This window comes from Oncorhynchus clarkii, chromosome 12 (genome assembly GCF_045791955.1).
Source record: "Oncorhynchus clarkii lewisi isolate Uvic-CL-2024 chromosome 12, UVic_Ocla_1.0, whole genome shotgun sequence".
NCBI lineage: Eukaryota > Metazoa > Chordata > Actinopteri > Salmoniformes > Salmonidae > Oncorhynchus > Oncorhynchus clarkii.
Window position 1 is genome coordinate 62,066,064 of NC_092158.1, and position 61,659 is coordinate 62,127,722.

Sequence of the window (61,659 nt, forward strand, 5' to 3'; positions counted from 1 at the left end):
TGTTAATTTATTCAGCAGATGTTATTGCGGATGTAGCGAAATTCTCGTGTTCCTAGCTCCAATAGTGCAGAAATATTTTACGATTTACAACAATACACACAAATCTAAAGGAAAAGAATGGAGTTAAGAAATATATACAGTGCCTTGCGAAAGTATTCGGCCCCCTTGAACTTTGCGACCTTTTGCCACATTTCAGGCTTCAAACATAAAGATATAAAACTGTATTTTTTTGTGAAGAATCAACAACAAGTGGGACACAATCATGAAGTGGAACGACATTTATTGGATATTTCAAACTTTTTTAACAAATCAAAAACTGAAAAATTGGGCGTGCAAAATTATTCAGCCCCTTTACTTTCAGTGCAGCAATCTCTCTCCAGAAGTTCAGTGAGGATCTCTGAATGATCCAATGTTGACCTAAATTACTAATGATGATAAATACAATCCACCTGTGTGTAATCAAGTCTCCGTATAAATGCACCTGCACTGTGATAGTCTCAGATAGATGTGATAGTCTCCACTTCATGATTGTGTCCCACTTGTTGTTGATTCTTCACAAAAAAAAATACAGTTTTATATCTTTATGTTTGAAGCCTGAAATGTGGCAAAAGGTCGCAAAGTTCAAGGGGGCCAAATACTTTCGCAAGGCACTGTAAATATTAGGACGAGCAATGTCGGAGTGGCATTGACTATAATCCAGTGTATATACATATGAAATGAGTAAAGCAGTATGTAAACATTTATTAAAGTGACCAGCCTGATCCTGCCTGGTTAACATGTGTGTGACTTCTCTGTCCCCCTCTCCAAGGCTGTTTTGTTGGCTGATATTCTTCCCACTCTCATGATCAAGTTACCTGCTCCATTCTTCGTCCACAATCTCCCTTATGGGTAAGAGAAGGACAGATGGTGCTTTCCCAGTTGTCTTTGAATACTTTTTCTTACAGTAAAGGAACATTGTAATAAGATGTTGTCAATGGCTGTATCTTAGCTTTTGCTAATCATAACATAATACAGAAACAATATTATCCTACATTACCAGTTTGTTTGAGTTTGCGAAGGTTTGCCAATTTGAGTGCACATGTCAATTTGGAGGTTGTGTTTTTGTCCACAGTTTCCGAGTGTTGGTATGCGTTGCAACAGCGATTGCAAGCTTCCGTGTCCTTCTCTTCTACCATGTGGATAAGCGTTTTGGGTAATGTGTGTGTGTTTAGGCCTATGTTTGTGAATGGGGATGGAAACGTTTGAGATATGATCATTGATCACTATTTTAATTCCTAGAACATTGCAGCTCTGACATTTCCCCTGAAACCAGACACTATCTCGCTGATATGGTAACCATGGGGACGCATCTATCAGCCAGTCAGCAGTTCTGTTAATAGCTGATTTAGCTGATTAATTAATCATTTTTATTTAACGTCTATTTAACTAGGCAAGTCAGTTAAGAACAAATTCTTATTTACAATGACAGCCTAAATCAAATACAATTTTGTGGTCACATACACATGGTTAGCAGATGTTAATGCGAGTGTAGAGAAATGCTTGTGCTTCTAGTTCTGACCATGCAGTAGAATCTAACAAGTAATCTAACAATTTCACAACAACTACCTTATACACACAAGTGTAAAGTAATTAATTAGAATATGTACATATAAATATATGGATGAGCGATGGCCGAACAGCGTAGGCAAGATGCAGTAGATGGTATAGAGTACAGTATATACATATGAGCTGAGTAATTCAGGGTATGAAAACATTGTTTAAAATGACTAGTGATACATTTATTACATCCAATGTTTTGTATTATTTAAGTGGCTAGAGATTTAAGTCAGTAGCCACTCATTGTTAGTGATGGCTGTTTAACATTCTGATGGCCTTGTGATAGAAGCTGTTTTTCAGTCTCTCGGTCCCCGCTTTGATGCACCTGTACTGACCTCGCCTTCTGGATGATAGCGGGGTGAACAGGCAGTGGCTCGGGTGGTTGTTGTCCTTGATGATCTTGTTCGCCTTCCTGTGACATCGGGTGGTGTAGGTGTCTTGGAGGGCAGGTAGTTTGCTCCCGGTGATGCGTTGTGCAGACCTCACTACCCTCTGGAGAGCCTTGCGGTTGTGGGCGGAGCAGTTGCCGTACCAGGCAGTGATACAGGCCGACAGGATGCTCTCGATTGTGCGTCTGTAAAAGTTTGAGTGTTTTTGGTGACCAGGCCAAATTTCTTCAGCCTCCTGAGATTGAAGAGGCGCTGTTGCGCCTTCTTCACTACACTGTCTGTGTGGGTGTACCATTTCAGTTTGTCCATGATGTGTTCCCCCCTGTAACCTAAAACTTTCCACTTTCTCCCTACTTGTTGGTAGGGGGGTGATCCCTCTGCTGTTTCCTGAAGTCCACGATCATCTCCTTTGTTTTGTTGAGTGTGAGGTTATTTTCCTGACACCACACTCCGAGGGCCCTCACCTCCTCCCTGTAGGCAGTCGTGTCATGGTTGGTAATCAAGACTACCACTGTAGTGTCGTCTGTAAACTTGATGATTAAGTTGGAGGCGTGCATGGCCATGCAGTCATGGGTGAACAGGGAGTACAGGAGAGGGCTGAAAACGCACCCTTGTTGGGCCCCAGTGTTGAGGATCAGCGGGGTGGAGATGTTGTTTCCTACCCTCAACACCTAGGAGCGGCCCGTCAAAGTCCAGGATCCAGTTGCACAGGGCGGAGTCGAGACCCAGGGTCTCGAGCTTAATGATGAGTTTGGAGGGTACTATGGTGTGAAATGCTGAGCTGTAGTCGATGAACAGCATTCTTACATAGGTATTCCTCTTGTCCAAATGGGTTTGGGCAGTGTGATTACGATTGCGTCGTCTGTGGACCTATTGGGGCGGTAAGCAAATTGGCGTGGGTCTATGGTGTCAGGTAGGGTGGAGGTGATATGATCCTTGACCAGTCTCTCAATGACAGAAGTGAGTGCTACGGGGCGATAGTCTTTTAGCTCAGTTACCTTAGCTTTCTTGGGAACAGGAACAATGGTGGCCCTCTTGAAGCATGTGGGAACAGCATACTGGGATAGGGAGAGATTGAATATGTCCGTAAACACACCAGCCAGCTGATCTGCGCATGCTCTGAGGACGTGCCTAGGGATGCCGTCTTGGCCGGCAGCCTTGCGAGTGTTAACACGTTTAAATGTTTTACTCACATTGGCTGCGGTGAAGGAGAGTCCACAGGTTTTGGTAGCGTGCCGTGTCGGTGGCACTGTATTGTCCTCAAAGCAAGCAAAGTTGTTTAGTTTGTCTGGGAGCAAGACATTGGGGTATGTGACGGGGCTGGTTTTCTTTTTGTAGTCCGTGATTGACTGTAGACCCTGCCACATTCCTCTCGTGTCTGAGCTGTTGAATTGCGACTCTACTTTGTCTCTACTGGCTCTTAGCTTGTTTGATTGCCTTGCGGAGGGAATAGCTACACTGTTTGTATTCGGTCATGTTTCCAGTCACCTTGCCTTGATTAAAAGCAGTGGTTCCTGGGAACAGTGGGTTAACTGCCTTGTGGTTCAGAACGACACATTTTTTCCTTGTCAGCTCAGGGTTTCAATCCAGCAACCTTTCAGTCATGTGTATATTAACCTCTCTAGGCTGAAATTCCACAACATAGGGTGATCGGTAGATAAATAGTCATATTAAACATTCATGAAAATACAAGTGTCTCACATGTATCGAAAGCCTAGAATCTTGCTAATCCAAACTGCGTTGTCAGATTTAAAAAAGGATTTACTGTGAAAGAATACGATGCGATTATCTGAGCATAGAGCCCCATAAAAAAAATAACATTTTAACCAGCACAGGCGTAACATAATCACAAACTGCATTAAAATAAATTGTTTACCTTTGACGATCTTCGTCTGTTTGCAATTCCAATGCTCATTGTTACACAATGAATGATCTTTTGTTTGATAAAATTTTGTGAACCGTGTCGTGAATTCCGTCTCATTCCATTTTCGACGACACATTCCAGGTAAATAACCCACACAAAACGTGACTTTTACAGTCATGTTTGGTTTCACTGCAATCAACTGGTTTGTTTGTAACACAATCAAACGTTATGGGCCATTTCACGGGACGTATTGACTGAAAGAAACTGATTTGAAGACAACAAGTCATGACATCATTGTGCACCAATGATTTGCCTGCTGTTTCGTTGATTGACTGTATTTTAACCCAATGACCACTGATCGTCTTGAAATCTAGCTGGGTAGATAGCCAATGAGCTGAGCTAAACAGCAATATGCCATGTTTATGTGTTGCAAGACCAACCCATGTCGTACGCTCCAGCTTAACGAGAGTCATTCGCTATTGAAGTTTCATACCGGAAGGAGCTACACATATTACGCACTGCATTGTTTGGTAAACGCGCAGATTCAGCTGTATATATATCAATCATTATGGCGACTAAGTCAGGGAAAGCTAAATCTAAACCTGTCCACAACCTCAAACAGTCACACGCTAAACTCCACTATGGCCAAGACCAAAGAGCTGTCAAAGGACACCAGAAACAAAATTGTAGACCTGCATCAGGCTGGGAAGACTGCATCTGCAATAGGTAAGCAGCTTGGTTTGAAGAAATCAACTGTGGGAGCAATTATTAGGAAATGGAAGACATACAAGACCACTGATAATCTCCCTCGATCTGGGGCTCCACGCAAGATCTCACCCCGTGGGGTCAAAATGATCACAAGAACGGTGAGCAAAAATCCCAGAACCACACGGGGGGACCTAGTGAATGACCTGCAGAGAGCTGGGCCCAAAGTAACAAAGCCTACCATCAGTAACACACTACGACGCCAGGGACTCAAATCCTGCAGCGCCTGGTGCAGGTCTACAATTTTGTTTCTGGTGTCCTTTGACAGCTCTTTGGTCTTGGTCATAGTGGAGTTTGGAGTGTGACTGTTTGAGGTTGTGGACAGGTGTCTTTTATACTGATAACAAGTTCAAACAGATGCCATTAATACAGTTAACGAGTGGAGGACAGAGGAGCCTCTTAAAGAAGAAGTTACAGGTCTGTGAGAGCCAGAAATCTTGCTTGTTTGTAGGTGACCAAATACTTATTTTCCACCATAATTTGCAAATAAATGTATTAAAAATCCTACAATGTGATTTTCTGTATTTTTTTCTTCTCATTTTGTCTGTCATAGTTGAAGTGTACCTATGATGAAAATTACAGGCCTCTCTCATCTTTTTAAGTGGGAGAACTTGCACAATTGGTGGCTGACTAAATACTTTTTTGCCCCACTGTAACTAGCCCATTTATACATACACAGTACCAGTGAAAAGTTTAGACACACCTACTCATTCAAGGGTTTTTATTTTTCCTATTTTCTACATTGTAGAATAATAGTGAAGAGATCAAAACTATGAAATAACACATGAAATCAAGTAGTAACTTAAAACGTGTTATACAAATCAAAATATTTTATATTTGAGATTCTTCAAAGTAGCCACCCTTTGCCTTGATGACAGCTTTGCACACTCTTGGCATTCTCTCAACCAGCTTCACCTGGAATGCTTTTCCAACAGTCTTGAAGCATTTCCCATATATGCTGAGCACTTGTTGGTTGCTTGCAGTCCAACTCATCCCAACCCATGTCAATTGGGTTGAGGTCGGGTGATTGTGGAGGCCAGGTCATCTGATGCAGCACTCCATCACTCTCCTTGGTCAAATAGCCCTTACATAGACTGGAGGTGTGTTTTGGGTCATTGTCCTGTTGAAAAACAAATGATAGTCCCATTAAGTGCAAACCAGATGGGATGGCGTATCGCTGCTAAATGCTGTGGTAGCCATGCTGGTTAGTTGTGCCTTGAATTCGAAATTAATCACAGACAGTGTCAATAGCAAAGGACCCCACACCCTCATACCTCCTCCTCCGTGCTTCACGGTGGGAACCACACATGCGGAGTTCATCCGTTCACCTACTTTGCATCTGAAAAAAGACACGGCGGTTGGAACAAAAAATGTCACATTTGGACTCATCAGACCAAAGGACAGATTTCCACCAGTCTAATGTTGATTGCTCGTGTTTCTTTCCCCAAGCAAGTCTCTTCTTATTGGTGACTTTTAGTAGTAGTTTCTCTGCAGCAATTTGACCATGAAGGCCTGATTCAGAGGTAACTCTTTCTTCCTTTTCCTGTGGCGGCACTTGAAGAAACTTTCAAAGTTCTTGATATTTTCCACGTTGACTGACCTTCATGTCTTAAAGTAATGGACTGTCATTTCTCTTTGCTTATTTCAGCGGTTCTTGCCATAATATGGACGTGGTCTTTTACCAAATCGGGCTATCTTCTGTATACCACCCCTACCTTGTCACAACACAACTGATTGGCTCAAACGCATTAAGAAGGAAATAAATTCCACAAATGAACTTTTAACAAGGCACACCTGCTAATGGAAATTTATTCCAGGTGAATATCTCATGAAGCTGGTTGAGAGAATGCCAAGTGTGTGCAAAACTGTCAAGGCAAAGGGTGGGTACTTAAAGATTTTTAAAGATTAGATTTTTTTTAAACACTTGTGGTTACTAAGTGATTCCATGTGTGTGTTATTTCATAGTGTTGATGTCTTCACTATTATTCAACAATGTAGAAAATAGTTCAAATAAAAACCCTGGAATGAGTAGGTGTGTCAACTTTTGACTGGTAGTGTGTGTGTGTGTGTGTGTCTGTGTGTGTGTGTGTTTTCGGTAGGTCAAGGTACCCCTTGACTTTTTCCACATTTTGTTACGTTACAGCCTTATTCTAAAATTGATTAAATACATTTTTTTAAATCCTCAGCAATCTACAGACAACACCCCATATTGACAAAGCGAAAACAGGTTTTTAGACATTTTAGCACATTTATTTCAACTTAAAAAAGGATAACTTATCTACATAAGTATTCAGACCCTTTGCTATGAGACAAGAAATTGAGCTCAGGTGCATCCTGTTTCTGTTGATCATCGTTGATATATTTCTAGAATTTGATTGGAGTACACCTGTGGTAAATTCAATTGTTTGGACATGATTTGGAAAGGCGCACACAACACTCTATATAAGGTCCCACAGTTGACAGTGTATGTCAGAGCAAAAACCAAGCCTTGAGGTTAAAGGAATTGTTCGTAGAGCGCTGAAACAGTATTGTGTCAAGGCAAAGATCTGGGGAAGGGTACCATAAAATGTCTGCAGCATTGAAGGTCCCCAAGAACACAGTGTCTTCCATCATTAAAAAATGGACGAAGTTTAGATCCACCAAGAATCTTCCTAGCGCTGTCGGCCCAGCCAAACTGAGTAATCGGGAGAGAAGGGCCTTGGTCAAGGAGGTGACCTGGATGAAACCTGGCACCATCCCTACGTTGAAGCGTGATAGTGGCAGGAATCATGCTGTGGGGATGTTTTTCAGCGGCAGGGGTTGGGAGTCTTGTCAGGTTTGAGGGTAAGATTAACGGAATAAAGTACAGAGCGATCCTTGATGAAAACCTGTTCCAGAGCTCTCAGGACCTCAGACTGGGGCGAAGGTTCACCTTCCAACAGGAGAACAACCCTAAGCACACAGCTAAGACAACACAGGAGTGGCCTCAGGACAAGTTTCTGAATGTCTTTGATTGGCCCAGCCAGAGCCCGGACTTAAACCTGAGGGGATCTGCAGAGAAAAATGGGTGAAACTCCCCAAATACAGGTGTTCCAAGCTTTTAGCAGTTCGCTTTATTTTTTATAACATATTAGACTTGATCTTCCTTGAATAAGTTCCTCTATTTGTTTTTGTTTTCCACATATTCTGTGCCTCTATGGTACAGTTTTTATTGCTGTCTATCTGTACTGTTAGTCCTGCTATTTCCTTTGTTAATATGAACTCTTGACCTAAATTGATATTTTTTTTAAAGATGAGTGTTGAATTGCCTGTCCTCTAAAGGAACATTTTAAAAGCGTCCCATACAATAAGGGGATCTGCCTATGTTATGTTGGAAAAAGTCAGTTATAAATGATTCTTTCTTGGTTAAGAACAAGTTGTCATCCAATTTCAAATATCCTTTTCTCAAGACATGGTGCTTTGCATTCAGGCCAAAGAGTACATTCTTTGTCTCATCAGACCACAGAATCCTTTACTTTATGATCTGAGTCTTTCATGTCTTTTTGCAAACTCCAGGTGTGCTGTCGTGCTTTTTTCTAAGTAGTGGCTTCTGTCTGGCCACTCTCTTATAAAGCCCAGATTGGTGAAGTGCTCTAGAGACCGTTGTCCTTCTGGCAGGTTCTCCTATTTATGACAAGGAACTCTGTAGTTCTGTCAGAGTGGTCATTTGGGTTCTTGGTCACCTCCCTGACCAAGGTCCTTCTTGCCTGGTTGCTCAGTTTGGTCAGACGGCCGGCCACCTCTAGGCAGAGTGGGTGGTTCCATATTTTTTCAATTTCGCAATGATGGAGACCACTGTGCTCTTGGAAACTTTCAACACTCTAGAAATAGTTGTATACCCTTCCCCAGATGTATGCCTCATCACAAATCTCGACGATCTATGGACAGTTCCTTGGACTTCATGGTATAGTTTCTGCTCTGACATGAGCTGTCAACTGTGGGACCTTTTATATAGTTTTTTTTATTTTGTAAATCATGTCCAAACAACTGAGTTGGCCACAGGTGGACTCCAAACAAGTTGTTGTGACATATCAAGGATGTTCAAGTGAAATTGGATGCACCAGAGCTCAATTTGGAGTGTCATAGCAAAGGGGTGTGAATACTTATGTAAATTAGATGTATCTGTATTTCATTTTCAATATATTTGCAAAAATTTCAAAACATATTTTCACTTTGGCATTATGAGGTAGATGGGTGAGAAACATTTTGAATGCAGGCTGTAACACAACAAAAATGTGGTATAAGACGAGGGGTTTGAATACTTTCTGAAGGCGCTATAGTTTTAACCATGTTTTGAATCTTAACCTTATTTATTTACAATGATATTGTTTACCAACAATGGAGTAAAACAGACTTACATTTGGGGTTTTGATGGGTTAGGACAGTTGAACTAAGCTCATGAAGCATTTATAAGTATTCTTCAAGAATCCATGGCTATATACTGTATATAGTTTAAAAATAATGTACCAATCCCAGATAGACCCTTTCAACTCACAAGAAAGGCAGAACTTACAGTGACTTCAGAAAGTATTCACACCCCTTTTCCATGTTGTTGCATTACAGCCTGAATTTAAAATGTATTGAATTGAGAATTTGTCACTGGCCTACAAACAATACCCTATAATGTCAAAGTGGAATTATGTTCATTACAAATTAGAAGCTGAAATGTCATGAGTCAATAAGTATTCAACCCATTTGTTATGGCAAGTTCAGGAGTAAACATTTGCTTAACAAGTCACAAGTTACATGGGCTCACTGTGTGCAATAATAGTGTTTAACATGATTTTTTTAATGACTACCTCATCTCTGTACCCCACACATACAGATAATTGTAAGATCCCTCAGTCAAGCAGTGAATTACAACCACAAAGACCAGGGAGGTTTTCCAATGCCTCGCAAAGAAGGGGACCTATTGGTAGATGGTACAAAAAGAAGCAGACATTGAATATCCCTTTGAGCATGGTGATGTTATTCATTACACTTTGGATGGTGTACCAATACATCCAGTCACTACAAACATAGGAAGAATGTCTATCTCCGTTGCCAGAGAAGAAGGAAACAGCTCAGGGATTTCACCATTAGGCCAATTGTGACTTTTTTTTAAACAGTTAAAGCGTTTAATGGCTGACATAGTGGAAAACCGAGGATGGATCAACAACATTGTAGTTATTCCACAATACTAACCTAATTGACAGAGTGAAAAGAAGGAAGCCTGTACAGAATACAAATATTACAAAACATGCATCCTGTTTGCAACAAGGCACTAAAGTAATACTGCAACAAAATGCAATTACTTTTTTGTCCTGAATACAATGTATTATGTTTTGGACAAATCCAATACAACACATTTCTGAGTACCTCTTTCTATATTTTCGAGTATAGTGTTGGCTGCATCATGTTATGGGTAGAGTTGTAATCGTTAAGGACTGGGGAGTACTTTAAGATAAAATATAAACGGGATGGAACTAAGCACAGACAAAATCCTAGAGGAAAAGGAATTGAGATTTCTATATTTCATTTTCAATAAATTAACAAAATATGAATATCCCTTTGAGCATGGTGATGTTATTCATTACACTTTGGATGGTGTATCAATACACCCAGTCACTACAAACATAGGAAGAATGTCTATCTCAGTTGCCAGAGAAGAAGGAAACAGCTCAGGGATTTCACCATTAGGCCAATTGTGACTTTTTTTTAAACAGTTAAAGCGTTTAATGGCTGACATAGTGGAAAACCGAGAATGGATCAACAACATTGTAGTTATTCCACAATACTAACCTAATTGACAGAGTGAAAAGAAGGAAGCCTTCTTTGGAACTTTGGATGGTGTATCAATACACCCAGTCACTACTAAAAACATGTTTTCAGTTTGTCATTATGGGGTATTACTTATTTTATTTAATCCATTTTCAATTCAGGCTGTAACAACAGAATGTGGAATAATTCAAGGGAAATTAATACTTTCATAAGGCACTGTATTACAATTGTTTCACCCTTACTCGATATACTGTGAGACGGTATTTTAACCATTCATTTTTGAAACCCTATTATTATGTGTATCGTATTAGAGTACATATTTGCATCCATATTAAAGTACTGTGTATCTTTTAGGTGTGATCTTTGCCAGTGTGAGCGCTGGACTGGGAGAGCTCTCCTTCCTCTCTCTCACTGTCTTCTTTAGCAGGTAGACTATCTCCCTGATTTACTAACAGTTCTGTAAGTTGTTTACTTTGCAGCTCTTTTTTTTTACATAAAAGGTATTCTCACTCAAACCCCTCTCAATCGTTTTTTTCCGACACTCTCACCCCGTGTCTCTTTCTGTCCGCCTTCTTAGAGATGTGTTGGGGGGCTGGGGCTCGGGCACCGGTGGAGCAGGTGTGGCCGGGGCTCTGCTGTACTCTGGTCTCACGCAGGCTGGCCTCTCGCCCAGGAACACGCTGCTCATCATGCTGGTCGTCCCTGTAGCCATGGTGATCAGGTCAGTCCCAGAGGTGAAAGTAAGGTAGTTCGGTACGGCATACTGGCAAAATAAATAGTGGGGGTACGCTGTACCAGAAACATGAGCCTATCACAATAATTCAAGCAAATGTAAATGAAACTTTAGGCTTTTATGCCATTATTTATCATTACCGTACGTCAGAGGCATGAAAAATGTGCGAATGGTGGTATAACCTGCGCTCAAAACTGCGACGTGGTTCCACGAGAACACTAACATTTTGCCAAGGCCGAGATGAGTGGCTGAGATGCGAGAGGACAGCAGTGGATGCATCAATTCTCAAATTGCCAAATCGCTGAAATTGCATGTTGCGTTTATATTTGTGTTCTGTTTACTTTCACCCCTGGTCGGTCCCATAAACAATGTTGATGTGATAAGTTAATGTGTTGTTGTTAGGTGAGTGGGAAAGGATCACTCCTTTTCTGTCAGTTTATCTGAAACCCTCACCCCCTTTTTGTCTCTTCCTTTTCCCCCACTAGTCTTCCCCCCATCACCTCCCTGCACTTCCACTTGGGGAAGGGAGTCTGTGGGGCAGAGACTCACAGAGCAGGCAGCCCCTATTGGATGACACTGATGAAGAGGAGGAGCGGGAGAAAGGTGCTGAAGGTGTGTTTATCATGTCAGCATGTGGTAAGGTAAAGAATTTTGAGGAAAGTGATGTGTGGTAATATGGATGTTTAACACAATATATTTTAAGTAATGAAATATTACATTTTAATTGTAAAATATTTTGTAGGACATTGATTAACCAAACAGCCCATCTTCACTTCCTTCCTTCTGAATATAACAGAAGACAAGGTCACTGGACCACTGACATCTATTGAGAAACTACACATCATTAAAGTGAGTTTGAAGTCACTTTAGAAAAGTGGACTTGGTCTGTACCATTTTCAGATTAAAAAGTTATATTCTCTCAAAGTTGGCCCAGACCAGGGTAAGCCAGGCCAAAATCTCATAAATATCATGTTTTCCCAGTCGATACAAACTCAATTCCCCAATGTGATAGACACAGAACAGTTTTACTTTAATTTCATTTTCACATGTGCTAAATAATCAGTTTAACCCTGGCCTAGTAAGTTTTACTCAGTCTTGATGTGCTCCAGTACTATATGTGTTATTGCCAATCTGCTAATATCAATTCTACCGCCTCCTCAGGGTCTGCTGAGGTTTGTGGTTCCGTTAGGAGTTGTCTACTTCGGAGTACTTCATCAACCAGGGCCTGTTGAGTAGGCCTCTGTCGCCCCTTGGCAGTTTATAGTGTCACTGCAATTAGTTGATATTCTCACATCACTTCCATTCTCATTGTATAGTATGGATGACCCCCAAACTTCTTGTTACAGTAGAACTAATTTCCTAATTTTTCAACTTTCTTTACAGTTGGAACTCCTATATTTCCCAAACTTCTATCTCTCCCATGCAGAGCAGTATCGCTGGTCAGTACCATTCAGAATATATACAGTTGAAGTTGGAAGTTTACATGCGCTTAGGTTGGAGTCATTAAAACTCATTTTTCAACCACTCCACAAATTTCTTGTTAACAAACTATAGTTTTTGCAAGTCGGTTAGGACATCTACTTTGTGCATGACACAAGTCATTTTTCCAACAATTGTTTACAGACAGATTATTTCACTTAGTCACTGTATCACAATTCCAGTGGGTCAGAAGTTTACATACACTAAGTTGACTGTGCCTTTAAACAGCTTAGAAAATTGGAGGTGTACATGTGGATGTATTTCAAGGCCTACCTTCAAACTCAGTGCCTCTTTGCTTGACATCATGGGAAAATCAAAAGAAATCAGCCAAGACCTCAGAAAAGAATTGTAGACTTCCACAAGTCTGGTTCATCCTTGGAAGCAATTTCCAAACGCCTGAAGGTAACATGTTCGTCCAAACAAGTAATAGTACGCAAGTATAAACACCATGGGACCACACAGCCGTCATACCGCTCAGGAAGGAGACGCGTTCTGTCTCCTAGAGATGAACATACTTTGGTGCGAAAAGTGCAAATCAATATCAGAACAACAGCAAAGGACCTTGTTAAGATGCTGGAGGAAACGGGTACAAAAGTATCTATATCCACAGTAAAACGAGTCCTATATCGACATAACCTGAAAGGCCACTCAGCAAGGAATAAAAAAGCCAGACTACGGTTTGCAACTGCACATGGGGACGAAGATTGTACTTTTTGGGGAAATGTCCTATGGTCTGATGAAACAAAAATATAACTGTTTGGCCATAATGACCATCGATATGTTTGGAGGAGAAAGGGGGAGGCTTTGCAAGCAAAAGAACACCATCCCAACCGTGAAGCACGGGGGTGGCAGCATCATGTTGTGGGGGTGCTTTGCTGCTGGAGGGACTGGTGCACTTCACAAAATAGATGTCATCATGAGGGAGGAAAATTATCTGGATATATCGAAGCAACATTTCAAGACTTCATTCAGGAAGTTAAAGCTTGGATGCAAGTGGATCTTCCAAATGGACAATGACCCCAAGCATACTTCCAAAGTTATGGCAAAATGGCTTAACCTTTCTAGGGCAGGCGTTCCGCTAGCGCTGAAAAGGCAGCGCGCAAAATTCAATATTTTTGAGGGAAATATGTAACTTTCACACATTAACAAGTCCATTACAGCAAATGAAAGAAGCTTCTTGTTAATCTACCCATCGTGTCCGATTTCAAAAAGGCTTTACAGCGAAAGCACAACATATGATTGTTAGGGCATAGCCAAGTAAAAAAAAACAGCAATTTTTCCAGCCAAAGATAGGAGTCACAAAAAGCAGAAATATAGATAAAATGAATCACTAACCTTTGATCTACATCATAGGACATCATGTTACACAATACATGTATGTTTTGTTCGATAATGTGCATATTTATATCCAAAAATCTCAGTTTACATTGGCGCGTTACGTGAAGTAATGTTTTGATTCCAAAACATCCGGTGATTTTGCAGAAATACTCAATAAACATTGATAAAAGATACGTGTTACTCACAGAATTAAAGATAGACTTATCCTTAATGCAACCGCTGTGTCAGATTTCAAAAATGTTTATGGAAAAAGCATAATCTGAGTACGGCGCTCAGAGCCCAATCCAGCCAAAGAAATATCCGCCATGTTGGAGTCAACAGAAGTTAGAAATAACATTATAAATATTCACTTACCTTTGATCTTCATCAGAAGGCACTCCCAGGAATTCCAGTTCGACAATCAATGACTGATTTGTTCCATGAAGTCCATTATTTATGTCCAAATAGCCAATTGTTGTTAGCATGTTCAGCCCAGTAATCCATCTTCATGAGGCACGAGCACCACGTCCAGACAAAAACTCGAAAGGTTACGTTACAGGTCGTATGAAACATGTCAAACGAAGTATAGAATCAATCTTTAGGATGTTTTTAACATAAATCTTTATTAATGTTCCAACTGGAGAATTCCTTTGTCTGTAGAAAAGCAATGGAACGCGAGGTAACTCTCACATGAACGCGAAGTCACAAGCCCATGGCACTCTGCCACACACCTCGCTCATTCAGCCCCCCTTCACAGTAGAAGCCTCAAACAAGGTTCTAAAGACTGTTGACGTCTAGTGGAAGCCTTAAGAAGTGCAAAATGACTCCACAGACACTGTATATTGGAAAAACTACAAACCTCAGATTTCCCACTTCCTGGTTGGATTTTTCTCAGATTTTTGCCTGCCATAGGAGTACTGTTATACTCAGACATCACTCAAACAGTTTTAGAAACTTCAGAGTGTTTTCTATCCAATACTAATAATAATATGCATATATTAACATCTGGGACAGAGTAGGAGGCAGTTCACTCTGGGCACGCTATTCATCCAAAAGTGAAAATGCCCCCTATCCCAAAAATGTTAAGGACAACAAAGTCGAGGTATTGGAGTGGCCATCACAAATCCCTGACCTCAAAACCCTATAGAAAATTTGTGGGCAGAACTGAAGAACCGTGTGCGAGCAAGGAGACCTACAAACCTGACTCAGTTACACCAGCTCTGTCAGGAGGAATGGGCCACAATTCACCCAACTTATTGTGGGAAGCTTGTGGAAGGCTACCCGAAACGTTTGACCCAAGTTAAACAATTTAAAGGCAATGCTACCAAATACTAATTGAGTGTATATAAACTTCTGACTCACTGGGAATGTGATGAAAGAAATACAAGTTTAAATAAATCACTGTACTATTATTCTGACATTTCACATTCTTAAAATAAAGTGGTGATCCTAACTGACCTAAAATAGGGAATTTTTACTATGATTAAATGTCAGGAATTATGAAAATCTGAGTTAAAATGTATTTGGCTAAGGTGAATGTAAACTTCTATGATTAAGTGGTGTAAAGCTATTAACTCACATTCTTTGTGCGTGCGTGCGTGCGTGCGTGTGTGTGTGTGCGTGTGTGTGTGCGTGTGTGTGTGTGTGTGTGTTTTCAGGTACCAGACACTGTACCAGGTGGGGGTGTTGGTCTCGCGATCCTCTCTCTGCTGTGTGAAGTTCAGGAGAATCTGGGCTCTCTCTCTGCTTCAGGTGAGTGAACAATAGATGAGATACAGTACCTGTCAGAAGTTTGGACACCTACTCATTCCAGGGTTTTTCTTTTCTTTTTACTATTTTCTACATTGTAGAATTATAGTGAAGAGATCAAAACTATGAAATAACACATGGAATCATGTAGTAAACAAAAGTGTTACACATATATAGATTTATATTTGAGAATCTTCTAAGTAGCCACCTTGATGACAGCTTTGCACACTCTTAGCATTCTCTGAACTAGCTTCACCTGGAATGATTTTCCAACAGTCTTGAAGTAGTTCCCACATATACTAAGCACTTGTTGGCTGCTTTTCCTTCACTCTTGAGGTCCAACTCATCCCAAACCATCTCAATTGGGTTGAGGTCGGGTGATTGTGGAGGCCAGATCATTTGATGCAGCACTCCATCACTCTCCTTCTTGGTCAAATAGCCCTTGAAAAATGACAGTCCCAAACCAGATGGAATGGCATATCGCTGCAGAATGCTGTGGTAGCCATGCTGGTTACGTGTGCCTTGAATTCTAAATAAATCAGTGTCACCAGCAAGCGGTGATGAAATTGTCGGTCATGACATTTTATCAGCCGGTAACTGTTATGCAAATAACTGCCTGTCTCACGGTAATACCCTTTTAAATAACAAAACGTTTAGCATCTTTGGGCTTCCACGCATAGCCTACAAGCCACTCTGATGCAGATCTTTGGAACATCTGCATTTTAAAAAGTCTAATAAATCCATTTAATATAGCCTACACCATCACAATCAATTAATTATTTTAAGTAGATCTAAAGAACCATTATATGAAGAAAATGTAGCCTATACCGAAGAACAGAACAGCATATTTTGAGTTGTCCTCATGTTAGGCCCTGATCTGGCTCTGCCATATGGCTGTGGGCTACACTAATTATTTTTACAGGATTTTCTTAGAATTCCGTGGCATTATTTGATAGGAAGAAGAATATAATAGAAAGGATATTGACTTCAGAGGGTGTGCCCACAAAATGGCTATTCTGTGTTGTGGTTAACAAAGTGATCATTTGAAACAGGTCCTTCTATATGCTGAATATGTAGTTATGTATGCAACTTTAGTTGAGCGACTAATGATGATTTGAAAAGAGTTGGATGAAAGGCATGCGCTCTGCTGTTTCTTGCTCAGGTTGCACACACTTCATCAGTCTGTCATTCACAATTTGACAAGTACTTGATAATATTCTCACCCATCTGACTATTCTCAATGTAATCTGGTGTTTACATATGTGCATTTTTTTAATTTTTAGAATGGCCCACACAAAAAAAATCCGTAGCCTGCACTCAAATAGAAAGAACGTTACGTGCGATTACATTTTTTATATGCCAGGTAGGCTACACTGGTCATAAAGAGGATTATTTTAAGAATTGAGCAATAAAAATAGCATCACAAGAAAGCTGGGATCCTCTTTTAAATGGTGGCCAGACAAAACTCTGTTCACACGCCATGGCGCAATGACTGGGCTTATAAGAACACGGTTCACCAAGTTCTGTTGGCTATGGGCTCTCCAACCCTGTTCCAGGGGTCCTAGGCTTATAGGCTACTTTTTGAGTAATTTGGCCATGATACAAACCTTATCAAAACGTATAGGCTTATGAGCTGAAAAAGTTTTTAAAATAATGCATGCGCTGTTTTTCTTTAGACTGCACACACTGGGCATCATTCACAAGTGATAATATTCTCACCCATTAGATTATTCTCAATTTAATGTTGTCTTTACATACTAAATAATATACTGAACAAAAATAAACACAAAATGCAACAATTTCAAAGATTTTACTGAGTTACAGTTCATGTAAGGAAATCAGTCAATTGAAATGAGTTCACATGACTGAGAATACAGATATGCATCTGTTGGTCACAGATACCTTTAAAAAAAAGAGGCTGGATCAGAAAACCAGTCAGTATCTGGTGTGACCACCATTTGCCTCATGCAGCGTGACACATCTACTTTGCATAGAGTCAATCAGGCTGTTGATTGTGGCCTGTGGAATGATGTCCAACTCCTCTTCAATGGCAGTGCAAAGTTGTTTGATATTGGCGGGGACTGGAACACGCTATTGTACACGTCGATCCAGAGCATCCCAAACATGCTCAACAGGTAACATGTCTGACTATGCAGGCCACGGAAGAACTGGGATATTTTCAGCTTACAGTAATTGTGTACAGATCCTTGCGGCATGGGGCCGTGCACGACAATGGGCCTCGGGATCTCGTCATGGTATCTCTGCATTCAAATTGCCATCGATAAAATGCACTTGTGTTTGTTGTCCGTAGCTTATGCCTCCCCATACCATAACCCCACCATGGGGCACTCTGTTCACAACGTTGATATCAGTAAACCGCTCGCCCACACGACGCCATACACATGGACTGCGGTTGTGAGGTCGGTTGGACGTATTGCCAAATTCTCTAAAGCAATGGCGGTGGCTTATGGTACAGAAATGAACATTTTAATTATTTGACAACCGCTCTGGTGAACATTCCTGCAGTCATCATGCCAATTGCATTCTCCCTAAAAATTTGAGACATGTGGCAACTGGCTCTAACCAGAATAGAAAGAGTGGGAGGCCCCGGTGCCCAACTGATCAAGAGGACAAGTACATTTAGTGTCTAGTTTGAGAAAGAAGCCTCACAAGTCCTGAACTGGCAGCTTCATTAAATAGTACCCGCAAAACACCAGTCTCAACATCAACAGTGAAAAGGCGACTCCGGGATGCTGGCCTTCCAGGCCATTTTTATTTGGTACTATGCCTTGAAAAAGTATTCACACCCCTTAGATTTTTCTACGTTTTTATTGTGTTACAGCCTGAATTTAAAATGGATTAAATTGAGATTGTCACTGGCCTACACACAATACCCCATAATGTAAAAATTGAATTATGTTTAGAAATTTTTACAAATTAATTAAAAATCAAAAGCTGAAATGTCTTGAGTTAAGTATTCAACCCATTTGTAAGCATAGATAAGTTCAGAAGTAAACATTTGCTGAACAAGTCACACAAGTTGCATGGACTCACTCTGTGTACAATAAGTGTTTAACGACTACCTCATCTCTGTACCCCACACATACAGACAATTGTAAGATCCCTCAGTCAAGCAGTGAATTTCAAACAGATTTAACCACAAAGGTTTTCCAATGCCAAGGCAGCAGCTAATGGGGATCCATAATAAATACAAATTATGTTCTAACTTCTAAAAGTAACTGTATCCACTGGCAAATTGGGAGAGAGAGGTGATTGCCGTGTAAGATCCAACATAATATTTTGCGGCAGTGTTGCCTGTCAGCATTAACCATCTCTGATTGAGAGATTCAAGGAGCTATCATCGTTAAGTAACAGATGAAAAGCATTGAATTTACATTCATGCACTTCTGAATTAATTTTGTATCTTTGCCAAGAAGCATTTAACTGCAGGGTACACCCACATATGGAGGAGTGTGCTTACCTGATTTTAGGAGTTGGGGTCAATTTAATCGTAAAACGATTCCTCGGTGTTAAATACAGTGTGTGAACAGACAATGTATAAATTGATGGTTCAGATTACGGGATGCCAAAGTCATGTTTTTCAATGTTCTGTTCCAGTTAAAGGGTTGTTCCGAATTCAATTTGATCTGTGGACCATTTTTTTTATGACTAGCTCAGAATGAGCTTTCCAAAAGTTTTCTATATTATAGAGATCAGTCCTTTTCAGGAGCCCAGATAATGTATTTATAAATCCCAGCATTGGATGGTTCGGTAGTTGGGTTTCCCAGGGGACTCCATAGGCCAGCAAAGCTGAACTAAATTGTAAATATAGAAAAAAGATTTGCCTGGTCTGTCTTTCAATTCTTGGAATGTTCACGAACCATTACTATCCATGACATCAGCAAGGGTATGGATTTCACATTTGGACCATTGGGAGGGATGCAAAAGGCCACCCTCCAGATCACAAGGCATTATTGTAAAATATTGGAGTATAGGCATGTCATTTTGAATCCCAGTTATATCGATTTTCAATTTGACACCATATAGAAATTGTGTGATCAATAATAGGACCAAAGCGTAGTTTACATTTGTTTAAGGGTTATATCAGTAAAGACCACCTCTTCCAGGGCAATAGGAGACACCATATTTCACTCTATACTCCGCAACGGGGCAGAAGATTCATGTCTAAACCAATTTAGGATGGAACGAAATGCTAGTGCCTGGAAATACAATTTAAAGTTCGGTACGGATAGTCCTCCTACGTCTTTCCCTCTTAGTTTTTTTAATTTGATCCGGGCTCGCTTATCCTGCCATATATATTTAGAAACTGCATTATGATTTTATCCAAATAGCCAGAAGGGGAAGCATTGAACTCAGCCATGGAAATATATTCATTTGGACAGATATGCCATTTAAAGCTACTGAAATATTAGTCAGTCTCATCTCACTGTCAGAGCAGCTCACAGATTACTGCACCTGTACTTAGCCCAAACAACTACCTCTTTCCCTACTGTATTTAATTAATTAATTAATTTGCTCCTTTGCACTCCATTATTTTTATTTCTACTTTGCACATTCTTCCACTGCAAATCTACCATTCCAGTGTTTTACTTGCTATATTGTATTTACTTTGCCACCATGGCCTTGTTTTGCCTTTACCTCCCTTATCTCACCTCATTTGCTCACATCGTATATAGACTTGTTTATACTGTATTATTGACTGTATGTTTGTTTTACTCTATGTGTAACTTTGTGTCGTTGTATGTGTCGAACTGCTTTGCTTTATCTTGGCCAGGTCGCAGTTGTAAATGAGAACTTGTTCTCAACTTGCCTACCTGGTTAAATAAAGGTGAAATAAAAAAATTAAGTGTTTGATTAGATTTTTGGAATGCATTTGCATTGAAATAGAGGGACAATAGAGCGCTGAGTACCAGGTCATTAGCGAGTTTGGTAGGCTACTAATGACCATCGGCAACATCAGAGTGCAGTTTTGGAGAAGCATAGTTACCGTGACTCAACTGTCATGTGGAATTTGACTGCGGTCATGACTCGTGATTGCAGGTGTGGTGGTAATACGGTCAGCGTAACAGACCTAGTGGTGGAGCTATAACTTTCTCTGATCTTTCTCTCTCTCCACCTGGCTTTATATTTTCTTCTTCCTCCCCTCTATCTCCCCCACTATCCCCACCACTACCTTTTGTACCCTTGTTCATAAAGCGTCTCAGTGTAGGCGTGTTGATCTAGGATCGGGTCCCCCTGTCCATGTCATTTTATCGTCCTAGATCAGCACTCCTACTCTAAGATGCTTTGTGAATACGGGCCCTGGTCCCTCAGTGTGTGAACGCGGTGTTGCTCTGTCTCCCTCAGTGTGTGAACGCGGTGTTGCTGTTATTGTCAGTGTACTACCAGTTCCTGCCCAGTGCATGGCTGGTGTTTGTGATAGTCCTCTACGAGGGGTTGCTGGGAAGATCTGCATACGTCAACACATTCTACTTCATCAGCAAGGAGGTCATTCACATGGGTGTGTGTGTGTGTGTGTGTGTGTGTGTGTGTGTGTGTGTGTGTTTGTTTGTTTGTCAGCCTGCATATAAGGTTGTGTTTATGTCAATATATAACATTAGCTGGAGGGTCAGCCATCGGACATGTTTGTGTGTGTTTGCGTGCCACTCCCCTTACCTTTCCCCTCTCTCCCTGCAGACTGGAGACAGACAGAGGGAGTTTGCCATGGTGGCAGCCAGTGTAGGAGACAGTCTGGGCATCGCCATCTCCGGCCTCATAGCTTTCCCAGTCCACAGATACTTCTGCTCACTATGAGAGATAGTAGAGGGAGAAAGACTGGTGGGAAGTGCAAAAGAGGTAGTATCATGTTTTGAAGTGCTTGATATTTCCTTGGAGGTCTGAAGAAGAGACTCTCTGCAGCTGGGGTGGATGGAAATTGCTGATAATTATTATAATTATTATGCTTAAATTAGAGGTCTGTTCAGACATCTTCCTGCACCTTAGCAACCTTGCTGGGTGTGTGGTCACTAGCCAACTGTAACTTTAATATTTCTGCCATCACCAAGGACATTTGTCAATGTGCCTTTGATAAATATCAGGATTGTATGTTTTAATATATTTATCTTTTCACTACATTCCAATGTCTAGTATCCTGCTAATATTTGTTTTAAATGTAACCACTAACTTTTTCTTTGCTGCTATTGTTGAGTTACTGTTATAAAATTGTGAATGCTCTAACTTAGCTCTACTAACAGTGTTTACATGTGGTGGGCTTGTATGATCAATGTTCAACTTTTGAAAAATGACCTGAGATTCTACAATTGATTTAAAAAAAAAAAGATTTTGAATCAAATGTGTGGTTTATTGTTCTGTAGGCCTACTTTGTTTTTAAATATGATACATTGCATAAAAATAAAGCTAGAATCCTTAGTTGCTACATCCATTTTGAATTTTAAATTAATTATACAGTTGAAGTCAGAAGTTTGCATACACCTTAACCAAATACATTTTAACCCAGTTTCACAATTCCTGACATTTAATCCTTGTAAAAATTCCCTGTCTTAGATCAGTTAGGATCACCACTTTATTTTAAGAATGTGAAATGTCAGAATAATAGTAGAGAATTATTTATTTCAGCTTTTATTTCTTTCATCTCATTCCCAGTGGGTCAGAAGTTTACATACACTCAATTAGTATTTGGCATTATTGCCTTTAAATTGTTTAACTTGGGTCAAATGTTTTGGGTAGCCTTCCACAAGCTTCTCACAATAAGTTGGGTGAATTTTGGCCCATTCCTCCTGACAGAGCTGGTGTAACTGAGTCAGGTTTGTAGGGCTCCTTGCTCACACACGCTTTTTCAGTTCTGCCCACACATTTTGTTTAGGATTGAGGTCAGGGATTTGTGATGGCCACTCCAATACCTCGACTTTGTTGTCATTAACATTTTTGGGATAGGGGGCAGCATTTTCACTTTTGGATGAATAGCGTGCCCAGAGTGAACTGCCTCCTACTCTGTCCCAGATGTTAATATATGCATATTATGATTAGTATTGGATAGAAAACACTCTGAAGTTTCTAAAACTGTTTGAGTATAACAGAACTCCTATCGCAGGCAAAACCCTGAGAAAAATCCAACCAGGAAGTGGGAAATCTGAGGTTTGTAGTTTTAACTCATTGCCATTCCAATATAGTGTCTGTGGGGTCATTTTGCACTTCTTAAGGCTTCCACTAGATGTCAACAGTCTTTAGAACCTTGTTTGAGGCTTCTACTGTGAAGGGGGGCTGAATGAGCGAGGTGTGTGGCAGAGTGCCATGGGCTTGTGACTTTGCGTTCATGTGAGAGGTACCTCGCGTTCCATTGCTTTTCTACAGACAAAGGAATTCTCCGGTTGGAACATTAATAAAGATTTATGTTAAACATCCTAAAGATTGATTCTATACTTCGTTTGTCATGTTTCATACGACCTGTAACCTTTCAAGTTTTTGTCTGGACGTAGTGCTCGTGCCTCATGAAGATGGATTACTGGGCTGAACATGCTAACAACAAGTGGCTATTTGGACATAAATAATGGACTTCATGGAACAAATCAGTCATTTCTTGTCGAACTGGGATTCCTGGGAGTGCCTTCTGATGAAGATCATCAAAGGTAAGTGAATATTTATATTGTTATTTCTAAGTTCTGATGACTCCAACATGGCGGATATTTCTTTGGCTGGATTGGGCTCTGAGCACCGTACTCAGATTATGCTTTTTCCATGAAGTAAAAAAAAATATCTGACACAGCGGTTGCATTAAGGATATGTCTATCTTTAATTTTTTGAGTAACACTATCTTTTATCAATGTTTATTGAGTATTTCTGCAAAATCACCGGATGTTTTGGAAATCAAAACATTACTTCACGTAACGCGCCAATGTAAACTGAGATCTTTGGATATAAATATGCACATTATCGAACAAAACATACATGTATTGTGTAACATGATGTCCTATGAGTGTCATCTGATTAATATCATCAAAGGTTAGTGATTAATTTTATCTATATTTCTGCTTTTTGTGACTCCTATCTTTGACTGGAAAAATGGCTGTGTGTTTTTTTGACTTGGCTATGCCCTAACATACCTTCATATGTTGTGCTTTCGCTGTAAAGCCTTTTTGAAATCAGACACGATGGGTAGATAAACAAGAAACTTCTTTCATTTGCTATATTGGACTTGTTAATGTGTGAAAGTTAAACATTTCAAAAAAATATTTTAGAATTTCGCGCACTGCCTTTTCAGCGGAATGTTGTCGTGGGGTTCCGCTAGCGGAACACTTGCCCTAGAAAGGTTAAGCCATTTTGCCACAACTTTGGAAGTATGCTTGGGGTCATTGTCCATTTGGAAGATCCATTTCCATCCAAGCTTTAACTTCCTGACTGATGTCTTGAAATGTTGCTTCGATATATCCAGATAGATATCATCATGAGGGAGGAAAATTATTTTGTGAAGTGCACCAGTCCCTCCAGCAGCAAAGCACCCCCACAACATGATGCTGCCACCCCCGTGCTTCACGGTTGGGATGGTGTTCTTTTGCTTGCAAGCCTCCCCCTTTCTCCTCCAAACATATCGATGGTCATTATGGCTAAACAGTTATATTTTTGTTTCATCAGACCAGAGGACATTTCCCCAAAAAGTACAATCTTCGTCCCCATGTGCAGTTGCAAACCGTAGTCTGGCTTTTTTATTCCTTGCTGAGTGGCCTTTCAGGTTATGTCGATATAGGACTCGTTTTACTGTGGATATTGATACTTTTGTACCCGTTTCCTCCAGCATCTTAGCAAGGTCCTTTGCTGTTGTTCTGGGATTGATTTGCACTTTTCGCACCAAAGTACGTTCATCTCTAGGAGACAGAACGCGTCTCCTTCCTGAGCGGTATGACGGCTGTGTGGTCCCATGGTGTTTATACTTGCGTACTATTACTTGTTCGGACGAACGTGTTACCTTCAGGCGTTTGGAAATTGCTTCCAAGGATGAACCAGACTTGTGGAAGTCTACAATTCTTTTCTGAGGTCCAATTGACTCAAATTATGTCAATTATCCTATCAGAAGCTTCTAAAGCCATGACATTTTCTGGAATTTTCCAAGCTGTTTAAAAGGCACAGTCAACTTAGTGTATGTAAACTTCTGACCCACTGGAATTGTGATACAGTGACTAAGTGAAATAATCTGTCTGTAAACAATTGTTGGAAAAATTACTTGTGTCATGCACAAAGTAGATGTCCTAACCGACTTGCCAAACCTATAGTTTGTTAACAAGAAATTTGTGGAGTGGTTGAAAAATGAGTTTTAATGACTCCAACCTAAGCGCATGTAAACTTCCAACTTCAACTGTATATATTCTGAATGGTACTTACCAGCGATACTGCTCTGCATGGGAGAGATAGAAGTTTGGGAAATATAGGAGTTCCAACTGTAAAGAAATTTGAAAAATTAGGAAATGAGTTCAACTGTAACAAGAAGTTGGGGGTCATCCATACTATACAATGAGAATAGAAGTGATGGTGAGAATATCAACTAATTGCAGTGACACTATAAACTGCCAAGGGGCGACAGAGGCCTACTCACCAGGCCCTGGTTGATGAAGTACTCCGCGAAGTAGACAACTCCTCACGGAACCACAAACCTCAACAGACCCTGAGGGGAGGCGGTAGAATTGATATTAGCAGATTGGCAATAACACATATAGTACTGGAGCAAATCAAGACTGAGTAAAACTTACTAGGCCAGGGTTAAACTGATTATTTAGCACATGTGAAAATGAAATTTAAGTAAAACTGTTCTGTGTCTATCGCATTGGGGAATTGAGTTTGTATCGACTGGGAAAAAATTATATTTATGAGATTTTGGCCTGGCTTACCCTGGTCTGGGCCAACTTTTTAATCTGAAAATGGTACAGACCAAGTCCACTTTTCTAAAGTGACTTCAAACTCACTTAATGATGTGTAGTTTCTCAATACATGTCAGTGGTCCAGTGACCTTGTCTTCTGTTATATTCAGAAGGAAGGAAGTGAAGATGGGCTGTTTGGTTAATCAATGTCCTACAAAATATTTTACAATTAAAATGTAATATTTCATTACTTAAAATATAGTGTGTTAAACATCCATATTACCACACATCACTTTCCTCAAAATTCTTTACCTTACCACATGCTGACATGATAAACACACCTTCAGCACCTTTCTCCCGCTCCTCCTCTTCATCAGTGTCATCCAATAGGGGCTGCCTGCTCTGTGAGTCTCTGCCCCTCACAGACTCCACCTCCCTGCACTTCCACTGTGGGAAGGATGAGGGGAAGACTAGCAGGAAAAAAATAGCTGAGGGGAAAGTGGGGGAAAAGGAAGAGACAAAAAGGGGGTGAACGGTTCAGATAAACTGACAGAAAAGGATTGATCCTTTCCCACTCACCTAACAACACATTAACTTATCACATGGGACCGACCAGGGATGAAAGCATACCGAACAAAAATATAAACGCAACATGTAATTTCAACGATTTTACTGAGTTATTGTTCATATAAGGAAATCAGTCAATTGAAATAAATTCATAAGGCCCTAATCTATGGATTTCACATGACTGGGCAGGGGTGAAGCCATAGGTGGGCTTGGGAGGGCCACCCACATGGAAGCAAGGCCCACCCAATCAGAATGTGTTTTTCCCCACACAATGGCTTTATTACAGACATAAATACTCTTCAGTTTCATCAGCTGCCCGGGTGGCTAGTCTCAGAAGATCCCGCAGGTGAAAAAGCCGGATGTGGAGGTCCTGGGCAATGGCTGGCATGGTTACACATTGTCGGCGGTTGTGAGGCTGGTTGGACATACTTCCAAATTGTGCACAACCTTTTAGAGAAATACGCTTTTTGTGCGTATGGAAAATGTCTGGGATCTATTACTTTCAGCCCATGAAACATAGGACCAACACTTTACATGTTGCGTTTATATTTTTGTTCAGTATAGAACTCATTTCTTCCCGGTATTGGACCTCCTGTGTGTGCATGCGCTTGTCAAACTATCACTTAAAAGGGCTCCTTTACTAGACTACCGACACACGCTCATCCACTCACAACATATTTCCAGCCTCCAAACTGGTGAATGGAAAGAGACATCGGTTACACAAAACGGCAAAAAAATAATGACATTTGGCGATTTGAGAATTGATGCACCCACTGCTGTCCTCGCGCGTCTCAGCCACTCATCTCTGCCTTGGCAAAATGTTAGTGTTCTCGTGGAACCACATCGCAGTTTTGAGCAAATGTTTCATGCCTCTGACGTACGGTAATGATAAATAATGGCATAAAAGCCTAAAGTCTCATTTACATTTGCTTGAATTATTGTGATAGGCTCATGTTTCTGGTACAGCGTACCCCCACTATTTATTTTGCCAGTACGCTGTACCCAACTACCTTACTTTCACCTCTGGGACTGACCTGGTCACCATGGCTACAGGGACGACCAGCATGATGAGCAGCGTGTTCCTGGGCGAGAGGCCAGCCTGCTTGAGACCAGAGTACAGCAGAGCCCCGGCCACACCTGCTCCACCGGTGCCCGAGCCCCAGCCCCCCAACACATCTCTAAGAAGGCGGATAGAAAGAGACACGGGGTGAGAGTGTCGGAAAAAAACTATTGAGAGGGGTTTGAGTGAGAATACCTTTTATGTAAAAAAAAAGAGCTGCAAAGTAAACAACTTACAGAACTGTTAGTAAATCAGGGAGATAGTCTACCTGCTAAAGAAGACAGTGAGAGAGAGGAAGGAGAGCTCTCCCAGTCCAGTGCTCACACTGGCAAAGATCACACCTAAAAGATACACAGTACTTTAATATGGATGCAAATATGTACTCTAATACGATACATATAATAATAGGGTTTCAAAAATGAATGGTTAAAATACCGTCTCACAGTATATCGAGTAAGGGTGAAACAATTGTAATACAGTGCCTTATGAAAGTATTAATTTCCCTTGAATTATTCCACATTCTGTTGTTACAGCCTGAATTCAAAATGGATTAAATAAAATAAGTAATACCCCATAATGACAAACTGAAAACATGTTTTTAGTAGTGACTGGGTGTATTGATACACCATCCAAAGTGTAATGAATAACATCACCATGCTCAAAGGGATATTCAATGTCTGCTTCTTTTTGTACCATCTACCAATAGGTCCCCTTCTTTGCGAGGCATTGGAAAACCTCCCTGGTCTTTGTGGTTGTAATTCACTGCTTGACTGAGGGATCTTACAATTATCTGTATGTGTGGGGTACAGAGACGAGGTAGTCATTAAAAAATCATGTTAAACACTATTATTGCACACAGAGTGAGCCCATGTAACTTGTTAAGCAAATGTTTACACCTGAACTTGCCATAACAAATGGGTTGAATACTTATTGACTCATGACATTTCAGCTTCTAATTTGTAATGAACATAATTCCACTTTGACATTATAGGGTATTGTTTGTAGGCCAGTGACAAATTCTCAATTCAATACATTTTAAATTCAGGCTGTAATACAACAAAATGGAAAAGGGGTGTGAATACTTTCTGAAGTCACTGTAAGTTCTGCCTTTCTTGTGAGTTGAAAGGGTCTATCTGGGATTGGTACATTATTTTTAAACTATATACAGTATATAGCCATGGATTCTTGAAGAATACTTATAAATGCTTCATGAGCTTAGTTCAACTGTCCTAACCCATCAAAACCCCAAATGTAAGTCTGTTTTACTCCAGTGTTGGTAAACAATATCATTGTAAACAAATAAGGTTAAGATTCAAAACATGGTTAAAACTATAGCGCCTTCAGAAAGTATTCAAACCCCTCGACTTATACCACATTTGTGTTGTGTTACAGCCTGAATTCAAAATGTTTCTCACCCATCTACCTCATAATGCCAAAGTGAAAATATGTTTTGACATTTTTGCAAATATATTGAAAATGAAATACAGATACATCTAATTTACATAAGTATTCACACCCCTTTGCTATGACACTCCAAATTGAGCTCTGGTGCATCCAATTTCACTTGAACATCCTTGATATGTCACAACAACTTGATTGGAGTCCACCTGTGGCCAACTCAGTTGTTTGGACATGATTTACAAAATAAAAAAACGATATAAAAAGGTCCCACAGTTGACAGCTCATGTCAGAGCAGGAACTATACCATGAAGTCCAAGGAACTGTCCATAGATCGTCGAGATTCGTGATGAGGCATACATCTGGGAAGGGTATACAACTATTTCTAGAGTGTTGAAAGTTTCCAAGAGCACAGTGGTCTCCATCATTGCGAAATTGAAAAAATATGGAACCACCCACTCTGCCTAGAGGTGGCCGTCTGACCAAACTGAGCAACCAGGCAAGAAGGACCTTGGTCAGGGAGGTGACCAAGAACCCAATGACCACTCTGACAGAACTACAGAGTTCCTTGTCATAAATAGGAGAACCTGCCAGAAGGACAACGGTCTCTAGAGCACTTCACCAATCTGGGCTTTATAAGAGAGTGGCCAGACAGAAGCCACAACTTAGAAAAAAGCACGACAGCACACCTGGAGTTTGCAAAAAGACATGAAAGACTCAGATCATAAAGTAAAGGATTCTGTGGTCTGATGAGACAAAGAATGTACTCTTTGGCCTGAATGAAAAGCACCATGTCTTGAGAAAAGGATATTTGAAATTGGATGACAACTTGTTTTTAACCAAGAAAGAATCATTTATAACTGACTTTTTCCAACATAACATAGGTACTGCAGATCCCCTTATTGTATGGGACACTTTTAAAATGTTCCTTTAGAGGACATGCAATTCAACACTCATCTTTAAAAAAATAGCAATTTAGGTCAAGAGTTCATATTAACAAAGGATATAGCAGGACTAACAGTACAGATAGATAGCAATACAATTTTTACCATAGAGGCACAGAATATGTGGAAAACAAAAACAAATAGGAACTTATTCAAGGAAGATCAAGTGTTATATATTATACAAAATAAAACGAACTGCTATAAGCTTGGAACACCTGTATTTGGGGAGTTTCACCCATTTTTCTCTGCAGATCCCCTCAGGTTTAAGTCCGGGCTCTGGCTGGGTCAATCAAAGACATTCAGAAACTTGTCCTGAGGCCACTCCTGTGTTGTCTTAGCTGTGTGCTTAGGGTTGTTCTCCTGTTGGAAGGTGAACCGCCCCAGTCTGAGGTCCTGAGAGCTCTGGAACAGGTTTTCATCAAGGATCTCTCTGTATTTTTTTTCAGTTAATCTTACCCTCAATCCTGACAAGACTCCCAACTCCTGCCGCTGAACAACATCCCCACAGCATGATTCTGCCACTATCACGCTTCAACGTAGGGATGGTGCCAGGTTTCATCCAGACGTGATGCTTGGCATTCAGGCCAGAGGGTTCAATTTTGGTTTCATCAGACCCGAGAATCTTGTTTCTCATAGTCTTTAGATGCTTTTTGGAAAACTCCAAGCGGGTAGCCATGTGCCTTTTACTAAAGGAGTGGCATCCGTCTGGCCACTCCACCATTAACACCTGATTGGGAGTGCTGCAGAGATGGTTGTCCTTCTGGAAGGTTCTCCCATCTCCACAGACGAACTCTAGCTCTCTGTCTGAGTGACCATCGGGTTCTTGGTCACCTCCCTGACCAAGGCCCTTCTCTCCAGATTACTCAGTTTGGCCGTGCCGACAGCGCTAGGAAGATTCTTGGTGGTTCTAAACTTCGTCCATTTTTGAATGATGGAAGACACTGTGTTCTTGGGGACCTTCAATGCTGCAGACATTTTATGGTACCCTTCCCCAGATCTTTTCCTTGACACAATACTGTTTCTGAGCTCTACAAACAATTCCTTTAACCTCTGACATACACTGTCAACTGTGGAACCTAATATAGAGAGGTGTGTGCGCCTTTCCAAATCATGTCCAATCAATTGAATTTACCACAGGTGGACTCCAATTAAATCCTAGAAATATATCAAAGATGATCAACAGAAACAGGATGCACCTGAACTCAATTTCTTGTCTCATAGCAAAAGGTCTGAATACTTATGTAGAAAAGGTATCCGTTTTCGCTTTGTCATTATGGGGTGTTGTCTGTAGATTGCTGAGGATTTAATTTTTTTTTATTTAATACATTTTAGAATAAGTGTCATGTATTGTCATATTATGTCTTGTTCCTGTTCTTTCTCTTCACTCCGTCTCCCTCTGCTGGTCGTATTAGGTTACCTTCTCTTCCTCTCCTTCCCCCAGCTGCTCCTCATCTTCTCTAACTACCTCGTTCACCCTTTTCCCACCTGTTCCCTTTTTCCCCTCTGATTAGGTCTCTATTTCTCTCTCTGTTCCTGCTTCTGTCTTTGTCAGATTCTCGTTTGAGTTTCTCATGCCAGAACCAAACTATCGTCTCGTTTGCTTCACCCTTGTCCTGTCCTGTCGGAATCTGCCTGTTCATCTGAGGCTCCGTGTGATCAGCTTTTGGGTCCTCACTCACGTGCATAACAATAAGTCTATAACGTAACAAAATGTGGAAAAAGTCAAGGGGTCTGAATACTTACCGAAGGCACCACACACACACACACACACACACACACACGCACACAGTACCAGTCAAATGTTGACACACCTACTCATTCCAGGGTTTTTATTTGAACTATTTTCTACATTGTAGAATAATAGTGAAGACATCAACACTATGAAAAACACAAAAAAAAATCTAATCTTTCAAAATCTTTAAGTACCCACCCTTTGCCTTGACAGTTTTGCACACACTTGGCATTCTCTCAACCGGCTTCATGAGATAGTCACCTGGAATACATTTCCATTAGCAGGTGTGCCTTGTTAAAAGTTCATTTGTGGAATTTATTTCCTTCTTAATGCATTTGAGCCAATCAGTTGTGTTGTGACAAGGTAGGGGTGGTATACAGAAGATAGCCCTATTTGGTAAAAGACCACGTCCATATTATGGCAAGAACCGCTGAAATAAGCAAAGAGAAATTAGTCCATTACTTTAAGACATGAAGGTCAGTCAAAGTGGAAAATATCAAGAACTTTGAAAGTTTCTTCAAGCGCTATGATGAAACTGGCCCTCATGAGGACCGCCACAGGAAAAGGAAGACAGAGCTACCTCTGAATCAGGCCTTCATGGTCAAATTGCTGCAGAGAAACTACTACTAAAAGTCACCAATAAGAAGAGACTTGCTTGGGGCAAGAAACACGAGCAATCAACATTAGACTGGTGGAAATCTGTCCTTTGGTCTGATGAGTCCAAATGTGACATTTTTTGTTCCAACCGCCGTGTCTTTTTTCAGACGCAAAGTAGGTGAACGGATGAACTCCGCACGTGTCGTTCCCACCGTGAAGCACGGAGGAGGAGGTATGAGGGTGTGGGGTCCTTTGCTATTGACACTGTCTGTGATTAATTTCGAATTCAAGGCACAACTAACCAGCATGGCTACCACAGCATTTAGCAGCGATACACCATCCCATCTGGTTTGCACTTAATGGGACTATCATTTGTTTTTCAACAGGACAATGACCCAAAACACATCTCCAGTCTATGTAAGGGCTATTTGACCAAGGAGAGTGATGGAGTGCTGCATCAAGTGACCTGGCCTCCACAATCACCCGACCTCAACCCAATTGACATGGGTTGGGATGAGTTGGACTGCAAGCAACCAACAAGTGCTCAGCATATATGGGAAATGCTTCAAGACTGTTGGAAAAGTATTCCAGGTGAAGCTGGTTGAGAGAATGCCAAGAGTGTGCAAAGCTGTCATCAAGGCAAAGGGTGGCTACTTTGAAGAATCTTAAATATAAAATATTTTGATTTGTATAACACATTTTAAGTTACTACTTGATTTCATGTGTTATTTCATAGTTTTGATCTCTTCACTATTATTCTACAATGTAGAAAATAGGAAAAATAAAAACCCTTGAATGAGTAGGTGTGTCTAAACTTTTCACTGGTACTGTGTATGTATAAATATTTATATATACATACAAACATAATATATATATATATATATATATATATATATGGGGATTGGAAATTATGCTGACAATTATATTGATGCAAGCCACAATCTGCAATATTAAAGCTGATCTACCCCCACAAATAAATGTAAAAGTATTGACTCAGGGGTGTGAATTATTTATGTAAAATACATTTCTGCATTTCATTTTCAATAAATTCTTAAAACATGTTTTCACTTTGTCATTAGATGGGTGAGAAAATATTATATTTAATCCATGTTTAATTCAAAATGGAAAGATGTGAATCCACAACAAAATGTGGAAAAAGTCCAGAGCTGTGTTCGAATACTCATACTGACCGCACTATTTGTGATGTGAATTGACTATATATAGTATGCTTATTGGTCATAGTATGGATATAGTTTGTAAGCCAAAAGGTTCCCGGATGTTGGACTAAATTCTCCAAAAATACGAAGTATACACACAGAGGACACTATTTCTGTACTTTTAGGGCCCAAAATGCAATTCTTCAGAAAATGGGTGTGGCTTCACAACATTTTCAGATTTGAAGCAAATGGCGGAAAATATGAAGCCGAAGACCGACGAGAGCCAATTCAAATTCATTGAACTAATTAATGACAAATGTTTAGAAAATGTTGAGCAATGTAATAAAGTAATGACTTGACAAATAAGTTACGCATAGCATTACAGCAGTATGTACCGGTAATGTTAGCTAGTTACCTAACGTTTGTTGGATACTAATACATCGAACTTGTCAGGCAGTATATTAACTAACTAACCAACGTTTATAGACTTGATTATTCACATCATTCTTAGCTAAGTGGTATAGTCGTTGTGCGATTCCATGAACATTTTTAATTTTGGCTAACTACTACGATTTCAGAGCACTCTCACTCTCAGTAAACATTGGCAAAAAAAAGCATAATAAATTGTTGCCAGCATCACAGTTACAGTCACCAACACTCTGGATAACCAGCTCTGCTATGGCGAATAAAATGGTCAGAGTGAGGTGTTCTCTCATTTGTGTCTGGAAGTAGCTAGCCAATATTAGCCAGTTAGCTTGGGTTCTTGACTGCAGTTGAACACTTGGATCAACCCAACTCCTCGGCCAGAGCGTCCAGCGTGCGCTCTGAACGCTCTGAGAGCGAAACGCTCTGAACTTGCAATCTGACAATGATCTGGATTTACAAACGCCCAGTGCGCACTCTGGCACTGCAGATTGAATTTACGAACACACCTGAAATCGCAAAATGTTTAGCTTGTAATTTGTTACGCTAACAAGCTACGATACTGTTTGTTTACAGTAAAATAAAATGAACTAATAGTAAATGGTATATACTCATTAAGTATGTAGTATACAGTATGTTAGTACGGGTTTTCGAACACAGCTAAGGTGTATGGATACATTCTGACGACAATGTACCATTTTGATCTCATGGACTCACAACTGTCTATGAATTAACATTTACATTTCTCCCCACATAGGATGATGGGGACAATTTCAGTGAAAAATATAAGAGGGCAACAGTACTTGTGCAAAGTTTCAGAATGATAACTTCCAAATGAGTGTGCTACATGACATTTATCATGAAGCTACCCAGGTGTCCCACACAAGTAGCCCAAATGTACCCAAGTGGCCAAATTGGTGACGGTATACATTTTGAAACAAATAACTATATACAAAATACCAAAATGGTATTCTAACACACCCCCCCCCAAAAAAAAAAATGGAGAAAAAAATGACAAAAACAAAATATGGATGAATTTTTTTATTGATTAAAAAATATTTATAAATATATATATATATATACACATTTACAAAATAACATGGGTAACTATTTACACACTTTCAATATTTGGAAGACCCTCAGTCCTCTATCAAATCAAATCTATTTATATAGCCCTAGCCTAAAACCCCAAACAGCAAGCAATGCAGGTGTAGAAGCACGGTGGCTAGGAAAAACTCCCTAGAAAGGCAGAAAAATACTTATTTTCCAACATAATTTGCAAATTAACTCATTTAAAATCCTACAATGTGATTTTCTGGAATTTTTTTTTCTCATTTCGTCTGTCATAGTTGAAGTGTACCTATGAGGAAAATTACAGGCCTCTCATCTTTTTAAGTGGGAGAACTTGCACAATTGGTGGCTGACTAAATACTTTTTTGCCCCACTGTATGAGCCCTGTATCAACAGGTATAATAAACAGATATATATAGAAGGTTGAAGATTGAATATATTATTATATTATTATTACCTGCTAGATCTAATATCTCTTTTATATTATGACATTTCAGCTAGATCTACTGTCTCTATTATATTATGACAGACCAGCTAGATCTACTGTATTTATTATATTACAACAGACCAGCTGTATCTACTGTCTCCATTTCACTTTTGCCATTGATGTGGTCCTGCCCTCTCCTCAACAGCCTCAAATAGGCTATTTCATGTGGGTTGGGGTGGGGCGGCAGACACACGCATCTCACATTTCATGACATTACATGTTTATATATTGCTTCTAAAATTTAAAAACAATCACAAATAATATTTTATATTATTAATTTCAAACAAGGGCATTAGCATGATAAGAACTTACCAGTCCAAAACGATGCCCTCTCCCGTTCAAAAAATATTCCTCCACAATCGCTAAATTAAGCATCCTACAAAAATCTCTGTCTCACTTTCCCAATCAATTTATTCTAAAATTGTGTGTACATCTGTATATCTAGACTTAGATTTAGCTTTCCCTGACTTAGTCGCCATAATGATTGATATATAAACAGCTGAATCTGCGCGTTTACCAAACAATGCAGTGCGTAATATGCTTAGCTCCTTCCGCTATGAAACTTCAATACAGAATGACTCTCGTTAAGCTGGAGCATACTACATGGGTTGGTCTTGCAACACATAAACATGGCGTATTGCTGTCTAGCTCAGCTCATTGGCTATCTACCCAGCTTGATTTCAAGACGATCAGTGGTCATTGGGTTAAAAGACAGTCAATCAACGAAACAGCAGGCAAATCATTGGTGCACAATGATGTCATGACTTCTCTTCAAATCGGTTTCTTTCAGTCAATACGTCCCGCAAAAAATGGCCCATCACGTTTGATTGTGTTACAAACAAACCAGTTGATTGCAGTGAAACCAAACATGACTGGAAAAGTCAAGTTCTGTGTGGGATATTTACCTGGAATGTGTCGTCGAAAATGGAATGAGACGGAATTCACGACACAAGTGGTTCACAAAATGTTTCGTGTTAGGCTATAAAAACGGATTTTATCAAACAAAAGATCATTCATTGTGTAACAATGAGCATTGGAATTGCAAACAGACAAAGATCATCAAAGGTAAACAATCTATTTTAATGCAGTTTGTTAGGCCTGTGCTGGTTAAAAAAAATGTTTTATGGGGCTCTATGCTCAGATAATTGCATCGTATTCTTTCGCAGTAAATCACTTTTTAAATCTGACAACGCAGTTGGATTAGCAAGTTTCTAGGCTTTCAATACATGTGAGACACTTGTATTTTCATGAATGTTTAATATGACTATTTCTGTAGCGATCACCATATGTTGTGGAATTTCAGCCCGCTAGCGGTTTCCGTGCGCAGAGAGGTTAATATACACATGACTGAAAGGTTGCTGGATTGAAACCCTGAGCTGACAAGGAAAAAATGTGTCGTTCTGCCACTGAACAAGGCAGTTAACCCACTGTTCCCAGGAACCACTGCTTTTAATCAGGGCAAGGTGACTGGAAACATGACCGAATACAATCAGTGTAGCTATTCCCTCCACTAGGCAATCAAACAAGCTAAGCGTCAGTAGAGACAAAGTAGAGTCGCAATTCAACGGCTCAGACACGAGAGGAATGTGGCAGGGTCTACAGTCAATCACGGACTACAAAAAGAAAACCAGCCCCGTCACAGACCCCAAAGTCTTGCTCCCAGACAAACTAAACAACTTCTTTGCTCGCTATGAGGACAATAAAGTGTCACCGACACGGCCCGCTACCAAAAACCTGCGGACTCTCTTTCACCGCAGCCAATGTGAGTAAAACATTTAAACGTGTTAACACTCACAAGGCTGCCGGCCAAGACGGCATCCCTAGGCACGTCCTCAGAGCATGCGCAGACCAGCTGGCTGGTGTGTTTACGGACATATTCAATCTCTCCCTATCCCAGTATGCTGTTCCCACATGCTTCAAGAGGACCACCATTGTTCCTGTTCCCAAGAAAGCTAAGGTAACTGAGCTAAAAGACTATCGCCCGTAGCACTCACTTCTGTCATCATGAGGTGTTTTGAGAGACTGGTCAAGAATCATATCACCTCCACCTTACCTGACACCCTCGACCCACTCCAATTTGCTTACCGCCCCAATAGGTCCACAGACGACGCAATCGTAATCACACTGCCCAAACCCATTTGGACAAGAGGAATACCTATGTAAGAATGCTGTTCATCGACTACAGCTCAGCATTTAACACCATGGTACCCTCCAAACTCGTCATTAAGCTCGAGACCCTGGGTCTCGACCCCGCCCTGTGCAACTGGGTCCTGGACTTGACGGGCCGCTCCTAGGTGGTGAGGGTAGGAAACAACATCTCCACCCCGCTGATCCTCAACACTGGGGCCCAACAAGGGTGCGTTTTCAGCCCTCTCCTATACTCCCTGTTCACCCATGATTGCGTGGCCATGCACGCCTCTAACTCAATCATCAAGTTTGCAGACGACACTATAGTGGTAGTCTTGATTAGCAACCATGACACGACTGCCTACGGGGAGGAGGTGAGGGCCCTCGGCGTGTGGTATCAGGAAAATAACCTCACACTCAACAAAACAAAGGAGATGATCGTGGACTTCAGGAAACAGCAGAGGGATCACCCCCCTACCAACATTGACGGGACAGTAGCGGAGAAAGTGGAAAGTTTTAAGTTACAGGGGGAACACATCATGGACAAACTGAAATGGTACTCCCACACAGACAGCGTAGTGAAGAAGGCGCAACAGCGCCTCTTCAATCTCAGGAGGCTGAAGAAATTTGGCTTGGTCACCAAAAACACTCAAACTTTTACAGACTCACAATCGAGAGCATCCTGTCGGACTGTATCACTGCCTGGTACGGCAACTGCTCCGCCCACAACCGCAAGGCTCTCCAGAGGGTAGTGAGGTCTGCACAACGCATCACCGGGAGCAAACTACCTGCCCTCCAAGACACCTACACCACCCGATGTCACAGGCGGGTGAACAAGATCATCAAGGACAACAACCACCCGAGCCACTGCCTGTTCACCCCGCTATCATCCAGAAGGCGAGGTCAGTACAGGTGCATCAAAGCGGGGACCGAGAGACTGAAAAACAGCTTCTATCACAAGGCCATCAGAATGTTAAACAGCCATCACTAACAATGAGTGGCTACTGACTCAAATCTATAGCCACTTAAATAATACAAAAATGAGATGTAATAAATGTATCACTAGTCACTTTAAACAATGTTTTCATACCCTGAATTACTCAGCTCATATGTATATACTGTACTCTATACCATCTACTGCATCTTGCCTATGCTGTTCGGCCATCGCTCATCCATATATTTATATGTACATATTCTTATTAATTACTTTACACTTGTGTGTATAAGGTAGTTGTTGTGAAATTGTTAGATTACTTGTTAGATTCTACTGCATGGTCAGAACTAGAAGCACAAGCATTTCTCTACACTCGCATTAACATCTGCTAACCATGTGTATGTGACCAATAAAATTGTATTTGATTTAGGCTGTCATTGTAAATAAGAATTTGTTCTTAACTGACTTGCCTAGTTAAATAAACGTTAAATAAAAATGATTAATTAATCAGCTAAATCAGCTATTAACAGAACTGCTGACTGGCTGATAGATGCTGGTTACCGTATCAGTGAGATAGTGTCTGGTTTCAGGGGAAATGTCAGAAGTGCAATGTTCTAGGAATTAAAATAGTGATCAATGATCATATCTCAAACGTTTCGTCTCCCCATTCACAAACATAGGCCTACACACACACATTACCCAAAACGCTTATCCACATGGTAGAAGATAAGGACACCACAAGGAAGCTTGCAATCGCTGTTGCAACGCATACCAACACTCGGAAACTGTGGACAAAAACACAACCTCCAAATTGACATGTGCACTCAAATTGGCAAACCTTTGCAAACTCAAACAAACTGGTAATGTAGGATAATATTGTTTCTGTATTATGTTATGATTAGCAAAAGCTAAGATACAGCCATTGACAACATCTTATTACAATGTTCATTTACTGTAAGAAAAAGTATTCAAAGACAACTGGGAAAGCACCATCTGTCCTTCTCTTACCCATAAGGGAGATTGTGGACGAAGAATGGAGCAGGTAACTTGATCATGAGAGTGGGAAGAATATCAGCCAACAAAACAGCCTTGGAGAGGGGGACAGAGAGGTCACACACATGTTAACCAGGCAGGATCAGGCTGGTCACTTTAATAAATGTTTACATACTGCTTTACTCATTTCATATGTATATACACTGTATTTTAGTCAATGCCACTCCGACATTGCTCGACCTAATATTTATATATTTCTTAACTCCATTCTTTTACTTTAGATTTGTGTGTATTGTTGTGAATCGTAAAATATTTCTGCACTATTGGAGCTAGGAACACGAGAATTTCGCTACACCCGCAATAACATCTGCTGAATAAAATAACATTTGATCACACACACTTTCACAGCTGCAGTGCATCTCTATTTACCGCGGTAGAAACAGGGCTGCAGTCGTAACGACTTATTTTTCCACCTTCAACGTCCAAAGCAACTGTGGATGGGGTCTGAAGAAGGAGGACAAGGAGAGAGAATGAAAGAATATTGCCAATATAGTACTTTGATACTAACAATAGATACAAATGCTATGGTGATACAGCATTCTACAAACCATTCTTACAGGCGATGTGGAGTTGTGAGACCCTTGTTGTTTTAAGATGTCATGGGCTGCACTCAGCATCACCACGTACGCAAAGTTATTGCACAACCCCAGCAACCTGAAGACAAGGGTCAGGAGGAAAGGTGGGAGACACAATGTTGAATTTCAAATCATTCATTTCTATTGCCTGCATTTCAGAACATTCAGTGCAGGGGGTGGGGGGGGCATGCAGAGATGATGATAAGTATCAGTGGGCCAATGAATGATCGCAAGTTCACTGAGGCTACGCAATGATGTTGTAGGGCAAACTGAGGATAAGATGTAGCCAGCCTTCCTATGTAGATTAAGACACCGCAAAGCCAGTACAAGATATGGCTTGGAAAATGTACCTCAATCTAGGTATGACAATTGCGTTGTACTTCGAATTGTCCCAGCTGCTACACCGAGTAGAAGGAATGACTGCTAGTTTTTAAGTAAACTGCAGTTTTTGTCCTCATGCTAGCTAGCAGAAGCCACAGCAGCCATTTTAGAATTCCATAATGACTGCTGTGGCTACATACATACTTATTGCTGGAGCCAGACAGAATCTACAAGGATTGGTTTAGTCAGTCTTTACAACATATAGTGCCTTCAGAAAGTATTCACACCCCTGGACTTTTTCCACATTTTGTTGTGTTACAAAGTGGGATTAAAATGTATTTAATTGTCCTTTTTGTCAACAATATACACAAAGTATTCTGTAATGTCAAAGTGGGGGGGGACACTAATATAAACTACTTAACCAAAAGTATATGGACACCTGCTCATCGAACATCTCATTCCAAAATCATGGGCATTAATATGGAGCTGCAGGCACTTGAATCCATTCATCTGTGACGACTCTCCCACTCTGTCTACCGTACACCACTTCCCCATTCATGAAGGAGACTCTCTCCATGCAGACACCTTTCTAGATTTTGTTGTGTTTCTTGGTGGCCTTTTGGTTGTTTGCTTTGGCACCTTTCAACACCCTGCATTATCACATTCATGCATGCAAAACACTCACTTACACTACTGATTACACACACCATTGTATATTGTACTTAGTTACTTATTTAATAAATATGTTTTGTTACTCCTTATCTCCATGTTGTCTCCCTTTAGTTACTGGCTTTGAGCCGGTTCGTGACAAGTGGGCGCTCCTCCGGGATATTTGAACGTATTAGTTTGGTAGACCGTAGAGGTACGTGTTTGGTTTGCATATTTTGTTTGAGTTTGATAGGCCCAGTCTTGGTTGCCTTTGTTTGGTTTGTGTGCTGCTTTAGAGAGAGTATAATGGTTAGTTTCCAGGCCCTGCCCAGCCTGGAAACTCTTGTTCTACTTTCTGTTGGGACGTAGGTCTGAGGGAGGTGAGTATCGGCTGTGTACCTCGGTGGGAGATTTGGGTAGGGTAGTGGAACTTGCTACCCGGAGCTATAGCCTTTTTCTCCTGATAGACTTAGCGACGTGTTTAATTTTTGGACATGTTGGGCATGGTTAAATGTTTGTTGTTTTTGAGTGGTGTCTGTGGACTGAGCAGTTGTCTCGGGGGCACATCTGTGGCTTGGTGGAATTTGCCAGCATGCTGGGGAGTTTTATTTCCTTGTCACCAGACTACAGTGTGTAAATACCCACCGCAAATCCGCACGAAGTCTAGGGTTGAGTTATTGTAGGTTTTGGGGAAGCTCCATATCTCATCTCTCTTCTGTGACGCTCAGGGTGATTGTCATTTCTCTGATTGTGGTCTGATGTGCTCAGCAGAGGGGATGAGCGAGATTATTTACTTATGACTATGGTGTCTCATGGAGACAAGTTAATTCGCTTTCCATCAGAGGAACTGTTAGAATTATGTACTAAAGAACAGCTGTTGAAGATCGCTGAACACTACAAGTTTGAATGATTGAAATTAGTGAATCTGTTACGTTGGAAGTGACTATGAATCGTTGGACATGACTATGAATCATTGGGAGTTGTTGTACAAATTAAGAAGGACCCTGATGTTCTTTTCGTTGGAGTTTGTAGCTGTTGTGTTCTTTTGTGCCATGTTCCTGAATGTTTACGTGACAGAACATGACAACCCCAAACAATGGTCAATCTTTCCTGTCTGCCTCCTGGCCTTGTGTTCTTTCCTCTTAAATTGCTTCCTATGCGCAAAGGTTGCTGAGGTCTGGGGAGGAGGAGGTTGGCTGGTGGAGGTGTGAACCCCGGTTTTATGGGGGGAATGTGACAACCCTCCCACTCTGTCTGACGTATTCTCTCTTTGCTCTTGTTTCCTTATTAGGATGCCGGTGGACGGCGTTGGGAGGGTCGTCAGCTACATGGGACACACCTGGGCCGGTGTGTCCCAGGATAAATACACCACTTCCCCATTCATGGAAGAGACTCTCTCCATGCAGACACCTTTCTAGATGTTTGCTTTGGCACCTTTCAACACCCTGCATTATCACATTCATGCAAAACACTCACTTACACTACTGATTACACACACCATTGTATATTGTACTTAGTTACTTATTTAATAAATATATGTTTTGTTACTCCTTATCTCCACGTTGTCTCCCTTTAGTTACGGGCTTTGAGCCGGTTCGTGACAGTCACAAGAGCATTAGTGAGGTCGGGCACTGATGTTGGGTGAATAGGCCTGGCTCGCAGTCGGCGTTCCAATTCATCCCAAAGGTATTCGATGGGGTTGAAGTCAAGACTGTGCAGGCCAGACAAGATCTTCCGCACCGATCGACAAACCATTTCCCTATGGGACCTCACTTTGCACACGGGGGCATTGTCATGCTGAAACTGTTGTCACAAAGTTGGAAGCGTAGAACGTATGCTGTGATAAGATTTCCCTCCATTGGAACTAAGGGGCCTAGACCGAACCATGAAAAATAACCCCAAAACATTATTCCTCCTCCACCAAACTTTACAGTTCGCAATGGGGCAGGTAGCGTTCTCTAGGCATCCGCCAAACCCAGAGTTGTCCGTCGGACTGCCAGATAGTCAAGTGTGATTCATCACTCCAGAGTCCAATGGCGGTGAGCTTTACACCACTCCAGCTGACGCTTGGTATTGCGCAAGGTGATCTTAGGCTGGCCATGGAAACCTATTTCATGAAGCTCCCGACGAACGGTTATTGTGCTGATGTAGCTTCCAGAGGCAGGTTGGAACTTGGTAGTGAGTGTTGCCACCGAGGACATTTTTATGAGCTACGCGCTTCAGCACTTGGCGGTTCCGTTCTGTGAGCTTGTGGCCTACCACTTCGCAGCTTAGCCGTTGTTGCTCCTAGATGTTTCCAATTCACAATAACAGCACTTACAGTTGACCGGGGCAGCTCTAGCAAGACAGAAATTTGACAAACTGACTTGTTGGAAAGGTGGAATCCCAGACGGTGCCATGTTGAAAGCCACTGAGCTCTTCAGTAAAACCATTATACTGCAAATGTTTGTCTATGTAGATTGCATAGTTTGTTCTATTTCATCTGTCAGCAACGGGTGTGGCTGAAAAAGCCAAATCCACTCATTTTGAAGGAGTGTCAAAATACTTTTGTATTTCCGGGTAAGTCTAAAGCTTTCCAAATCTGGATTATGCAACATTTGCCCATTTTGTTTTCCAAAATTCATCAAGCTCTGTCAAATTTGTTGTTGATCATTGTTAGAACCATTTTCAGGGCTTGCCATAGATTTTCCTGAAAAACTGCCCAGTCTTTAATGATTACAAGCGTACCTATAACATGATGCAGCCACCACTATGCTTGAAAAATATGTATTGGATTTGCCCCAAACAACTTATTAACAAAAAGTGAATTGCTTTGCCCCATTTTTTTGCAGTATTACTTTAGTGCCTTGTTGCAAACAGAATGCATGATTTGGAATTTGTATTCTTTACAGGCTTCCTTATTTTTACTCTGTCAATTAGGTTAATTGTGGAGTAACTACAATGTTGATCCATCCTCAGTTTAATGGCTGTGATTGGAGACAACTAACTGCTTTTAAGTTACCATTTGCCTCATGGTGAAACCCCTGAGCGGGTTCCTTCCTCGCAAATGAGTTAGGAAAGATGCCTGTATCGTTGTAATGACTGGATATATTGATCCACCATCCAAAGTGTAATTAATAACTTCAACATATTGAATGGATGCTTTTTTTTTACCCATCTAAGAATAGGTGCCCTTCGTAGTTGAATCTGTTTGAAATTCACTGCTCAACTGAGGGATCTTACAATTATTTGTATGTGTCAGGTACAGAGAAAAAAAAATGTTAAACACTATTGCGCACAATGAGTCCATGCAACTTATTATGCGACTTGTTAAGCAAATTGTTACTCCTGAAATTATTTAGGCTTGCCATAAGAGCTTGACTCAATACAATTCAGCTTTTCATTTTTAATTACATTTGTTTAAAAAATAAATAAACATAGCACTTGAGGTGCTCATGAGTGGCGCAGAGGTGTCACGACCGACCCTGGTTCGATCCCAGGCTGTACAACAACCGGCCGTGATCGGGAGTCCCATAGGGCGGTGCACAATTAGCCCAGCGTCGTCCGAGTTAGGGGAGGGTTTGTAATTAAGAATTTGTTCTTAACTGACTTGCCTAGTTAAATACAATTATGGGGTGTTGTGTGTAGGCCAGTGACAACAAATCTCAAATGAATCCCTTTTAAATTCAGGCTGTAAGAACAAAATGGGGAAAAAGCCAAGGGGTGTGAATACTTTCTGAAGGCCCTGCAGCTTGCCTGCCCTATTCCATCGAGTACTTAACATGCGCACCAATTATTCAATATTCAACTGATTATGGCGTAAGGCCGGCGAGTATGGAAGTCGTCATGTAAACACCTTACTCTGTTTATCTATATCGGCGTAAGGTCATAATCGACGTAAACATACGCCGATTAAAACACTTGGTTTTATGCGCAATCTTTCGAATTATTAGCACATATTAACAGTTTAATCGGCGATACACTGGTGCATTTGTGCGAGTGAAGTGAGGTAGGAAAAACATATATGCATCTTATAAATTGTTTTTACATACAAACTTCATACAGTGTGTCCGAAATCCGAATCAAATAGTCTACGCAAAAACATGGTCACTGTGGTAGAATGTTTCTTGATTGGCGACTTTCTGCATTTATCAAAAGTCCCATCAGCAGCCTGATTTCACGTGTCGAAGCATGTAAACACATTTTAAACAAACTATTGTATTAACCTGACTATCCACAGTAATCGCAAGATTGTGTGCATGTAACCGTGTTCACTGTAGCTAGCTAAATAGGTTTGATTCAAATAACGTTACATTTAAAGAAATTAAACACTGGTAGCTAGGCTCGTTTCTGATTTCACATCACATTCACCACAGTAGAACACAATCCCAAAACTAAACTCACCAGCGCGAGCTATGGCCTACAGACATTAGAGAGACATGGTGTTAACAAAATAACCAAATTAAATATAAATAGTGAAATAGCCTACTAGCTAGCCATCCACACAGCAGTGTGATCTGTCTGATCGGTGAAACAAATCATAAGTGTGACACACGATTTACCTTCACTGTCAGATGGCATATCTGGGTCTGCATTGACGCTGACTGCTTGGTCCATGATTAAAAACGAATTAAATCGGTTATTAAACAGCAGCTACATAAACAGCTATCTGACGTTATTATTACACAGCTGTCCGATTAGCTAGCAATCTAGCTAGCTACTTCCTCAATGTTATCTTGTGGTGTTCCGCAAATTTCCATACGTCACAGATTTGACATTTTTTACAGAACTTCGGGCAGACAGAAAAATGTTATAACTGACTAGTATAAAACGTTTTTCTTATCGCTTTAATGTTAGTTCATAGGTGTTTACGACATTGCAACTTCGGACAGATTCAAGGAAAACAACAAACATCGCGTGTAGCAGCGAAATATCCCCCCTTGAAAATACTACAGTGCACTGCAAGTGGAGTACCACAGAGTCATAATACTCATAAAACCTAGAGGTCAAACAAGGAAATGGTTCCAATCGTTTTTCCACAATTCATTTTTATATAGGGAATTTTAAAACACTTAAAATAAGGGCTACATTTTGTATAGACTTACATGACATGACGTTTTGATAACCATGCGTATCTCTCTAGGCCAAGGTTACTTTTTTTTTTACAAAAAACTTCTCAGCGCAGATGTAATGATGTCCGACTTCTTGGACACTTGTGCAATATAATTAATAACTGTGGTTATACAGTTGAAGACAGAAGTTCACATACACCTTAGCCAAATACATTTAAACTCAGGGAATTTTTACTAGGATTAAATGTCAGGAATTGTGAAAAACTGTCTTAGGTCAGTTAGGACCACCACTTTATTTTAAGAATGTGAAATGTCAGAATAATAGTAGAGAGAGATTTATTTCAGCTTTTATTTCGTTCATCACATTCCCAGTTCGTCAGAAGTTTACATACACTCAATTAGTATTTGGTAGCATTGCCTTTAAATTGTTTAACTTGGGTCAAACGTTTCGGGTAGCCTTCCACAACCTTCACAGTTGGGTGAATTTTGGCCCATTCCTCCTGACAGAGCTGGTGTATCTGAGTCAGGTTTGTAGGCCTCCTTGCTCGCACACGCTTTTTCAGTTCTGCTCACAAATCTTCTATAGGATTGAGGTCAGGGCTTTGTGATGGCCACTCCAATACCTCGACTTTGTTGTCCTTAAGCCATTTTGCTTTGGAAGTATGCTTGGGGTCATCGTCCATTTGGAAGACCCATTTGCGACGAAGCTTTAACTTCCTGACTGATGTCTTGAGATGTTGCTTCAATATATCCACATAATTTTCCTACCGCATGATGCCATCTATTTTTAGAAGTGCACCAGTCCCTCCTGCAGCAAAGCACCCCCACAACATGATGCTGCCACCCCCGTGCTTCACGGATTGGAAGGTTTGGATGGTGTTCTATGGCTTACAAGCCTACCTCCTTTTTCCTCCAAACATAACGATGGTCATTATGGCCAAACAATACTATTTTTGTTTCATCAGACCAGGGGGCATTTCTCCTAAAAGTACGATCCCCATGTGCAGTTGGAAACCGTAGTCTGGCTTTTTTATGGCGGTTTTGGAGCAGTGGTTTCTTCCTTGCTGAGCGGCCTTTCAGGTTATGTCGATATAGGACTCGTTTAACTATGGATGTAGATACTTTTGAATCCGTTTCCTCCAGCATCTCCACAAGGTGCTTTGCTGTTGTTCTGGGAATGATTTGCACTTTTCGCAACAAAGTACTTTCATCTCTAGGAGACAGAATGAGTCTCCTTCCTGAGCGGTATGACGGCTGCATGGTCCCATGGTGTTTATACTTGCGTACCATTGTTTGTACAGATGAATGTGTTACCTTCAGGCATTTGGAAATTGGTCCCTGTTACGATCTACTAGGTGTGGTGGGTGGAATCAGGCGCAGAGAGCAGGGTTCAGTCGTTTCTTCAGATTTATTTCCCAGCGCAGCAAAAACAGTCACGCCAAGACACAGGGCGTAAATAAGTTGCCAGTCCAAAACAACAACAGGACTAAACAGTCCGGAGAATAAATACAAGAATAAATCACACCATCAAAACACAGAGTAACAAAAAACAAGCCTGCACAAATACCCAGCGGGCCTAGTGCCCCTAAATACCCTACAAACAAACCCTAATACAAAACAGGTGTACCCAATTAACCAATAACCCAAAACAAACGGAAAGGGAATCGATGGCAGCTAATAGTCCGGCGACGACGACCGCCGAGCACCGCCCGAACAGGAAGAGGCACCATCCTCGGCGAGGTTCGTGACAGACCCTGTCCCCTGGTGCGAACACCGGGGCCTCACTGCGGTGGCGGTCAGCGTCTCTCTTCTGCCGTTCACTGGCCTGCCTGAGAGAATCCTGGACTGCCCGCCAGGTCTCTCTAGAGCGCTGTACCCACTCCTCCACCGCAGGAGCCTCGGTCTGACTCTGATGCCACGGAGCCAGGACCGGCTGGTAGCCCAGTACACATTCGAATGGCGACATATTCGTGGACGAATGCCGAAGAGAATTCTGGGCTAACTCTGCCCACGGGACGTACCTCGCCCATTCTCCTGGCCGGTCCTGGCAATACGACCTCAGAAACCTGCCCACTTCCTGGTTTACTCTCTCCACCTGCCCATTACTTTCGGGGTGATAACCAGAGGTAAGGCTGACCGAGATCCCCAGACGCTCCATAAACGCCTTCCAAACCCGAGATGTGAACTGGGACCCCGATCGGAGACGATATCCTCTGGGACCCCATAGTGCCGGAAGACGTGGGTAAAAAGAGCCTCTGCAGTCTGTAGGGCCGTAGGGAGACCAGGATATGGGAGGAGACGGCATGACTTAGAGAACCGATCCACAACGACCAGAACAGTAGTGTTCCCCTGAGATGGGGGAAGATCAGTAAGGAAATCTACCGAGAGATGGGACCATGGCCGTTGTGGAACCGGGAGGGGCTGTAACTTCCCTCTAGGAAGGTGCCTAGGAGCCTTACTCTGGGCGCATACCGAACAGGAAGAGACATAGAGCCTCACATCCCTAGCTAAGGTGGGCCACCAGTATTTCCCTCTAAGACCCCGCACTGTCCTATCGATCCCCGGATGACCCGCAGACGGTAGTGTGTGAGCCCACCGAATCAACTTATCACGGACACCAAGCGGTACGTAACTTCTACCAGTCGGACACTGTGCAGGCGCAGGTTCAACCCTCAACGCCCGCTCGATGTCCGCGTCCACCTCCCATACCACTGGGGCCACCAGCCGAGAAGCTGGAAGGATGGGAGTGGGTTCGATAGACCGGTCCTCGGTGTCATAGAGACGGGACAGCGTGTCGGCCTTAGTGTTGAGGGAACCTGGTCTGTAAGAGATCGTAAATCTAAAACGTGTAAAGAACATGGCCCACCTAGCCTGGCGCGGATTCAGTCTCCTCGCTGCTCGAAAATACTCCAGATTACGGTGATCAGTCCAGATGAGAAAAGGGTGTTTAGCCCCCTCTAGCCAGTGTCTCCACACCTTCAGGGCCTTTACCATAGCTAGTAACACCCGGTCCCCCACATCATAGTTCCGCTCTGCCGGACCCAGCTTCTTAGAAAAGAAAGCGCAGGGACGGAGCTTCGGTGGCGTACCCGAGCGCTGAGACAGCACGGCTCCAACCCCAGCCTCGGACGCATCCACCTCCACTATGAATGCTAACGAAGGGTCCGGATGCGCCAACACGGGAGCCCCAGTGAACAGTGCCTTCAACTGGTTGAAGGCTCCATCAGCCTCTGCTGACCACCGCAAACGCACCGGCCCCCCCTTCAGCAGTGAGGTAATGGGCGCCGCTACTTGGCCAAAACCCCGGATAAACCTCCGGTAGTAATTGGCAAACCCTAAAAACTGCTGCACCTCCTTTACCGTGGTCGGAGTCGGCCAATTACGCATGGCGTTAACGCGGTCACACTCCATCATCATCCCCGAGCTGGAAATGCGATAACCCAAGAAGGAAACGGCTGGTTTGGAGAACACACATTTCTCAGCCTTGACGTATAGGTCATGCTCCAGCAGTCGCCCAAGAACCTTGCGCACCAGGGAAACATGCGCGGCGTGTGTGGCAGAATAAATCAAGATGTCATCAATATAGACTACCACACCCTGCCCGTGCAAGTCCCTGAGAATCTCATCTACAAAGGATTGAAAGACGGCTGGAGCATTTTTCAACCCATACGGCATGACGAGGTACTCATAGTGGCCTGATGTGGTACTAAACGCTGTTCTCCACTCGTCTCCTCCCCGAATACGCACCAGATTATACGCGCTCCTGAGGTCCAGTTTTGTGAAGAAACGCGCTCCGTGGAATGATTCCACCGCCGTAGCGATGAGAGGTAGCGGATAACTAAAACCCACTGTGATCGAATTGAGACCTCGATAATCAATGCACGGACGCAGACCTCCCTCCTTTTTCCTCACAAAAAAAAAACTTGAGGAGACGGGTGACATGGAGGGCCGAATGTACCCCTGTCTCAGAGCTTCCGTGACATATGTTTTCATAGCCAGCGTCTCCTCCTGTGACAGTGGGTACACATGACTCCGGGGAAGTGCAGCGTTCTCCAGGAGGTTTATCACGCAATCCCACCGTCGATGGGGTGGTAATTTGGTCGCCTTCTTCTTACTAAAAGCGATAGCCAAATCGGCATATTCTGGGGGAATGCGCACGGTGGAAACCTGGTCTGGACTCTCCACCGTCGTGGCACCGATGGAAACTCCTATACACCTCTCTGAACACTCGTCTGACCACCCCTTAAGAGCCCCCTGTTTCCAGGAAATAAGGGGATTGTGAATAGCCAGCCAGGGAACCCCCAACACCACCGGAAACCCAGGTGAATCAATAAGGTAGAAACTGATCCTCTCCCTATGATTCCCCTGCGTTACCATGTCCAGCGGAATCGTGACCTCCCTGACCAACCCTGACCCTAGCGGTCGGCTATCTAAGGAGTGCACGGGGACAGGTGGGTCTATCTGCACTAACGGAATACCCAATTTACGGGCGAGTCCACGATCCATAAAACTCACAGCTGCGCCTGAATCGACTAGCGCCTTATGCTGAAGAGAGGGGAAAAATGCAGGGAAAAAAATTAACAAAAACATGTGACCAACAGGGAGCTCTGGGTGAGTTTGGTGCTTACTCACCTGGGGTGGCCGAGGAGCGTTCTGGCGACCATCTCGACTCCCAGAGGGACTCCTCCAACACCGGTCCGAAGTGTGTCCTCTCCGTCCACAATAGGAGCAGGAGGAGCCCCCTCTGATCCCCCTAGATGCAGCTCCTCCCAACTCCATCGGAGTGGGAGTGGGAGAGCTGGAAGGTGGAATTAACAGGACCCCTTCTGAACGCCCGCGGGCAGCTAGCAGGTTGTCCAATCGAATAGACATGTCTATTAGTTCATCCAGGGAGAGAGTTGTGTCCCTGCAAGCCAGCTCCCGGCGGACGTCCTCCCGGAGACTACACCGGTAATGGTCCATCAGGGCCCTGTCATTCCACCCAGCACCAGCAGCTAGGGTCCTAAACTCCAACGCGAAGTCCTGCGCTCTCCTCGTCTCCTGTCTGAGGTGGAACAGTCGCTCACCCGCCGCTTTACCCTCTGGTGGATGATCGAACACTGCTCGGAAACGGCGGGTGAACTCCAGGTAGTTGTCCCGAGCCGAGTCTGGACTGTTCCAGACTGCGTTAGCCCAGTCCAGGGCCCTGCCCGTTAAACAGGAGACGAGGAGGCTCACACTCTCCTCACCCGAGGGAGCCGGACGCACGGTAGCCAGGTAGAGCTCCAGCTGGAGCAAAAATCCCTGGCACCCAGCAGCCGCTCCATCGTACTCCCTCGGGGGGGGGGGTAGAGACGTAGTGCGCCGGACCCAGAGGACGACGTAGGTGGAGTAGGTGGTGTCGGCAGTGGGGGAGCTGGGGTAGACGTCGAGAGACCACTCCTCTCCCATTGTTCCATCCTCTCCATCATCTGGTCCATCGCGGTACCAATCCGATGGAGGACAGCTGTGTGGTGATGAACGCGCTCCTCCATAGTGGGGAGAGGAGTGGTCGCTGCTCCTGCTGACTCCATTTTAAAGGTGCGGGCTTCTGTTACGATCTACTAGGTGTGGTGGGTGGAATCAGGCGCAGAGAGCAGGGTTCAGTCGTTTCTTCAGATTCATTTCCCAGCGCAACAAAAACAGTCACACCAACACACAGGGCGTAAATAAGTTGCCAGTCCAAAACAACAACAGGACTAAACAGTCCGGAGAATAAATACAAGAATAAATCACACCATCAAAACACAGAGTAACAAAAAACAAGCCCGCACAAATACCCAGCGGGCCTAGTGCCCCTAAATACCCTACAAACAAACCCTAATACAAAACAGGTGTACCCAATTAACCAATAATTCAAAACAAACGGAAAGGGAATCGATGGCAGCTAATAGGCCGGCGACGACGACCGCCAAGCACCGCCCGAACAGGAAGAGGCACCATCCTCGGCGAGGTTCGTGACAGTCCCAAGGATGAACCAGACTGGTAGAGGTCTACAATAATTTTTCTGAGGTCTTGGCTGATTTCTCTTGATTTTCCAGTGATGTCAAGAAAAGAGGCACTGCGTTTGAAGGTATTCCTTGAAATACATCCACAGATACACCTACAATTGACTCGAATGATGTCAATTAGCCTTTCAGAAACATCTAAATCCATGACATCATTATCTGGAATGTTCCAAGCTGTTAAAGGCACAGTCAACTTAGTGTATGTAAACTTCTGACCACCTGGCATTGTGATAGTGACCGATAAGTGAAATAATCTGTCTGTAAACAATTGTTGAAAAAATTACTTGTGTCATGCACAAAGTAGATTTCCTAACCGACTTGCCAAAACTATAGTTTGTTAACAAGAAATTTGTAGAGTGGTTGAAAAACGAGTTGTAATGAATCCAACCTATGTGTATGTACATTTCTGACTTCAACTGTAAATGCTACAAAATCCACCTTCTTCACAAGAAGTGTATCTAGATCAGTTGATTGACCTATAACATTTGCAACTGATTGAGGTGCATCCAACGCCACATCTTCTCCAACACTGTGGCCTCTTGCCCTGTCAACTCTTTTCACAACCTCCACATAGGAGATTTGCTGTACAGCCCTGATCCTTGACACCTCAACCTCTTTCACCATAACAGGGCACTGAAGGAATTCAGGAATATAATCCCCACCACAGTTGCAACATTCAATAATGTCTGCAAACACTTGACACATGGCCAAACGTTTTACACTTCTTGCATTGCATCGGGTTTTGCACAAACACTCTCACAAAGTATCTTTTACAGTGCATTCAGAACAGCATTCAGACTCCTTGACTTTTTCCACATTTTATTACATTGCAGCCTTATTCTAACATGTATAAAAACATATTCCCTCATCAATCTACACACAATACCCCATAACGACAAAGTGAAAACATGTTTTTAGAAATTTTAGCAAATTTATTACAAATAAAAAACAGAAATACCTTATTTACATAAGAATTCAGACCTTTCCCTATGAGAATTTAAATTGAGCTCAGGTGCATCCTGTTTCCAGTGATCATCCTTAAGCGGTCTCTTCAACTTGATTGGAGTCCACCTGTGGTAAATTCAATTGAATGGATATGATTTGGAAAGGCACACACCTGGTTATATAAGTTTCCACAGTTGACAGTGCATATCAAATTTTATTGGTCACAAACACGTGTTTAGCAGATGTTAATGCAGGTGTAGCAAAATGCTTGTGCTTCTAGTTCTGACAGTGCAACAATATCTAACAAGTAATATCTAACAATTTTCCAACAAATACCTAATTCACACAAATCTAAGTAAAGGAATGGAATGAACAATATATATATAATATAATATATATATATATGGATGAGTAATGTCAGAGCGGCATAGACTAAGATACAGTAGATAGTATAGAATACAGTATATACATACGAGATGAGTAATACAAGACATGTAAACATTATTAAAGTGGCCAATGATATCAAGTCTGCATATGTAGGCAGCAGCCTCTCTGTGCTAGTGATAGCTAACAGTCTGAATGCCTTGAGATATACGTTTTTTTTCAGTCTCTCGGTCCCAGCTTTGATGCACCTGTACTGACCTCGCCTTCTGGATGATATTGGGGTGAACATGCAGTGGCTCTGGTGGTTGTTGTCCTTGATTATATTTTTTCCCTTCCTGTGACATCGGGTGCTGTAGGTGTCCTGGAGAGCAGGTAGTTTGTCCCCGGTGATGCGTTGTGCAGACCGCACCACCCTATGGAGAGCTTTGCGGTTGTGGGCAGTGCAGTTGCCGTACCAGCCAGTGAAACAGCCCAACAGGATGCTCTCAATTGTGCATCTGTAAATGTTTGTGAGGGTTTTAGCCTACAAGACAAATTTCTTCAGCCTCCTGAGGTTGAAGAGGCGCTGTTGCGCTTTCTTCACTACACTGTTCGTGTGGGTGGACCATTTCAGTTTCTCAGTGATATATACGCAGAGGAACTTAAAACTTTCCACCTTCTCCACTACTGTCCCATCGATGTGGATAGGGGGGTGCTTCCATTATTATTTTCTGAAGTCCACGATCATTTCCTTTGTTTTGTTGATGTTGAGTGAGAGGTTATTTTCCTGACACCACACTCCCAGAACACTCACCTCCTTCCTGTAGGCTATCTCGTCGTTGTTGGAAATCAAGCCTACTGCTGTTGTGTCGTCTGCAAACTTGATGATTGAGTTGGAGGCATGCATGGCCACGCAGTCATGGGTGAACAGGTGTTGAAGGAATTTTGTCAATTTTGACTAAATAATGTATACATTAGGCATAGAGTTATAACTCACAGAGTTACAGTGCCTTGCGAAAGTATTCGGCCCCCTTGAACTTTGCGACCTTTTGCCACATTTCAGGCTTCAAACATAAAGATATAAAACTGTATTTTTTTGTGAAGAATCAACAACAAGTGGGACACAATCATGAAGTGGAACGACATTTATTGGATATTTCAAACTTTTTTAACAAATCAAAAATGGAAAAATTGGGCGTGCAAAATTATTCAGCCCCTTTACTTTCAGTGCAACAAACTCTCTCCAGAAGTTCAGTGAGGATCTCTGAATGATCCAATGTTGACCTAAATGACTAATGATGATAAATACAATCCACCTGTGTCTAATCAAGTCTCCGTATAAATGCACCTGCATTGTGATAGTCTCAGAGGTCCGTTAAAAGCGCCAAGAGGCCCATGATCACTCTGGATGAACTGCAGAGATCTACAGCTGAGGTGGGAGACTCTGTCCATAGGACAACAATCAGTCGTATATTGCACAAATCTAGCCTTTATGGAAGAGTGGCAAGAAGAAAGCCATTTCTTAAAGATATCCATAAAAAGTGTCATTTAAAGTTTGCCACAAGCCACCTGGGAGACACACCAAACATGTGGAAGAAGGTGCTCTGGTCAAATGAAACCAAAATTGAACTTTTTGGCAACAATGCAAAACTTTATGTTTGGCGTAAAAGCAACACAGCTCATCACCCTGAACACACCATCCCCACTGTCAAACATGGTGGTGGCAGCATCATGGTTTGGGCCTGCTTTTCTTCAGCAGGGACAGGGAAGATGGTTAAAATTGATGGGAAGATGGATGGAGCCAAATACAGGACCATTCTGGAAGAAAACCTGATGGAGTCTGCAAAAGACCTGAGACTGGGACGGATATTTGTCTTCCAACAAGACAATGATCCAAAACATAAAGCAAAATCTACAATGGAATGGTTCAAAAATAAACATATCCAGGTGTTAGAATGGCCAAGTCAAAGTCCAGACCTGAATCCAATCGAGAATCTGTGGAAAGAACTGAAAACTGCTGTTCACAAATGCTCTCCATCCAACCTCACTGAGCTCGAGCTGTTTTGCAAGGAGGAATGGGAAAAAATTTCAGTCTCTCGATGTGCAAAACTGATAGAGACATACCCCAAGCGACTTACAGCTGTAATTGCTGCAAAAGGTGGCGCTACAAAGTATTAACTTAAGGGGGCTGAATAATTTTGCACGCCCAATTTTTCAGTTTTTGATTTGTTAAAAAAGTTTGAAATATCCAATAAATGTCGTTCCACTTCATGATTGTGTCCCACTTGTTGTTGATTCTTCACAAAAAATACAGTTTTATATCTTTATGTTTGAAGCCTGAAATGTGGCAAAAGGTCGCAAAGTTCAAGGGGGCCGAATACTTTCGCAAGGCACTGTATATGTTGTCTGTTAAGGAATATGTTGGTACATAGGCAAAGAGGAAGGGTCAACAGACAACTCGTGACCACAGTGAAACTAACAACAGGAAATATGTCTGGTCCCCAACCAGGGTGGGGAGAAACCGTTGGGTGTGCAGTAGATTGTGTAACATATGGTAGCAGAAGATAAGCAATGTATGTGTTGGAATGGAATTGAAAAAAAACTTTGTCATGGTCCAGGAGGAGGAGAGACATTTTCGTAAGACATGACGCAATGTGGGATATATAAACTGATGTACTTTGTGGTTATGTTCAGTACTCTCAAGAATAAACGCTATTAATTGATTTTGAGACTGGTCTCTGTCCATTTTATGCAAATAAGTATCTTACAAATTCTTAGAAACGGACAGAGTGTTTTAATTGAATTGGTTAACATACAGGAATAAAATTCCTTTAACAACAGGGAGTACAGGAGGGTGCTGAGCATGCACCCTTGTGGTGTCTGTGGGGTCATTTTGCACTTCCTAAGGCTTCCACTAGATGTCAACAGTCTTTAGAACCTTGCTTGAGGCTTTTACTGTGAAGGGGGGCTGAAAGAGAGGGGAATGAGCCAGGTGTCTGGCAGAGTGCCATGGACTTGTGACGTGCGTTCATGTGAGAGTTACCTCACGTTCCATTGCTTTTCTACAGACAAAGGAATTCTCCAGTTGGAACATTTATTGAAGATTTATGATAAAAGCATCCTAAAGATGTCACGTTCTGACCTTAGTTCCTTTGTTTTGTCTTTGTTTTAGTATGGTCAGGGCGTGAGTTGGGTGGGTTGTCTATGTTCGTTTTTTCTATGATTTTCTATTTCTGTGTTTGGCCTGGTATGGTTCTCAATCACAGGCAGCTGTCAATCGTTGTCCCTGATTGAGAACCATATTTAGGTAGCCTGTTTTCGATTGTGTTTTGTGGGTGGTTGTTTTCAGTCTTTGTGTGTCTACACCAGACAGAACTGTTCCGGTTGTTTCTTTGTTATTCAGTGTTCAGTTTACTTTATTAAAAAGGTGAACACGTACCACTCTGCGCATTGGTCCTCACCTTCTTCCCAAGACAGCCATTACAAAAGATTGATTCTATACTTCATTTGACATGTTTCTACGATGTGTAATATAACTTTTTGTACTTTTCGTCCGACCTTTCGGCTGGACCTGCCCGCGTTTCGTGAGTTTGGATTTGTGAACTGAACGCGCTAACAAAAGGAGGTATTTGGACATAAATTATGAACTTTATCGAACAAATCAAAAACAATTGTGGAACTGGGATTCCTGGGAGAGCATTCTGATGAAGATCATCAAAGGTAAGTGAATATTTATAATGATATTTCTGACTAATGTTGACTCCACAACATGGAGACGAGCAATCCCATATCCGGGATCCTATTTATAGCCTCAAGCTCATTACCATAACACAACGTTAACTATTCATGAAAATCGCAAATGAAATGAAATAAATATATTAGCTCTCAAGCTTAGCCTTTTGTTAACAACACTGTCATCTCAGATTTTCAAAATATGCTTTTGAACCATAGCTAAACAAGCATTTGTGTAAGAGTATTGATAGCCTAGCATAGCATTAAGCCTAGCATTCAGCATGCAACATTTTCACAAAAACAAGAAAAGCATTCAAATAAAATCATTTACCTTTGAAGAACTTCAGATGTTTTCAATGAGGAGACTCTCAGTTAGATAGCAAATGTTCAGTTTTTCCAAAAATATTATTTCTGTAGGACAAATCGCTCCGTTTTGTTCATCACGTTTGGGTAAGAAAAAAAACGAAAATTAAGTCATTACAACGCAAACTTTTTTCCAAATTAACTCCATAATATCGACAGAAACATGGCAAACGTTGTTTAGAATCAATCCTCAAGGTGTTTTTCACATATCTATCGATGATAAATCATTCGTAGCAGTTGACTTTCTCCTCTGAAGAAAATGGAACGCGCATGGACCTGGAGATTACGCAATAATTTCGACGGAGGACACCGGGCGGACACCTGGTAAATGTAGTCTCTTATGGTCAATCTTCCAATGATATGCCTACAAATATGTCACAATGCTGCAGACACCTTGGGGAAACGACAAAAAGTGCAGGCACATTCCTGGCGCATTCACAGCCATATAAGGAGACATTGGAACACAGGGCATTCAAAATCTGGACCATTTCCTGTATGAAATTTCATCTTGGTTTCGCCTGTAGCATTAGTTCTGGGGCACTCACAGATCATATCTTTGCAGTTTTGGAAACGTCTGAGTTTTTTCTTTCCAAAGCTGTCAATTACATGCATAGTCGAGCATCTTTTCGTGACAAAATATCTTGTTTAAAACGGGAACATTTTTTATCCAAAAATTAAAAGAGCGCCCCCTATCTCGAAGAAGTTTTAATGGCTCGTTTGGGCTCTGAGCGCTGTACTCAGATTATTGCATGGTGTGCTTTTTCCGTAAAGTTTTCTGAAATCTGACACAGCGGTTGCACTAAGGAAAAGTTTATCTAAAGTTCCATGTATAATAGTTGTATCTTTAATCAATGTTTATTATGAGTATTTCTGTAAATTGATGTGGCTCTCTGCAAAATCACTGCATGTTTTGGAACTACTGAACATAACACGCCGATGTAAAATTAGATTTTTGGATATAAATATGCACTTTATCGAACAAAACATACATGTATTGTGTAACATGGAGTCCTATGAGTGTCATCTGATGAAGATCATCAAAGGTTTGTGATTAATTTTATCTATATTTCTGCTTTTGTTGACTTCTCTTTGGCTGGAAAAAATGGCTGTTTTTCTGTGACTAGGTGCTTACCTAACATAATCGTTTGTTGGGGTTTCACTGTAAAGCCTTTTTGAAATCAGACACTGTGACTGGATTAATGAGAATTTTATCTTTAAAATGGTGTAAAATACTTGTATGCTTGAGGAATTTTAATTATGAGATTTTTGTTGTCTTGAATTTGGCGCCCTGCACTTTCACTGGCTGTTGGCGGGGTGGGACGCTACCGTCCCACATTTCCTAGAGAGGTTAATGATGAGCTTGGAGGGTACTATGGTGTTGAATGCTGAGCTATAGTCAATGAACAGCATACTTACATAGGTATTCCTCTTGTCCAGATGGGATAGAGCAGTGTGCAGTGTGATGGCGATTGCATCGTCTGTGGACCTATTAGGGTGGTAAGCAAATTGAAGTGGGTCTAGGGTGACAGGAAAAGTAGAGGTGATATGATCCTTGACTAGTCTCTCAAAGCACTTCATGATGACAGAAGTGAGTGCTACGATAGTCATTTAGTTTAGTTACCTTTGCATTCTTGGGTACACAAACAGTAGTGGCGATCTTGAAGCATGTGGGGACAGCAGACTGGGATAGGGAGAGATTGAATACGTTCTTAACACAGCAGCCAGCTGGTCTGCGCTTGCTCTGAGGACGCGGCTAGGGATGCCGACACGGGGCGGCAGCCTAGTGAGAGTTAACACGTTTAACCGTCTTACTCATGTCGGCAACGGAGCAGGAGAGCCCACAGTCCTTGGTAGCTGGCCGCGTCGGTAGCGCTATGATATCCTCAAAGCGGGCAAATAACGTGTTTAGCTTGTCCGAAAGCAAGACGTCGGTGTCTGCGACGTGGCTGATTTTTATTGTGGTCCGTGATTGTCTGTAGACCCTGCCACATACGGCTTGTGTCTGAGCCATTGAATTGCAACTCCACTTTGTCTTTATACTGATGTTTTGCCTGTTTGGTTGCCTTGCAGAGGAAATTACTAGTCTGTTTGTATTCTGCCGTATTCCCAGTCACCTTGTCATGGTTAAATGCGGTGGTTCGCGCTTTCAGTTTTGCGTGAATGCTGCCATCTGTCCACAGTTTCTGGTTAGGGTAGGTTTTAATGGTCACAGTGGGTACAACATCTCCTACATCCCCTAACCGTCAAGTGTACACTTCAATATTATTCTCTGAAGCTACATATCCCAGTCCGAGTGATCAAAACAATCTTGAAGCGTGGATTCCGATTGGTCAGACCAGTGTTGAATAGTCCTTAGCACGGGTACTTCCTGTTTGAGTTTCTGCATATAGGAAGGGAGGAGTAAAATGGAGTGGTGGTCAGATTTGACGAAAGGAGGGTGGGGGAGGGCATTGTATGAATCCCGGAAGTTGGAATAACAATGGTTGAGTTTTTCCAGCCTGAGTACTACAGTCGATATGCTGATAGAATTTAGGTGGCCTTTTCCTCAAATTTGCTTTGTTAATATCCCCAACTACGGTAAATGCACCCTCAGGATATATGGTTTCCAGTTTGCATAAAGTCCAGTGAAGTTCCTTGAGGGCCGTTGTGGTATCGGCTTGAGGGGGGATATAAGCTGCTGTGACAATAACCAAAGAGAATTCTATTGGGAGATAATATGGTCGGCATTTGATTGTGAGGTATTCTAGGTTGGGTGAACAAAAGGACTTGAGGTCCTATATGTTATTACAATCATACCTGTCGGCGGGATGAACTGTGTATCCAGATGGCTGGACCGACTCCGACAGTATTTCCTGAGAGAGCCATGTTTCCGTGAAACAGAGTATGTTACAATCCCTGATGTCTCTCTGGAAAGAAACCCTGCCCTGATCTTCTCAACTTTGTTATCCAGGGACTGAACATTAGCGATTAATATACTCGGAAGCAGTGGGTGGTGTGCGCGCCTCCTAAGTCGGACTAGAAGACCTATTCGAGTCCCTCTTTTTCACCAGCGTTGTTTTGGTCAGCCCCTGGAATCAGTTCAATTGCCCTGGGTGGTGGGAACAAAGGATCAACTTCGGGAAAGTCGTATTCCTGATCGTAATACTGGTAGTGCTGGTGAGTTACCGCTGCTTTTATATCCCAAAATTCTTCCCAGTTGTATATAATAACACATAACATTTTCTTGGCTAACAATGTAAGAAATAATACATAAATTCACAAAATACTGCAAAGTTTCCTAAGAACTAGAAGCGAGGCAGCCCTCTCGGAACCATCTTATCTCAATATCAGAGCAAAAACCAAGCTATGAGGTCGAAGGAATTGTCCGTAGAGCTCCGAGGCAGGATTTTGTCGAGGCACAGGTCTGGGGAAGGGTACCCAAAACAGTTCTGCAGCATTGAAGGTCCCCAAGAACACAGTGGCCTTTATCATTCTTAAATGGAAGAAGTTTGGAACCACCAAGACAGGAAGGACAACCATTTCTGCAGCACTCCACCAATTAGGCCTTTATGGTAGAGTAGCCACAGACGGAAGCCACTCCTCAGTAAAATACACATTACAGTCCGCTTGGAGTTTGCCAAAAGGCACCTAAACGGCTCTCAGACTATCATAAATACGATTCTCTGGTCTGATGAAACCAAGATTGAACTCTTTGGCCTGAATGCCAACCGTCACGTCTGGAGGAAACCTGGCACCATCTATACGGTGAAGCATGGTGGTGGCAGCATCATCCTGTGGAGATGTTTTTCAGTGGAAGGAACTGGGAGACTATTCTGGATCAAGGGGAATATGAACGGGGCAAAGTACAGAGAGTTCCTTGATGAAAACCTGCAATAGGACAACGACCCTAAGCACACAGCCAAGACAAAGCAGTGGCTTTGGGTCAAGTCTTTGAATGTCCTTGATTGGCCCAGCCAGAGCCCTAACTTGAACCCGATTGAACATCTCTTGGGAGACCTGAAAATAGCTGTGCTGCGATGCTCCTCTTCCAACCTGACAGAGCTTGAGAGGATCTGCAGAGAAGAACGGGAGAAACTCCCCAAATACAGGTGTGCCAAGCTTGTAGCGTCATACCCAAGAAGAGTCAAGGCTGTAATCGCTGCCAAAGGTGCTTCAACAAAGTGCTGAGTATATGGTCTGAATACTATTCTAAATGAGATTTACATTTCTATTATTTATTTTTTAGCAAAGATTTCTAAAAACCTGTTTTTTCTTTGTCACTATTAGTGGTCTGAATACTTTCCGAATGCACTGTATATCCAGCTTTACATAGGTTGGTAGATACTCTACATCAAACATTAATAATAGAGCAACTTTTTCTCATTCTCCACACAGGTCAAGTGATGTGCCTTAACACCCCTGGAATTTTTTGCCTAAGATATTGATTTTCAATGTCCAACGGGATTCCAGAAATATCTTTTGCTCCGAAAATCACAGCTGTTCAATTCATGCGTTGCTAATTTTGTGAGCCATAATGCACGCTCCTTTTGCTATATTAACACCAAACCGC

The 61,659-nt window shown here is 41.9% G+C and overlaps 1 protein-coding gene across 1 annotated transcript; it reads right to left on the reverse strand.

Annotated features, from left to right (window-relative positions):
• Positions 1–5,320: 5,320 nt before the first annotated feature.
• On the reverse strand, positions 5,321–45,619 carry LOC139420998 (battenin-like). Its single transcript, XM_071171461.1, has 11 exons — positions 45,172–45,619; positions 39,644–39,740; positions 39,456–39,530; positions 39,042–39,121; positions 38,733–38,818; positions 27,432–27,504; positions 27,138–27,281; positions 25,064–26,024; positions 21,347–21,478; positions 5,889–5,953; positions 5,321–5,734 (listed from the first exon to the last, which is right to left on the reverse strand). Exons 2-8 carry the CDS (start codon positions 39,701–39,703, stop codon positions 25,916–25,918), a joined length of 627 nt encoding a protein of 208 aa, XP_071027562.1. The 5' UTR covers positions 39,704–39,740; positions 45,172–45,619; the 3' UTR covers positions 5,321–5,734; positions 5,889–5,953; positions 21,347–21,478; positions 25,064–25,915.
• Between the last annotated feature and the right edge of the window lie 16,040 nt (positions 45,620–61,659).

What these genes read in the sequence shown, in the direction of transcription:
- LOC139420998 (XM_071171461.1), bottom strand. Translation starts at nt 39,703, where the DNA reads ATGCTGAGTGCAGCCCATGACATCTTAAAACAACAAGGGTCTCACAAC. An exon ending in GCAGCCCTGTTTCTACCGCG is followed by an intron (nt 39,122 to 39,455) that starts GTAAATAGAGAT and finishes CCCCTCTCCAAG; the next exon opens with GCTGTTTTGTTGGCTGATAT. An exon ending in GTCCACAATCTCCCTTATGG is followed by an intron (nt 38,819 to 39,041) that starts GTAAGAGAAGGA and finishes TTTTGTCCACAG; the next exon opens with TTTCCGAGTGTTGGTATGCG.